Source organism: Microchirus variegatus (genome assembly GCF_963457635.1).
Source record: "Microchirus variegatus genome assembly, chromosome: 16".
NCBI lineage: Eukaryota > Metazoa > Chordata > Actinopteri > Pleuronectiformes > Soleidae > Microchirus > Microchirus variegatus.
In genome coordinates this window covers 18,205,836-18,277,924 of record NC_139817.1, presented here as the reverse complement: position 1 = coordinate 18,277,924, position 72,089 = coordinate 18,205,836, and positions in this window count along the sequence as shown.

The window sequence follows — 72,089 nt, the reverse complement described above, 5'->3', positions numbered from 1 at the left end:
TTAGTCTAAACAGCAACTATATGGTGTTGTTTAATAACCCCCGTGACAAATTACAAATCAAGATTCTGGCTCATCAAATCTTTCCCACGCAAAAGAGTTTTTTCATGCAGAGTTATGAAGACGCAGTCAAAGATTCTCACGGATATTTAATCGTCGACCTCACGCCTTCCTGCCCAGATCGTTACAGATTGAGGACGGGTCTGCTTCCTCAACAGTGGCCAGCCGTGTACGTACCTAAAACCAAATAATATGTCTGCAAGATTAAAAAGAAACGGCCCCTTACTGACGGCTTTGTATCACGCCACACCCCAGAAACGTAAGGCGATTCTCTCCCACTGCTCATCAGACTTTCTCCAAGCACTGAGTGAGGTGGCGTTAAACCTCTTGAAGGGGAACATCCCACTCTCCCCTTGTCAGTTCAAAAAACTAAAAAGCCGAAAAAAATTGATCAGACAACTGGCTGATAAAAAAACCAGTCTGAAACACAAACGCCAGACTCTGCTCAAGCAGTCGGGTGGGTTTATTCTTCCATTGCTGTCTGCAGCCGTCCCACTCCTGGGTCAGCTTTTTGGAGGGATTTTCAACCGCAAGTCCTAAGTTGTTGTGTTTTTTTTTTTTTTACGTTGTTGAATCAACCATGTCGAAAATGTTTCTTGTTTCACCTCATCAGTTGAACCGACTGACACGACAACAACCGTCAGACATGAGACAAACGGTTGAAAATGATCTGGATGCAAAAATGAGAGCCGTTTTAAATGAACCAGGGTTGAATCAGTATGAAAAAATGAAAAAATATGATGCCTTACTGCAGCGTTATCTCACACTCATGAAGCAGGGTCAGCAGGAAGAGCAACGAGTGTCTTTGACGCTGCATTCCCCCACCGAGAAGCCACCGGACGATAATGAACCCATAGCCGACAATGTCATGGATGATGTGTTAAAAAATATGCCCCCACGTGATCGCAAAAACACTAAATACATCATCGGGAAATTATCCCAGAGCGATGCGGGGTGGAATTCTAAAGGGGAATTTGTTTATAAGGGGATCGCTGTGAAAGGTTCTCATATGATTGATTTATTTAAAAACCTCTCACTCTCTTATAAAAAAAAAGCACAATCTGCACCCCGTGGCTGGATGAATTTTTTGGACACACTGGCAGGGCTGAACATTCCTCTCACTTCCATCCAAAACCCCAAGGCTAGAGGTCAATATGAACGTCTCAAATTTCACGGGCTGCAGCGAGATGAGGAAGAAGGAGAAGCAGAAGAGGAGGAGGAGGGGGAGTTTTTGCTGGGCCCCGGGGGCGCAAAAGCAAATCCCAAGAGGAGAAAAACCCCTCACTCTTCACACTGGATCAACTATTAATTGTTATTTTTCACTCAATAAAATGTATATCATTTAAAAAAAAACAGAGTCAAGCTGATTTTTTTTTTAAAACTTTTATTCATCTTTTACAAACGGTAACATTCTCTAAACATTTGTAAAGCACACGGTACTTGTTGCATGAATGAGCTCTGACATTCTGATGCTTTGATGCATTTACGATATTTATTCACAAAGTTGGAAACTTTACGGTCATTTTCTATGGCATCCTCCTGGTACAAAGACAGCGTTTGTTTAAAAGATAACCCGCAGGCCCTCTGGCAGAGATAATAAACGCAATGCTGACCGCAGACTAGAGAAAAAAGGTGTTGAAGTTGATGGGTGTGATAAAAAATTTCTTTCACTCCTCGCTGATTTTCCAAAAACTGTAAAATGCTTGAGGGGTAATGACTAAAGTCTGGTGGAAATCCAAAAGAATCGAAAAAGGTGGCTTTACCCCCCGCTTCCAACGTTAAAGCTATCCAGTGTTCTCCGGGTCTATGGCTTTCATGCGTGTTGACAATAAAATAGGCAGGGAGTCTGAAACTAGACTTTAAAAGAGGTAACTGATCGCAGGGCCACACTCCACAAAAAATATCTCCCAACAAAGGGCTCAAAAGATTCTCTAGCTCATGATTGTTCATGACGATTGTTTCAATAAAAAAAAAAAAAAAAAAATCAGTAATAGTCTACCAGCACCTGTCTTTTAGAATTGATCTCTAAAACAGAATCATAACAGGCATAAACCACCAGAGTCGTGGTCTGAGGCAGGGGGACCCTAAATCTCATCTCCAGCCTTAAACTCCCGCTGGAAACTGGAGACAAGGCCTCGGTGTCCTCTCCAGGATTAAGGTTAAACACAAACAGGGTGTATCCGTTTCCAAACTCTTGACGGTCGATGCTCAGAGGTAAATCTTTGAGATGTCTACCCGTGGCTGTAAACAGGTTGTAAAACTCTCTGACTGAAATCCCCTGGTTAAATTGTGGCTGAAAAGCTTTAGATGGGACCTGTCGACCATCTTGACAGAGGGCAACGTATTCCACATCATTGTGGACAAAATTAAAGGGTGATAAGTCTGGTTTCCCTGTAAAGGCCTCATGATTTACCATTCCCAAAACAATATATTTTGGCATGACTCCGAGAAACAGGTTCTTTGGCTGCATATTCTGGAATTTTGAGGGATGGAGAATGTTTTCACGTTAACGCGTGACAGAGGGTAAAGGGCGTTCCCTCTCTGCAGGGCAGCTGTGTGACCCAAACGGACGGCTGGGGAGACGGTGACTTTTTTGACAAACAGAGATGCTCCCAAAATTCTGAGTCTGAAATCAGAGACTGCGTTTCCCATGAGGCAAAAGGCGTTGTTGGCCCTAGTGAGTTTAATTCTGGCATCCACAGAATTCAAAAGAAGTCTTTCGCAAAAAAATATGTCCCCGTGAAGAGGACCCAACAGATGTACTTCTGCAGAGCGCGCGGTGAAGGCCGCTCTCTGTACTAGCCCTTTATTGGGGCCGTTGGGAGCTACGTCGATAGAATCCATAGCCCCCGCCGTGTCTTTGTAAAAAAGCCCCGCGCTGAATTGACTCTTTAGCGTATGTTCAGAAAAGTTGAGCAGGGTTTCAATCATGGCTCTGTAGGGGTGTGTGGCGCTAGACTGGGAAATTAATCTATCCCCCAGAATAATGTCGCATTGGCTGAAGAGGGTATTGAGAGGATAATTGATGAAACCCACAGCGGCGTCGTTGGCCAGGTTAGAACCATCGGGATTGGTAATTTTCACACGCAGGTGTAGCAAGGTGTCGTTAAGATCCAGGTATTTTTCACCATCTCCGGGGATAAAAAACTCGATGGGACCCCCGTCAGTCATAGCGGACAGAGGAGAAATTTCCGTGTAAATTTTATCGTCGATAGACAGCTGAGTCATGGGTGCTGAAAATAAATCCAGCTCTGCCAGAGTGCATTCGGATGATTTCTGATGTAAAAGAGCCATTCTTTTTTTTTCTCTCTCTATTAAAATATGTCGATGCATTGGAGAGACTTGTTTCCCTTTGACTTGCTTTTACCAACTGGTTTCTTCTTTTTCCGCTCTCTGTCTTTTGTGGAAAGACGCTGCCCTGGTGGGCGCTTTCTCATCCTGCGTGATAAAATCATGAGGCCCCCACTTCCTTCTTGCTGCTGCTGCTGCTTATTGTTAAATTTAGCCACAGTGTGATTGATCACGTCCGAGGCAATGTTGGAAGCGGCATTTTTGAGATGAGGTTTAGCGATGGCAAAACCTCTTTTCAACATGGGAGACACAAAACGAAACAGTCTGGAGAATATAGAACCTATACCTCGACCATACATCACTGGCGATCCATAAAAACCGGGTAAAGACCCTCCCACCTGACTTTCATAGTAATTTACAAAACGGTGAGGATCCGTGTGAATCATTTTGTTTTTCTAGGAGAAGGAGGAGGCGGGCTTAAAGTGAAGCTTCACAATGCTTTTTCCAAAGATAAAGTCGGCGCACCTGTTTCGATCAGTTTTGATCTCAATGCGAATACTTTTGATGTAATTTTTGGACAAGGGGAGGTAATGTATCCTTTGGTATCTAATGTTTATCATATCACCAAAAGTCCCGGCTACTTCGACTGTACCCAGCAGCGGTGAATAGCTATCACCGACCGATTGATACTGAATGATGTCTGTGTAGACATACAGATTATAAATCCCCCTTCTGAGGTCACAGGGGTAGATGGTTCGTCGTTTGGAGAGAGGAAACCATTCGTTAGGCCTCAGACCTAACATGTAGGCCAGAGGTGAAAAGGTCCGCATTTTAAACTGACCGATGCCTTCGAAATCGATGCATTTACTGATATTATTGTATGTGGCACCGAAGCTGGGGTCATACTTTCTAATCTGCGGAATCATCTGATCCAATAGTTCTTTTGGACGTTCATAATACCCCCCTGTTTTAGCAAATTTTACAATAATCAAGGGTTGTGGCTCGTCTGTATTTTTGTTAAGTTCCACATAAGACTGATGCTGAGGTAAATTATACCATGTATGTGGGTAAACAATTTCACACATCCCTACCATCCATTTTCCATGCAGCTCTATGGGTGTGGCCAGATCCACAGTGTAACACGAAGGCGTATTATCACTAAACAACTCTTTACTAGAGTTGGAGGGTAGAGTGACATAAAACCCCTCAGTCAGTGCCTCCATGTCTCTACTTTTTTTTTCGATTATGTCTCAACAAGGCCTCGACGTTTGTCTTTTATACATTTTTCAAATCACTGGCTTTAACCCAGCTATTGAATTTTTCAGGCCAGTTTTTCCAGCGTACCAACACCTCTTTCTGACCACGGACGACGCGTCTTTTTAAAATTGTTTCCACTTGAAAAGTGTGATCTCTGGTCATTTTCACTTTTTGCAGCTCTGGTTCATAAAATGATCCCTCAATAGATTCTCCGTCGTAATCTATCAGTTTGTATACGGGAGGAAAACGAGGGATGCACTCTGATACAGTAAAGGTCTCGTCCGTAAAGCTCTGTTCATATTTTTTGTCAAACACTCCTCTCAACTTGGATATTCGGACAACGTCATCCTTTTTGAAATTCATCTTTAATGCACCCTTTGGTCTGATGGGGAATGTACCATACAGATTTTGAAAAACTTGAAAGGTGTTTTCAAAAGTCACCTGCATAGGCGTCATTTTAATACTTGTGTGATAGCTGTGATTATAACTTTTCACCAAATCAGGTAGGACCTCCAGGTACCGCCTAGTGTTTTTAGCCGTAAAGTATCGCCACATTCTAGTTTTTAAAGTGCGATTAAATCTCTCCACTACAGAGGCCTTGAGATCGCTGGCTGTAGCAAAATGGATAATTTTGTGTTTCTTCATCAATGTCTTAAAAAGTTGATTAAAAAATTCTTTACCAGCATCCGTTTGAATCTTTTCTGGCGTCCCACTCTCTTTGAGGACAGATTCAAACGCCCTCACTACTTTGACGCCCGTCTTATTTTTCAAAACACGGACAAAAGCCCTTTTAGAAAATATGTCAATAACCGTGAGTAAATACTTGAAGCCATCATTGTGTTCTGCTAAGGCTTGCATGTCGCAGAGATCGGCTTGAAATTGGTTCAGAGGCCTAGGTGCAAAAACTCTGTTGCGAGGAAAATGTATTTGAGCGGGTTTATGCAATGTATATGCATCCTGTCCTGCTAAAAAATCTTTGACTTTGTCCAACTCTACTCTTTTACCCGTCTCATCTTGCAAAGCCCGACGCAGTCTTTCTACTCCCCCCAGGCTACCAGGGTGAGATGGGTCATAATAAGCTCTTTTCATTCGACCTTTTTCAGACATCTTATCGGGTCTGACAGACACGTTGAAATAAAAAGAAGTGACAAAATGTTTTGTTTATGTCAAGTTTATTCTCTCAAAAAAAAAACAATCATTTACCAAAAGGACAATCACACACAATCTGACCATCATCATCATCTCTGCCCTCCTCCCAAAACTTTGTCAGCGCATGCAGTTGAGACATTTCACTTTCAGCTTCATACATATCATCTATCGCGTAATCAACGCGATCGACTGATTTCAGCTGGTGCAGCATCGTCTCTGCTGTGATTCTGACCTTGAGGTTGCTCGCTCTGATGTTGCGCAGATTCAGTAAATGTTGAATGGCGGGAACGAAACGAGGGCCGTACAGTCTCTTTGTCAAAGGATAAAAACGAGTCTTGTAAAACCCATCTTGAAGGATATCCAGGCATTGGTGTTGTCTCTGGCTGGGATGGTCAATCAGGCATCCGTGGCAGCAATCCTTTCTGTCTTCCTTGATAGCCAACGCTAGCAGATGTAGCACAGCCGATTTTACACAGTCAATAAAAAGTGAAGACAAAAAACCATCCGTTTCGTCCACCGTCTGTAATTCAATCAGAGGTGGTGTCACAGGAGAGGCTGGTGGTGTCACAGGAGAGGCTGGTGGTGGAGTTGACCCGTTCCAAGGTCCATTGATGGATAGATCTAGCGGTTTTTGTTGAGTTAAATCATTGAGCGTACTCAGAAAAGTGGTCTCGAGGCGTCTTGGTGCGAGGGGTCGCTTGGTAGTCTGCATGATGATGCTTGACTCGAATGGGTCTGAGAGTCGTTGGTGATTGGTCTTTTTATACGTTGAGAGAGAGAAAAGGGGAGGTTCTAAAAGGAAATATTTTTTTTCACCAATAGCAGGTCGAACCAATTGCGACAGTGGCGAAAGAGATGGCTGAATTTTTCATCCATTTCTCCCAACTTCTCCACCCAAGCAGCCAACGGTATGGATAATATAGTATGAAATACGCCACAATCTGAATTGAAACACTCCAGCACCAGATCATCACCTTCTTCTTTTTCCTTTTGACAAGTCAGGACTCTGACACGGAGAAACCATCGACTCGTGTGAGAGGCTTTCGATTCCCAAACAGCACTGAATCGCTCTTTTCCGGGAGAATCTGAAAATTTTCCTCGCTTAGCTTGTGGAGAAGCGACGTCCTCAGATTCCTTCTTCTTCTCATCCACATTCCAGTCACCACCGTTGATAAAGTGGGTTATCGTATGTTTCAAAACTCCCCAGTCATTGGAAGTCATCAACAATATGTTGCTGGCAGGGGTCCATTCTTGATTCTTTTCTCTCTGATACAGACAGAGTTCCCCCGTTCCATACTTGAAGTCATAGCCCCAGACGCCAGGTTGTCCGTAGGCCTCCAGCGACCATTCCTGACGCTGCAATGTAGCCGACGGGAACTGGATGCGTCGCAGGAATGCAATATGCTTCTTTGGGGCCCTTGTGATACCGGGCGCATGGCTAATGCTAATCGGTGTCTCGCTGATGCGGGCTGGAGTATGCAAAACATTTTGACCCATTTTTTCTGATTGTCTCTTCACTTCACAAACTCCAAAATGCAGCCCTATTTAAGCATCAAAAACGACTTGTTCTAACATGTGGAAGAGCACGTGATTGTTAGGGCGGGGCATGGTTAGTGGATAGGGACGGGGGGTGAAGGGGGGCGGGGGCACGTGGTGACGTCACAGTTGCTTAGGGGAGGGAGGGGTGATGGGCTAACAGAGAGGGGAGGGGTGAGGGAGGGCGGGGGCACGTGGTGACGTCACAGTTGCTTAGGGGAGGGGAGGGGTGATGGGCTAACAGGGAGGGGAGGGGTGAGGGAGGGGGGGGGCCTGAGGGAGGGGAGGGGTGATGGGCTAACAGGGAGGGGAGGGGTGAGGGAGGGGGGACTGGGGCCTGAGGGGGGTCATCGGGGTCATCCATCAAAATTTTGACAGAAGGTATATTCCCTATTCTTCTCTTATATTGGTTTGCCTCTTGCACCAACACTTCCAATTCAGTGGCTTCAAACTTCATTTTTCGCTTCCTCGGAGTCTGCTCTTTCTCCATGTTGACAACCCTTGACTCGCACAAAATCCTAATTTAAATAGGGCGGTCTTAACACGTCTGCACCTGTAGTTAATTGCGGCCGCAATCTTAGTAGATCACCCGCAAAACGTAATCCAGTAGCGGGCGCAGTCTTTCTGCTCGCGCAAGCAATTTAGCGCTCGCTATTTGGAATCTTAGTAAATCAGGCCCTTAGTACGTAGTTAAGTTTTGATACAATTAAGGAGTTAACCACTATTACTTTCCCCTTTAATTTAAGTCCTCTTAATTTCCAAAAACCTAAAGTGTGTTTTATTTTATTAATCACTCCTGTCCATGTTTCATCTCTCGCTTTCTTTTCATTCTTCCCCAAGTTAATACCTAACACCTTTATATTGTCAACCACCTTAAAGTGCAAATCCCTCTCTTCCTGCCATTCCCTATGTACATAATTTCAGATTTTTCAATGTTTATTTTAGCTCCAAATGCTTTCTCATAAACTTCTAAATGTTTCACAACTGTTTTATGCACCCCCCGTCCCTAACTATTATTGTGGTGTCCTCCGCATATTGATTAATTATATTTATTCTGTGCTCTTGCATTGTTATTCCGTTTATTATTTTGTTCCTCTTTATCATGGCTGCCAAAGGTTCGACTACAATTGTGTACAGCAGTGCTGACATCGGGCACCCCTGCCTCACTGATCTGGCCACTGTAAAGCTGTCTGTGAGCACACCATTGCATTTAACACGTCTCTTTGCATTCTTGTACAACAGTTGGATCCAGTTTATGATCTTTGACCAAAACCTGAACCGATCCATTGTCTTATATAGAAATTCTTGCTCCACTCTGTCAAAAGCCTTATTAAAATCAATACTTAATATTATTCCCCTCTCTCCCTTAGTGTTTAAGTGATTCACCACATCCCTGATATTACAGATAATGTCCGTTATGTCTCTACCTGGTATACTGTAAGCCTGTGTTGGAGCAATAATGGACTCTGGTACTTTTTTGATTCTGTTTGCAAAGACCTTTGCCAGAATTTTGTAGTCTGTATTTAACAAGCTTAATGGTCTATAGTTTTCCAGTTTGGCTCTACTCCCTTTGTTTTTATAGAGAAGTGTGATTATTCCTGTTGACATGCTTTCCGGTACTTTTTGAGTTTTTTCCATATCTTTAAACAGTTTGTACATTATTGGTGGCATTATGTCACTAAAAGTTTTGTAGAATTCATTGATGATGCCGTCTGACCCTGGGCTTTTATTTGGTCGCAGGTTATCTATGGCTGTAATGATTTCTGAAATGGTTATTTCACCCTCACCAGTTTTTCTTCCTCACTTATTTTCACATCCACATTTCCAAGTACTTTATCCACACATTACATGTCTACATTGTCACTTTTAAAGAGATCTTTGTAAAAGGTCTCAATGGTGTCAAGCACTCCAACAAAATCATTGACAGTTTCCCCCTCTTTATTTTCTATTTCTGTGATGTATTTTTGCTTTTGTTTCTTTTCCTCCATCTTCAGAAAAAAGGCGGTGCATCTTTCCCCCTCTAGAGCTTACTTTACTCTTCTTACGATCGCTCCCATGCATTTTTCTTTTTCATGCCTCCTCAGATCTGCTTCAAGCTGTAAATAACTTTCTATGTTATGTTCAGGACTCCTTTCCATTTTACCTCTTTCTCTATGTAATTCAAAAAAATCAACCATTTCCTCTTTTATTCTCCAAAGATTCCTTTGCCTGGAGTATCTTTTGCTTTCCTTTTTTATTTGGATTTTCATATTCTCCCACCATGACCCAATGTTGTGTATAAAATCATCCTTTCCCATTGCTGTCTTGATTAGCTTAATTATTTTAAATCTGTATTCGTCTTCCTTTAACAGTCTAGCATTCAGACACCAAATGCCTCCACCATTTCTGCTTGAATTCACACCTGCATTGAGATTGAGATTGAATTTCACAATGGCGTGATCACTGAATGTGGCATATTTGTAATGTGTTTTCTCAATGTATGAAACTATTATCTTCTTTGCAATTAATTAATCAATTCTTGACTGCTTGAGAGTCCCCATAACCACCTGTCTTCACTCTCACTCTCATCTTGGGACGGCATCTCCTCCACCTCATCTCCAAACTGCTCCATGTCTTCACTTTCCTCTTTCCTTTGCTGCTCCTCTTCCTTTCGGCATACACATGCATCCTTTGCTCTCCTGCACTCCAAGCACAGCGCGATGGCGCATTCTCTGGCGTAATGACCCTGTTTTCCATATTTTCGACACAGAAAATCAGGGCATTCCCTTAAGACGTGGCCCGGCTGGATACACAATCGACAAACTCGTATTTGCTTGTCGTGTATCACCCTGAAGTACTCAGCCCCCTCGAGTGTGTTGAATCTTGTCGAATAATGGCAGCGATCTCACTTGATCGGTGAACTTTACTTTTACAAACAGTGTTCCATCGACAATGTTCGTGCCTGGCCATTTCCTCCTTTTGATTTGTGATATTGCCTTGACTTCCCACAGTGAGAATTTTCCCAGTATCTCAGCGTCCTCGATGTAGACCGGCAGATTCATGAATGACACGATCATTTCATCATTAGCCAGCTACTTTGCCATGATTCTGGTGTTTTTAATTTTTAATTCATCTATTAATGTCTTTTTCACTTCTTCTTTATTCATTGTAACTTATACTTACTTACATACTTGGTTGGTGTTTTGAATCGGCACCCGATTACTTTGCCGCATGCCTCCTTAATCCCTCTCAGTAATTCCATCATTGTTATTCTGTCATCTCCGATGATTTCCACACACAGTGTTAAGTCCCTTCTGAATGTTTGTCCGTTTACCTGGAGTCTGTCCACGTTTTCTTCCAAGCCATTTTCCTTGTTCTTCGTCTCTTTTTCCGGTCCGTGTTCGTTTGCCATGTGATCCTTTCGTTCTTCCACTCTCTCACTCATTCTTGACAGTGACAAATAGCCTACCCCCTCACAGCACTATCACTGTGGGCGGGGGGGGGGGGGCAAAAACCAAAATCCCAAAACCAGATTAACCAAGGGAGCGCGGAAACAAAAAACTAGAAATGTGAAAAAACGGTGAAAAACAAACAAAAGTAAAAGAGGAGTCTGTTAGCTCCCTCCAAACAAATTGCCACCTGCTCTCTCTTCCTGCTTTCCATTCACTTCCTGGTTTGCCAGTGGGCGTGTTCAGGGTGGTATGGCCGTAAGCGGAATAGTAGTCAACAAACACTCTATTTATGCTGATGCACTTTGGCAGTGAGCTGACTTTCTTAAAAAAAAAGTTACTTTTTGCACAAAAAGTATCTTGGAATGACTTTTATTTTTTGACTTTTAATGAATTTTACACAGTAATAGTCAATGTCCCTGAACAAGGATCCGATGAAAATAGTTACATATCTCTTAAGGAATAATTTTAATGAATTTTTGAAAATCAGGAGATGATCCATTTGCCCTTATACACTTTGACAGTGAGCTGAATTTATTCGAAAAAGCTTACAGAACCTGGTATTTCCAGGCGGTCTCCCATCCAAGTACTAACCAAGCCCGACCCTGGTTAGCTTCCGAGATCAGACGAGATCAGCCGTGTTTTTTATTTTTGTTTATTTATTATCAAAAATATATAAAAGAAATTTTCCTTCACAGAACACACACATATTACAACACACAGAAATAATTGTTGTCACTGATTTTGAAGACCCATAGCCAAAATGCTTCGCCAAATAAAAAGCAATTTGAAAAGCTAAAACAAAGTAAATAAAATAAAATAAAATACAAAACAAAGGAATAAAACTGATTATTATTGCCCCAGAGACTTCCTACACAAGTTCTCAGGCCCGAAAAAGCACAGAGCTAAACAAGAAATCATTAAATTAACTCTTTACCCTTATTTTCCCTTTTTCAAAAATACCCATGCACATCAAGAAGCCTGTCCCCAGAGAACAACAGTATTAAACAGAAAAGACAAAATAAACACAATCACTATCCCATTGTTTCCTTTTACTCTCAAAGGACTCAGATGAGCAAAACAAAAATGCAACTGGGAAAACAAGCCAAAATGAATAATGTCACAGATTCTTCCCTTTATAAAAAATCCTAAAATAAAGTTGATTTAATCAAAGTTGATCTTCACCTCCCCATTATCCCCGATCATAATTAAAATGCTCCCCTATATGAACCCTTCCAGAAATTTCTCTTTTCCAATATGTCTGTGTGTCATGAGAACATCTCTCTTCATGCTACCTCTAAACATTCTCCATACATCTGCTTTCCTCCTTTCATAATGGGCCACGTTCCTCCTGAGCTTGACAGCAAACCTTGCGTGGGTTAACATATAATTCAACAGACTCACATTACACCCTTTCATTTTTCCAGTCACTCCAAACAACCACAGTTCCTTCCACTCCATTCTCTCCACAAACTTCTCATTCCAACACCTGCTTATTAATTCTTTCATTCTCTCAAAATAACTTTTTAGTTCCCTGCATTCAACAAACTCATGCATACACGTTTCAACTTCAACACCACACACATCACATTCTTTGTTCACATTCGCATCAAACTTGCTTATGATTAAATTATTGAACATTCTGTTGTCTTAAAAGAAAATCAAAATTTTCACATTCACTACTGTTCCATTTCACTCTCAGATTCTTCCATATCCCTCTGACATCCAGCTCATTCATGACTCTCTCCCATACTTTCTCTGCAGCCTGTCTCCTCACATCCGTCCCTCCTAAACATTTGTACAGCACATTGGTTTTCACACTGGTCAGATTGACTTTCCTCTCTCCATGTCCCACATACATCTCAATCACCCCCTCTTCATTCCCCACAGCTTCTCTCTCAATCATTCCCCTCCATCTTTCGGCATTCCTTCTTTTATTTTCTCCATCACTCCCTCTGCTGTTCCCAGCCACATTTCCTCATCCCTGTCCCTCGCCTCATCAACTATCACTTGTGCCCTCATGAACCCTGGTACATATTCATAAACTAAATCCCTCACTATTCTGAACCCAGCCCTCCACATCAGTCTGTTGTACAGTGTGTCTCCTTCCCATGTGATTTTTGGATTTAAAAACACTGGCTGCTCCCAGACCTGTTTCACATTCTTACATTCATACTGCACATATTTCCCAAATTCTCCCCACGATCCCAGCACCTCTTTGTAGAAGTCTGACACTTCATCCAACATACCTTTCTTCAATTCCATGTACACCCCACTCTCTCCACACCCTCCACATTTACTAATGGCTTCATTTAAAAACACCTTCCATGTGTGATCCCTTCTATTTCTCAAATATCTCACCATCATTTTCACCCTCAGTGCCTTCTTTTTATCCCCAAGTTAATCAGTTTCAGTCCCCCGTCCTCATAGTCATTCTCCATCACCTCCCGAGCTATCCTGACTCCCTTCCCATCCCACAGAAACTCACTCACCAATCTCTGCACATCCTTCAACACTCTCTCAGGTACATCAATTACATTCATCACAAACACAAACTTACTCATTATTAATGCATTCACAACCACTACCTTCCCTTTCAGCCCTAACCCCCTGCGCTTCCAGAACCCTAATGTCTTCCTAACACTGTTTACTAATCCCTCAAACTGCATGTCCCTCCCTCCCTTGTCCTTTATCCCTAAATTAACTCCTAACACTCTAAAATAATATTTTTTCTCTTTCAGCCCTATCTCCATTCTCCCTCCAATATCCTCCCCTATGTACATTATTTCTGACTTATCTATATTGACTCTAGCCCCTGAAGCTCTCCCATATAACTCTACACTATCTAAAACCTCAACTATACTTTCCCTGTCCTTCACTGTGACTGTTGTGTCGTCCGCATACTGATATAATAGGTTCACCTGCCCTCCTGGTATCACTGTCCCTCTGATGTTCTTGTTTTGCCTCAGTAATTATGCTAGTGGTTCTGCTGACAGTGAGTACAATAGCGATGACATTGGACACCCTTCCCTAACTGACCTTTCTAACCTAAACGTGTATGTGACTATCCCATTAATTTTAACACAACTGACTGCCCTATCATACATCCTTCTGATCCATCCACCTAACCTATGCCCAAAACCCATTTTCTCCAGCACCCTGTGAAAATATATGTGATCTACCCTGTCAAATGCTTTATTTAAATCTAAACTCATTATTATTCCCCCTTCCCTATTCTTCATGTGATGTATTGTGTCTCTGATACTGCTTATTGTGTCTGCTATGTCCCTACCTGGTATGCTGTAAGCCTGTGTGTTCCCTAACCACCGTTCCTATCACTCTCTTGATCCTATTTGCGATCACCCTTGCTAATATCTTGTAGTCTGTGTTTAGCATTGTGATTGGTCTGTAATTTTCCAACCTATCCCTACTCCCTTTTTTGTGTAAAATGCTAACTAGCCCTGTCGACATCCCTGAAACCATCTCATTCTTCTCTTCTATCCATCTAAATAATCTATCTAACACTGGCACTAAATCCTCTCTAAATTCTATGTAAAATTCCCCAGTTATCTAATCTATCCCTGGACTCTTGTTCCTACCTAACCCTGCTATTGCTGCCTCTATTTCTCCCGTCCCTATGTTGCCCTCACACATCTCCCTATCACCTTCACTCAGCCTCACTTCCACTTTCTCCACGTACTCTTCATACTTTCTTCATCTACCTCTTCTTTCCCAGAAAAATCCCTATAAAATTCCTCAACCCTTTCTACTATCCCTATGTGGCAAAACCAACAAGGCAAGCGAATCGAGTTGCTAAACAACGCCACCTGGGGAATTACACCCCAGGAAATACGATCACCACTCTTACTAGGAAGTTACGCACAGATTCATAACACCGCTTAATTTAAAGAGGACATGAGAGACAGACTTCCAAGTACACAAATTTTATTGAATTAAAACCAATATACTAGAGTTAAAAGAGCAGAAATATGTCAATTACCCAATCAGAGTGCCAAAATAATAAAGCACTATAAATTGTGGTAACAAAAGGATAAATAAATGACAGGACAAGGGCTAAGGCTTTGCTTGGCGGACAGACTAAAAAAACAAAAGAAATACAACTCAAAACCAAAAGAAAACCACTACCAACCACCACGTGCCACACCAACTTCAGGGAAGTGAGAGGGGAACCACCACCAGGGGAGTCTGCCACCCACTGTACCCGCTCCTGTCCTGCACAAGAAAACAAAGAAAAGAAAATACCGCTTTTAGTGGAACACAGGCAATTGGATCATGCAGTTAAAACAAGAGTCATACAAAACCACACACAGCAACAAACAACGAAATGAACCTAATAACTAATTATATAATAAAACCCAAATACAAATATATCAAGAAACAAAATAACATAACAAACACAAGACAACAACACTCAGCTGTGGACAAGAGCCAGGCTTAAGATTCCCTTCGGCTAAATAAACAAACGACAGCTGAGTAAACTAAATAAACAAACAAAAATATTCAATCCAAAAGAATAAACCAAATAAGCCAACAGAGACAAAAAAAAAGAGAAAATTAATCAAGTAATAAGAGTTGTGGCGGTATTGAAAATCTGAAGCTGCGCGGGCACACAGCAGGACTATAGTGTCCACTTTAATGGAGATGTTGAACCCGCAGCAGCAGAGGAAACAGTGGCGGAGACGAAGCGACCGCAACAGGGCTGGGGACTGTGGACAGCTTTACGATGCCCAGGCTGGCAGCCTGCGTCAGAGTCGTGCAGCGCAGCCCCACACCGAGTGCATGGGGGAGGAGGAGAGATTAACTGTGGCCTCAGCAGCTGAACAGAAAGCGTAGCATCCAGCTCCCAAAACACTGTGAAATCACAAAATCGACACCACTGTAACCCCATGATGCGCTATGACCAACCCAGTAGAGTAGAAAGTATAGTAGTACTCACGCCAATCGTACAAATCCCAGCTCGGTGCAAACCACCGTAGCGCGCCAGAACGAGCCGACCCCGCAGTTCTCAACCTCGTCACAAAGACAGCAGTACGGCCAACACCACTGTTAAGTCACAGAATCAACACAGCTGTAACCCCATGATGCGCTATGGCCAAATCAGTAGAATAGAAAGAATAGTAGTACTCATGCCGATCGTACAAATCCCGGCTCGGTGCAAACCACCGTAGCACACCAAAATGAGCCCTCTCCTGCTGAACGCCAGGCAATAGTGTGCGCACCCGCCGAAGCCCGACCACTTAACAGGTGGCACCATTGCGCAATCAGGCACAGGTGACATCAACTGCGTAGAGGTGGAGCTACCCTCAACCTGCCACACCTACAAAATCCCTGATTATCTCACCCTGCTTTCCCTCCACCTGTTCTAAATAATTTCTCTTTTGTTTTGCTTTCTCTAGCCCTAAAAAGAAACCTGTGCACTTCTCTCCCTCAATCACATATCTTGCCCTGCTTCTCACTATTGCACCCATGTGCCTTGTCTGTTCTGTTCCCCTCAGCTCTTCCCTGATTCGGATATAGTTGTTTAAATACTTCTTACCTTCCTTATCTATTCTCTCCGTCTCTCTTTCCAACTCCTGTTTTAACTTCCTCTCCCTCTCTCGTTTTCCTATTTTTGCTTCTACTATAGCTTAGACTCATCTTTTTTATCTCTTCCTTAAATCTCTCCCACCGTCTTCCAATGTTCTCTTCATACACACGCTCATCCATTATTCTGCTAATCCATTCTCTCACTTTCTTTTTATACCTTTCATCCTTCATTAACTCACCATTCAAACACCACACACCGCCCCCCCTCCTTTCAACCTGTAGATTTAACCTGAACTCTGTTATCGCTTAGCACAGTGCTTTTATATTCCACCCTCCCTATCCTATCTACTATGCCCTTGTGACCCAAAACTAAATCTATTCTGCTCTGTTTAAACACCCCCCTCACCACTTGTCTTCTAGAAAAAACCCTCCCCTCTGGATTCCTCTCTCTCCACACATCAATCACTTCTCTCTCTCATCACTTTTCTCAGCACTTCTCTGGATGCATCACTCTTAAAACACACACTCGATGAAGCATCCAGCCTTCCACACCACACATTAAAATCACCCACAACCATACAGTTATCCCCACACATTCCCCCCATTCTCTCAAAAAACACTCATTTGGTGCATATATGTTTAGAAGTTGAAATCTTTCCCCCATGTGCTCAAAAGTAATTCCAATCGCTCTTCCATCCTCATCAGCCACACATTTCCTTACCTCCTCAATCACTCCCCTCTTCACCAAAATAGCCACCCCTCTTGATCTGTTTCCCCCATTATTCACATACATCTCCCCCATCCATTCTCTCTCGGTGTCTCTCACACACTCATAATCTGCTTACAGGAGACTCACTGGGATGATATCTGCATCACACACCAGCAAGGTTTGCTGTCTTCTGTCTCTGTTTCTCAGGCCGTTCCCATTAAAAGAGGAGATGTGAAGCATGTTTGGAGTATTAAAAGTAGCGCATCCATGACTTCTTATTCATTTGTGCTTTTCTTTCTCTATGTGTCACGTTTTCTCTGCCGTTTAAATGCGGGTCTTTTTCTCACCTGTCCAACTGTTTCTGTGTTGCCTCCATCGCTGTCTGTGATGTCAGAGACTGACCAGTCAGGTCCGGTTGTTTTCACCACTTTTGTGGTGACTCTGCTCCTCATGATCCAACACATGATCGCCTTCTCCTCCCGTCTGCTGCTCCGGCTGCACCTGCCGCTTCTGCTGCTCTGCACATTCCTGTGCGTAATGTCCGTGTTCCCCACATTGGAAACACGTGAAGGCAGTCTCTCACAATGTGCCCTGGCTGAATGCACAGGCGGCACAGACTTTAACTTGCCTGTCGTGGATGACACGAAAATGTTCAGATCCTGCTGCTGTTTCAAATTTATTTGCTTTAATATGGGAGTGATTTGACCGAATCAGTAAATTTCACTTTTAAAAATTGCTTCCCGTCTGCGATCTCCGTCCCCGGCCACATCCGCCTCTTTATCCTTGAAATTGGTTTCACCCCCCAGTCTCTTAATTTTCCCAGTATTGCCTCATCCTCAATATATGTAGGCAGGTTGATGAACGAGACCACCATCTCGTCTATATCGATTTCCCGAGCTGTAATGATATTGTTTCTGATTTTCAGCCCGTCCATAATCTGGGTTTTCCCCATGTCATCCCGCTTGGTGAGCTCCTAGCTCTTCGGCGTCTTGAATCTGCAGCCGATTACTTCGCCACACTCCTCCTTCACCTTCCTCAGCAGTTCCATCATGGTCACTCTGTCTTCTCCTTCAATCTCCACCATCATCGTTAGTCTTTTTTCATATTTTTTCGTCTGATCTCCGTTCTCCGTGAACTTTTTCTCTTGGTGCGTGTTCAATCAGTGAAAACACTGTCGGGGGGATGACCAACTCAAAAAGTAAGACTCAGAGTGTAAAAAATCAAAAAGAAGATAAGAAAGGTGAGGAAAAAGAACAAAAAACAGCAAAGGCAAGATGAGCCTGTGTGCTTCAAATGTTTGTACCATACAATTCACTTCCTGGTTTGCCAGTGGGCGTGTTCAGGGTGGTATGGCCGTAAGTGGGATAGTAGTCAACAAAAATTCTGACAGGCACTTTGACAGTGAGCTGACTTCAAAAAAGCTTACAGCACCTGGTATTCTTAGGCAGTCTCCCATCCAAGTAATAAACAGGCCCGACCCTGCTTAGCTTCCGAGATCAGACGAGATCGGGCATGTTCAGGGTGGTATGGCCGTAAGCGGAATAGCAGTCATAAACTCTATTTATGCTGTTGCAATTTGAAGGTGAGCTGATGTTCTTCAAAAAAAAGTTACTTTTTGCACAAAAAGTATCTTTGAATGACTTGAAATTGTACACAGTAATAGTCAACGTCGCCCTGAACAAGGATCAGTTGGATATATTTGCACATTTCTTAAAGGTCCCATATTATACCCAATTAACCCAAGTTAAACTAGGTCCTGGTGCCCTAATGAACATGTCTGTGTCATGCTTTAGTCAAAATATCACAAGGATGAGGCACAATAGCAGTTCAATAACCCTGCCAAAACAGCCTTTTTCAGAACACTCGGTTTTGTGCCTGGTCATTTACATGTGAATGAGACCCAGGTAAACACACATCCACTGCTTCCAGAGAAGTGTTGCCACTTATCACCTATTGTCATGCACCGTCGTCACAACCCCCGCTCCATATACCCCATAGTAATGTCCGTTTAGCCGTTGTTACTGAGTTCCACCGTAATGCATAGAGTGACCACGATTTAGGCTTCTCGCGATCATAAAAACATTAAAATCGAAGAAAAACGATGAATGTGTATGTGTATGTAAATTCCCATGCTAGAAAAAGACCCTGAACGCACCAGTGTTACTGCGGTCGCAACTGACGTGTGTGGATCAACAACACGAGGAGAGAACGTGGAAACACGACAGAAAGGCAGCCTTTGGTTGAGAAGAAATGTAGGACAACGTCTACATCTTTCTGCAGTGCTTTCAAACGTGTGCTCCTCATATCACAGATCCACACACGCCACTCGCTTACCGCAGGCACGTAACTGGTGCGTTCAAGGTGTCCCTCCAGCATAGGAATTTACACACACGATCAACAACAAAGGGCTTGTAAAGCTTGTGAACATTTTTTTCATAAATAAAATATATCCACTGGACACAAAATCCTCTGAGGCTGGAAGTTTGTGTAAAACACTGTGCTCCGCTGTGCAACCACTCTTCCTCCTTGCCTGCACTCTCGTATTTCACAGGGACAAGGGGGAGCTACGGTGGAGCTGTGAAGTACTCTGCCTGGCGGGGTGCCAACATTCACGGTGAAATGTGTTGCGAATGTGAATGTCGTCATTCCGAGGGAGGTTAAAACATTGCGTGTTTTATCGCCTATACTTACACAAAGTGGAACCACTAAAAGATGACTGAGTCTTGTTTTTTCACATTTTGGGGACTGGTATGGCCCACTGAGTCCCACATATAAGTACTAAAAGATTAAAAAGTTGATTTTGCACAATAGGGGACCTTTAAGGAAAAATTTAAATTAATTTTTGAAAATGAGGAAATAATCCATTTGCCCTGATGCACTTTGCACATGTGGTGGTTGAAAAAGCTTACAGCACCTGGTATTCATCCTTCGCTCGTCAATTAGACATTTGTAAGGCATTTATTAAACTGTATCGATTTGGTAGAAAGATAAAAGATTGTCTAGAAATCAGAAACTGACCATAATGTTACGTTTCCCTTTAAAGGGAAACAAGATCTTAAGGAGGAGGACCCGGATGCAGACAGGACAAAGGTAAGTGTATTAAACACGGTTTTATTTCCTTTAGTGTACAGACTAGCATGGATGGAAAACACACAGAGCTAACCAAGTAGCGGAACGCAGCTGAGCCAAACGTGTGGCGATTCCTTCGTGGCAACAAAGTTCGTGTTGGCGTTCTCTCGGAACGGACTCACTCGGAGTGTGGAAGTACGAGTGAAGATCCACAAACGTTGAAGACGAAGACTGCTGCGGCGAAGTGGAGGAGATGAAGAGGTTTGGAGAAGTAACAGGAGGACGCGATCCCGGAAGTATGGGGATCCGCTGGAGGCTCCGTGACTCTCGACTGCAGAAGACGTGGTGACCGGAATTTCCAGGTAAGTATGATAACGAGGAAGTCAATGTTTCTAATAGCGAGTAAGACGAACTATACCGGCTGAGCGAAAACATGGATCTGACACCAGAGGGACGTGAAGCTCCGCCTTATATGCCCGCGTGATCACTGATCAGATGCAGCTGGGCTGGAGCTGCACAGGTGGGCGTCATCTCTGGTGTCATCAAGGAATTATGTCAGCCACGCCCCCTGCAGTGTGAGAGAAAGAGAGAGAAACGGAGCAGCAGAGAAACAACTATGGGAAATGTGTGGAATGTGCAATGTGGATTGTGACACATACCCATCGTTGATATGTGGGGTTCGGCTCGTTAATGTGTAATGATATCCTATCGACAGCGGCTAACGGGACTGTTGACAGAGAATTGAATGAACGAACAAACATCCCAATAAAAAGTGTACTCTTTTTTTTTTTTTTTTCTTTTTTATTCCTTTTGCAATTCGACAATACAATAACAATACAAGACAGACAGACAGACCAACAAAAACAACAAACAACAGCATTTGTGACTTTGTGTGTGTGTGTGTGTGTGTGTGTGTGTGTGTGTGTGTGTGGTTTGAGAGTAAGAAACATCTAATAATATCTATTGATATTAATAATAATGAAAAAAAAGTAGAAGCAAAGGGGCAAAAAGGAAATACAACAATGCAAACTTTTTTCTTTTTTTTTCTTCCCCTTGTTGATATAATTTTGCAATTATAATTATACGAATAATATCAATAATAGAAAATAACACCTATATTCAATATTACTAAAAATGATGAGACAATAATAATAATATGGGTGGAGTGGGAGTCTCTAAATTCATGGACTACCTCGGATCCCTCCCAGCCCTGCATCCCCACGAACTGGGACGGACTGAGTGCGGCGCAACACCTTACACTATGTCTAGATGTATATATAGTCTTAAATTTTTACTTAATATGTTTAACTATTGTTATCACCATTACTACTACCACCATCACTACCATTGTTACTGTTATTATCATTATTACCATACCACTATATTTCTCTGACATATGTGCTTTCTAATGTTGTGCATTAAAAACGAGGAGAGGAGTTGTCATGAAGTATAATTTGATGTGAGTCCCCTTTCTTCTTCCTAAACTAGTGTGATGTGCATTAAAAAAAGGTGATGTGCCGTCTGATGACAGACTTGGGCAGAGAATCGGGGAGGGGGGGGGGGGGTAGATCACAGGTCATGGCCCGACAAGCACGACCCAAGTGATAAATAGTAATAAATAAGTAAATAAGTATAAATAATAATAAACACGTTAATAGTAATCATAATAGTGTGCTAATAAAAAATAAGTAATAAATAAATAAATAAAAATAATAATAAACACAGTAATATTAATCATAATAGTGTGCTTTTAAAAAAAACAAAAAAAACACAACAACAACAACAGTAATAATAATTAAAAAAAAAATATATATATATATACATATTGAGGCGTCAAAGAACCGAAGTGAATGATGTTGTGGCTGGTATGTGGCAGATTATGATTGTAGTAAAGTGATAAATGATAACCTAGGGTTATGATTATAGTCAGAGGAGTTTGTATTTTCTAAGGCGATGTAGTCTGCAAGTAGGTTTTTCCAGTGTATGATGTATATGGAGTTCCGAGACTTCCAGTTCATGAGGATGGTTTTCTTGGCGACGATCAGCGCCACTAGAAGTGAACGGGTGTTTATTTTATCAAGTTTTAATGTAGACAGGTCTCCTAATAAACAGAGCGAGGGGGAAAGCGGGATGTGGCAGCCCATGATCGAGGATAATGTTTCTGTAATATTTCTCCAGAAGTGTGAACAGGTGTGCAGTACCAGGTCGCATGAATGTAGGTATCAGTGCAGTTTAGTAAGCAGTGTGAACAGTTTCCAGATGATGAGAAGCCCATTTTTTGCATTTTGTGTCCAGTCAAATGAGTTCTATGAAGGATTTTGTATTGTATGAGTTGTAAATTGGCATTTGTTGTCATGGAGAAAATGTTCTGGCAGATTTGGGGCCAGAAATCGGCATCAGGAGCAATGGAGAGGTCAGCTTCCCATTTTTCAGAAGGTATGGAGGGTGATGTATCAGCCTGTGATAATAATTTGTATATTTTAGATAAAAGTTTTTTTGAGGAGGAGATGTTAATGAATTTAGAGGCTGACGGGGGGAGGTCTAAGTTTACATTTTTGTTTTTCATTGTTGATTGGATGGATGATGAAACCTGTAGGTATTGTAAAAATTGATGGCTCCTGATGCCGAACTTCTGGACCAGGAGAGGGAATGGAACCAGGATGTTATTATTAAAAATATGTTTGAGGTGAGTAATCCCTTTATCTACCCAAGTGCTGATGTATAGTGATTGTTTATTGCTGATGAAGTCCAGGTTGTGCCAGATCGGGGTGAAAAGCAAGGGTGCCAGAGTGGAGTTAGTAATATTGTGGAATTTACACCAGGCTGTCAGGGCAGATGATATTGTGGGGTTTTGGAAACATGGTTGTTTTTTGATAGTTTGGCTTAGGAACAGTAAGTCTGAGAGATGGATGTCTTTGCTAACTGTTTGTTCTATGTCTGACCAAGCGCTATCTGACTGGGTGAGATGGGTCCATTTGTAAATATATTGAAGTTGATTTGCTAGTGAGTAATAGTAAAAATTTGGAGCGTTGAGTCCGCCTAAACTTTTTGATTTTTGGAGAGTGGCCAGTTTGATTCGTGGGGGTTTATTTTTCCAGTAAAATTTGTTGACGGATGAATCGATGGAATGAAACCAGGTGAGAGATGGATGAGTTGGGATCATTGAGCAAAGGTTATTGATTTTGGGGAGGATTGTCATTTTAACTGTTGCTATTCTACCTAGAATGGATAGTGGGAGGTTCATCCATCGTTGGAGATCATCATGGATTATTTTTTGGAGTGGAGTGAAATTCGGGTTGATCAATCCTGACAGCCTGGGGGAAATGTGGATGCCTAAATAAGTGATGTGACTTGTGGTGGTGTAAAGTGTTCTAATCCAGTTAATAAATGATTCCCCCATGCCAAAACTGTGTATAGGGTGTGAATGAGGAATGACCAGCTAACTCTGTCGAAGGCTTTTTCTGCATCTAAGGTGGCTATGATTGAATTATGGTTATGTGTGGCTGAGTGGTGCATTATATTGAAAAGCCTGCGTGTGTTATTTGATGAGTTTCTTCCTCTGATAAATCCTGTTTGGTCCGGGTGAATAATTGATGGAATAATTTTTTCTAATCGGTGTGAGAGTGATCATTTTAATGTCGACGTTGAGAAGTGAAATGGGACGGTAACTTGAAGGTAGGGTGGGATCTTTGTTTGATTTAAGAAGCAATGAGATGGAAGCTGTATTCATGTTGGGTGGAAGTCTAGAGGTTTGTTGTATTTCTGTTAGCATTCTGTGGAAAAGTGGAGCTAAGATGGACCAGAAGTGTTTGTAGAACTCAGCAGGGAAGCCATCAGGACCGGGTGCTTTATTGTTAGGCATTCTATTGAGAGCAGATTGGACTTCTTCAGTTGTTAGGGGTGTGTCTAATGTGTTTTTTTGTTCAGTGGAGAGTTGGGGTAAATTCAGGCTGGTGAGAAATGATCTGATGTCTTCTTCCTTAGGGGTATTATCTGAGGAATATAGGTTGGCAGTTTTGTTGACTTCCATGCTGAGTTCATGATGGTGGAGATTGTGGATTTTTCTTTATTTCTTTTGATTTGGTTTGCGAGATATTTACCAGATTTGTTATTGTGATGGAAGTTTTCCTGTCGGAGTCTGCTGATCATGAAGTTAGTTTTCTTGTTCAGGATGTCATTTATTTCTACTTCATATTTTCTTAATTTCTTCTCATTTTCTTCTGTTGGGTTAGTTGCATTGATAGTTTCTAGCTGTTTGATTTCTTCTAGTAGTTCAGATTCGTGTTTGTTTTCTTTCTTTTTCTTATAGGCTGAATATGAGATGATAATTCCTCTGATGACTGCTTTACCTGTTTCCCATAGAAGTGTGGGGGATGGCTTGGAGGAGTCATTTATTTCCAGGAAGGATACCCACTCTCTTTTGATGAGGTCGTCAAAATCAGTATTTTTCAGAAGGGATGTATTAAAGCGCCATCTGGTGACTGGTTTGTGTGGTCTTGGTGGATTCCATTTGAATGATACTGGGGCATGGTCACTGATGATGATGGGGTGAATTTGATGATCAGAGATGTTTGAAATGATTGAATTGCTGGTAAGGAAGAAATCGATGGGTGAATATGAATGATGAACTGGTGAAAAAAAAGAGAATTCTCTGACAGTTGGATGTTGTAGGCGCCAACCGTCGCCAAGACCAAAATCACCCATGAACTGGATTATTGTTTGTGTGGATTGCCAGATGCTTGTTTTGCTCGATGTGTTAGATCTGTCTATTGATGGGTTTATTACTGTATTAAAATCGCCGCCAATTATTATTGGGGAGTCAGAAAAGGTGGAAATGGATGAAAAAAATTTATGAAAGAAAGACAGGTCATCAGTGTTAGGGCCATATATATTACCAATTGTCAGTGGGCTATTGTTAATTGTTATGTTAATAATGATAAAACGTCCTTCTGGGTCTATGATGGTGGTTTTGTGTATAAATGATATTGATTTACTGATTAAAATACAAACTCCTCTTTGTTTTTTATTGAAATGTGATGAAAATGAGTGAGTAAACTGAGATGATTGTAGTTTGATGTTGTCTAATTCTGAGAGATGTTTCCTGTAGTAAACAAATATCTGCATGGAGTGAGGTGAGATGATGAAATACTTTATTTTTCTTAGCCTGAGTACCAATGCCACGGATGTTCCAAGAAACAAATTTTATTGCTGACATGTTGGGTGACTATTATCAAAAGGGGAGGAATTCATTATGCTGAGTGTACTCTTAGAACAACGTTTTCTAGGGATTAATCCATAATTCGTTGCATTTTCTTTTAGTTGGGGCTATTAACAAAGTTAATCCTCCCCCCCGTTATAAGAGATAGGAGCGGTGATATACTGCGGTCAAGCCAGCCGTGGTATGCGTCTGCCTGGTCAAATCAGCCGCGCGCATTTTTCTAGTGCGCGAATCTACTAACGTTTACGGTAATCATAATGAAACTGCACTGAAGAGCTGGGAGTGACTGTGAGTAGATTAAGATTTATACTGCTGGACTGAGTAGCATCCAGCTGCAGCCCCGGAGAGCAACAACCCGGAACAACATCCCGGCGTTATGGAAGTTTTTATTTTTTTTATTTATTTTTAACTTTGTTTACACCCCGAAACAGAGGATTCCGCCAGAAAACTCAAAGAAGAAGAACAAATGAAGAGAACACTAGAAAATAGTGACCTAAATACTTCCCAGACTACCTGCAAGCATAATATGAAATACTTTTACAGTGTTCTTTTTGAGTAATCCTGCCAAAATCCCTAACAGAGGACAAGACAAAGTCGATTTCTCTGAAATTTGTCATGGAATAAAAGCTTATTTCCCATAAGTAGTCCAAGATTCATAAACGACTGAATTAAGTACCTCCTAGATTACCTGCATGAATAATATCAAGTACTTTTACTGTGTACTTTTTGAGTAATCCTCTTTCAAAATACTTTACAGAGTACAAGATTAAGTCGATTTCACCCAACTTATAAAAAGCCTTTTTTCCATAAGTAGTCCAAAATTCATACACGACTGAACTAAGTACTTCCTAGACTACATGCATTAATAATAAGAAGTAATTTTACTGTGTTCTTTTTGAGTAATCCTCTGTCAAAATCCATAACACAGGAGATGATTAAGTCTATTTCTCCCAAACTTGACATGGAATAAAAAGCTTATTTCCCATAAGTAGTCCAAGATTCATACACTATTGAACTTAGTACTTCCTAGACTACATGCAGTCATAATAAGGAGTACTTTTACTGTGTACTTTTTGAGTAATCATCTGGCAAAATCCCTTACAGAGTAAAATATTAAATTGATTTCGCCCATCTTTGACATGAAATTAAAAGTTTATTTCCCATAAGTAGTCCAAGATTCATAAACTATTGAACTAAGTACTTCCTAGATTACCTGCATGACTAATATCAAGTATTTTTACTGTGTACTTTTTGAGTAATCCTCTTTCAAAATCAATTACAGCATATAAGATTAAATCGATTTCGCCCAAATTTAACATGGGATAAAATGCTTATTTTCCATAAGTAGTCCAAACTTCATACACTACTGAATTTGGTACCTCCTAGAATACCTGCAAGAATAATATCAAGTACTTTTACTGTGTACCACTTGAGTAATCCTCTTTCAAAATCCTTTACAGCGTACAAGATTAAGTCGATTTCGCCCAAATTTAACATGGAATAAAATGCTTATTTTCCATAAGTAGTCCAAAATTCATACACTACTGAATTAGGTACCTCCTAGAATACCTGCAATAATAATATCAAGTACTTTTACTGTGTACTTTTGGAGTAATCCTCTTTCAAAGTACTTTACAGAGTACAAGATTAAGTCGAATTCACCCAACTTTAACATGGAATAAAAAGCTTATATCCCATAAGTAGTCCAAGATTCATAATCTATTGAACTAAGTACTTCCTAGACTACCTACATGAATAATATGAAGTACTTTTACTGTCTACTTTTTGAGTAATCCTGTGTCAAAATCCTTTACAGAGTACACGATTAAGTTGATTTCACCCAACTTTGACATGAGATAAAAAGTTTATTTCCCATAAGTAGTCCACCACTCATACACTATTGAACTAAGTACTTCCTAGACTACCTGCATGAATAATATCAAGTACTTTTACTGTGTACTTTTTGAGTAATCCTCTGTCAAAATCCTTTACAGAGTACACGACTAAGTCGAGTTCACCCAAATTTGACATGGAATAAAAAGCCTTTTTTCCATGAGTAGTCCAAGATTCATACACGACTGAACTAAGTACTTCCTAGACTACATGCATTAATAATAAGAAGTACTTTTACTGTGTACTTTTTGAGTAATCCTCTGTCAAAATCCCTAACACAGGAGATGATTAAGTCTATTTCTCCCAAACTTGACATGGAATAAAAAGCTTATTTCCCATAAGTAGTCCAAGATTCATACACTATTGAACTTAGTACTTCCTAGACTACATGCATTCATAATAAGAAGTATTTTTACAGTGTACTTTTTGAGTAATCCTCTTTCAAAATCCCTTACAGAGTACAATATTAAATTGATTTCTCCCAAATTTGACATGGAATAAAAAGTTTATTTCCCATAAGTAGTCCACCACTCATACACTATTGAACTAAGTACTTCCTAGACTACATGCACTCATAATATCAAGTACTTTTACTGTGTACGTTTTGAGTAATCCTCTGTCAAAATCCTTTACAGCGTACACGATTAAGTCGATTTCACGCAACTTTGACATGGAATACAATGCTTATTTCCCATAAGTAGTCCAAGATTCATACACTACTGAATTAAGTACCTCCTAGACTACGTACATGAATAATATCAAGTACTTTTACTGTGTACTTTTTGAGTAATCTTCTGGCAAAATCCCTTACAGAGTACAATATTAAATTGATTTCGCCCATCTTTGACATGGAATAAAAAGCTTATTTCCCATAAGTAGTCCAAGATTCATAAACTACTGAATTAAGTTCCTCCTAGATTACCTGCATGAATAATATCAAGTACTTTTACTGTGTAGTTTTTGAGTAATCCTCTTTCAAAATACTTTACAAAGTACAAGATTAAGTCGATTTCACCCAACTTTAACATGGAATAAAAAGCCTTTTTTCCATAAGTAGTCCAAGATTCATGCACGACTGAACTAAGTACTTCCTAGACTACATGCATTAATAATAAGAAGTACTTTTACTGTGTACTTCTTGAGTAATCCTCTTTCAAAATCCCTTACAGAGTACAATATTAAATTGATTTCGCCCCAAATTTGACATGGAATAAAAAGTTTATTTCCCATAAGTAGTCCACCACTCATACACTATTGAACTAAGTACTTCCTAGACTACATGCACTCATAATATCAAGTACTTTTACTGTGTACGTTTTGAGTAATCCTCTGTCAAAATCCTTTACAGCGTACACGATTAAGTCGATTTCACGCAACTTTGAAATGGAATACAATGCTTATTTCCCATAAGTAGTCCAAGATTCATGCACTATTGAACTTAGTACTTCCTAGACTACATGCATTCATAATAAGAAGTACTTTTACTGTGTACTTTATGAGTAATCCTCTTTCAAAATCCCTTACAGAGTACAATATTAAATTGATTTCGCCCATCTTTGACATGGAATAAAAAGTTTATTTCCCATAAGTAGTCCAAGATTCATAAACTATTGAACTAAGTACTTCCTAGATTACCTGCATGACTAATATCAAGTACTTTTACTGTGTACTTTTTGAGTAATCCTCTTTCAAAATCCTTTACAGCGTACAAGATTAAGTCGATTTCGCCCTACTTTAACATTATATAAAATGCTTATTTTCCATAAGTAGTCCAAAATGCATTCACTACTGAACTCAGTACTTCCTAGATTACCTGTATGAATAATATGAAGTACTTTTACTGTGTACTTTTTGAGTAATCCTCTGTCAAAAGCCTTTACAGAGTAGGAGATTAAGTTGATTTCGCCCAACTTTGACATGGAATAAAATGCTTATTTTCCATAAGTAGTCCAAGATTCGTAATCTATTGAACTTAGCACTTCCTAGACTACATGCATTCATAATAAGAAGTACTTTTACTGTGTACTTTTTGAGTAATCCTCTTTCAAAATCCCTTACAGAGTACAATATTAAATTGATTTCGCCCATTTTTGACATGGAATAAAAAGTTTATTTCCCATAAGTAGTCAAAGATTCATAATCTATTGAACTAAGTACTTCGTGGACTACATGAATTTTATCAATAATATCATAATATCTATAATATATTATTAGATGGCCCTGACACCCTCAGTAGCTAAATGTATTTGTCAAAAAAGACATAGTGAGACTACTAAACCCTGTGGAATGCTGCATTCAACTTTGCACTTAAAAAAATTGCTGTAATAGTTGCAGTGAAATTCAGTGTTAGTCAGCAACAGAATAACTACCAAATAGTTTGGTTAAGCATTCTATCATTTCTTATTAATGCCATACATGTTGTGTGGTTTTTGTTATATGTATACATTTGATGCACTTTTCTTATAAATGCCATCCATGTTATGTATGTGAGGTTTTTGTTACATGTACAGATTTGATGCACTTTTTTAGGCTAAAAGATGCCATGTTTCAGGGACAAATGTATATGTTTTGTTAATTGTTATACACTGTGCTCAGGTATAACTGAAATGAGTGATAGTGTTGTTGAAATTGCACATACTTTTCTTAAAAATTCTTAGGCTGTTCATAATGTATTTTCTAAAATAATAATTCATTTAATACATTGTAAATCTAAATGATCTGCTTTTAGTTTTACTCATATGTGTTCATGTTTTACTGTTTTACAGATGAAACATGGACAAGCCCAGGCATCAATGCAACGTCTGTGACAAGACATTCACAGAAAAGTCCAACCTGACGAGGCATCTCAAGATTCATGCCATCGCCAGGGAGACCTTTACCTGTGATGTCTGCGGGAAGAGCTTGTCCACTAAATCATTGCTGGACAGCCATAAGCAGCAGCACCTGTACCCCAACGTCATTTTCTCTCATTTTATTTTTATCAAGGAGAAACATACAAGTTAAATTCAGTACAATTATATATACACAATCAAGTCTTTATATAATTGCACCATCATGTGATCTCCCATCCATTTACTCCTTATTTTTCTTTTTACAATGTGTAAAACAGGAACAGGAACTTCCTCATTTCCCATCAACTTCTACTGAGAGCAAATTTCAGTTGTCCCAATAATCGATAGTCTGGTACTTCAAGCCATGTGATAACGATACTTAAAGCAGATCAGATTTCCGTAGTTCTAAATATCTGATCCATCCGACCCCATCCTCGGCGGTCTCGCCATTCCACTGCCCAACATTAATGCCAAGTCGATCTCGACCTTCACTGCTAGGGAGGAGAAGAAGGCCAACTACGGGGTGACAGTAATACCAAAGGTGACTCCTCACCTGAAAGTGCTGTCGGACTCACCATTCCCGGAGGCCCCTGCGCTGCCAACATCCCTCCCTCCGCCAGACCGGCCTCAGGTCCAGTACCAGCACATCCATCACGAGGCTGGAAAGAGACATGGTGAGAAGCGGAGGTAATTTGTCATCAGCACTTTGTTTCACCTGTTGGCTGTGGAAAGCACACACGTCATATCAATACTGATCACATGTGTATTTAATGTTTGCAGATTATTTGCTGATGAGCCAGAGCCTGTGACTCGCACAAACCGGCCTGTTCAGCCCACTGTGTTGTTGTCCTCCACCCGGCCGAAGCCTGCTGCACTCACCCCCATTCTGCCGAGGCCTCCTGTGCCCACACACCTCCAGCCAAGCCTCCTGCTGTGTCCACCTATGGCCCACCCCCTGTGTCGGCAGCACCCATACTGCTGGTCCTCCCCACACAGCCACAGGCCCCCTCCGTCCTGTTTCGTGGGCCATCCTGCAGCCAGACCTTTGTCCCTCCTGCACCAACAGTGAAGGCATTCATGCCTAACAAGTCATCACGGCCATGTGTGGCTTGCCATGTGCCAAACTGTGGTGGACAGCGGAAGAGGTGCACCCCTTCCAAGGACAAAGTGGCTGGAAGCATCCAGAAAATCTTTTCCTACTGTCCATCCACTAGGAAGTCCAACACCTCTGGCTTCGACAATGTGGTGTATGACAGATTTGAACATTTTAAGAGTGTCGTGTATGCGGAGTTGGACAGGAGGACTGTGTAAATACCTGTAAATATGTGTGTGTGTGTTTGTGTGTGTGAGTGAATAACTTACCTCTGTGATGCCACTGTAGGAGAAAGAGGCTTGTTTGTGTGTGTTTTAAAGTGCTTCATCAAGCACAATATATTTATTTATATAGTTAAAAAAAACGCACTTTACAGTTTTACTTAAAGTTCTTTTGTTTGTTTTTTTTATTTATTATTATTTATATTGCTGTTAAAATGCACTTTGTAGTATCTGTTCTGGTCTATGTTCAATATCAAGGCCGATCTTTTTAACCTTAATCAGTTCCAATCCAACACACTCAGTTTACAGACTCTTTAGTGGTTGTTCATGTTCACATAATCTGTCATTTTATCATGCGTGTTGTTTGTTTGTCTTTGTCTGCTTCATGTTTAACAGTTTGCCAAAGAAAACAGACACAAAAAAATGTAACAGACAGGAACGGCTTGAGCCTTTATTTGTTGATTGGTCACCTGATTTTCATGTTCATTATTGCACTTTAGCCTGTACAAGCCAATTGTTTATTTGTATCTTTAGTACAAGGGTGTGTTTTTAATTGTTGAATGTTTTTGATAATTATTAATGTCATTATATCCGCGAGAAATGCGCGCGGATATTATGGAATCGGTCTCGCGTGTCCGCAGATTTTAGCCGTTAACGCGATAACTGGAAAGGCGTTTGAGATTAAATGTTCTAATTTTTTTTATGGGTCACACACCCCCTGTAGATGATCCCTATTGATTTTGAGCTGTCTACCATTATTATTAATTAGTTAATTAATTAATTAATTAATTAATTAATGATATAAAAAACATATTTTCGCCTGTATCTTCCAAAGTATTGCAGGTATTGGCTTCAAATTTTGCATGGGCATCACATACCACCTGTAGATTATCCCTATCTTTGTAGCTTTATTATTAATTAGCATTAACATTTGCCCTGATGCACTTTGCACTTGTGGTGGTTGAAAAAGCTGCCATCACCTGGTATTCCCAGGCGGTCTCCCATTCAAGTACTAACCAGGCCCGACCCTGCTTAGCTTCCGAGATCAGACGAGATCGGGGGTGTTTTTTTTTTGTTTTTTTTTTTCTTTTATTATGAAAAATTACATTATATACAGTATATACACTACATGTACTAAAATCTGATTAAAGGTAAATGAAAAAGAACAAGTGATATTTTAGAAACGTCATTCCAGAAAAAAAAGCCAATTTGATGTAACAAGAGAAACTAAATGAATGGAAAAAAAGCAAAAGCAGAAATGAAAACATAAACATTGAAATTAACAAAAAAACAATTTGATATAACAAGAGAAACCAAATGAAGGGAAAAAAAGAAAGCAGGAATGAAAACACAACATTGAAATGAACCAAAAATAAATTTATAGATCTATATATATATATATATATTATTCTTGCCATAGATGTTCACTAGTGTTGCTTTCTGTACAAATGTTTTTTCAAAAATGGTTGTATTGACAGTGTGCATTGTTTGTATGTGTCTCTTTAGCGTGTTTTTGAAGAATGACCATCGATCTACCACTTTGCTTTCATACAGAGAGAAGTTGCGTGCTGTGAAGATGAAGTGTCTCGCTGTAGTCAGAATGATGTTGATGAGATGGTTGTTGATGTCCCTCTTTTTGTCCGTTAGTCCAAATAGAAGAGTCCATTCCCATTCTGTATTGTCCGTGATTTGCAGATTGCAGTGAGTTCTGAGGAGATTCTGGATCCTGTTGATGAATGCATTGCAGACGGGACAGTGGAGGAAGAGGTGATCAAAATTTTCTTCCTCCAGATTACAAACTGTACAGTCTCTCCCATACATGTCTTTATTGATTTGGTGCAGGATGATGCCTGTGAAAATTCTCCTATGCCTAATTTTGAAATCGGTATTGGTGTATTTGGGATCTGTAAATGTTGGACTGATATTCTGCCAGATTGTGGCAATGTTTTTGTGTGGAAATTTGTTTTTCCAGTTGGTTTCAGCTGTGGGTCTTTTAACAACATATTTTAACAATGTTGTGTACCAGAGTTTGGTTTTTAGTTCACTGATACTTTTGTTGTGGTTGGTGGTTAGGAGAAAATCTAGGGCATCGTCCTGTACTTGACAAGTATTATTATATGCATGTTTCCAAGGTACTGGAATGGTTGCAACCATTTTCTCACAAAGTGACTCGATTGTATTGATTTTGTATTTGATTTTCTTTCTTTCCAGTACAGTAACTATTTTCAAGAGATTTATTTCACCCTTTGAGTCCACAATGTCTTTAAAGCAGTGAATTCCTGTGGCAGTCAAGGAGCTGCTTGTGAGGGAGCTGCCCAAGTGTGTCAGCTCTGGGTTGTGGAAGATGGGCAGCAGAAGTAGCTGTTCTCTATTTTTGACTTTTGTTGTGAGGAGTCGCCTTGCCAACCGCCATGCCTCAAAAATGTCTTGTGTGAATGAATCGAGTTGAGTATAATGTTTAGCTGGTCTATGGCTGTTTCTATTTCTTTGATTTCTAGGGCTTGTCCACACAAGTCTCTGTCTTCTTCGGAAATGCTTTGTTTTATGCTGTTGACTGTTTCTGTTATAGTGTGGTCTTCTATTTTCTCACTTTGGAAAAGTTTGGTATAGAAGTGCTGTACTGTTTGTAATATGTCTTCTGTGTTCGTCACCGTTTTTCCTTTGTCATTTTTCCAGTTCTTGTATGAAAGTCTTTGTTTGTTTCTTTTTTTCTAAACCTAGAAAGAAAGCAGTGCACTTCTCCCCCTCAGTGATGTGTTTGGCTCTGCTTCTGATCATGGCTACTTGTTGCATTTGCCCTTTGAGGTCCACATATTGATCTATTAATAGAACAACAGTCAAGGCTGTTGTTCTATTTTTACCAGTTCTTTTTCTATTTGTTCCTTCAGATCTATTTCTTTTTTGTGTTCAAGCCAACTTTTGTGTTTACTATATAATGCATTCTTTGTCATGATCTCACCAGCACCTTCAGCACTTTTTATCATTTTGTAGCTGTTTTGTTTTGTTTTGCTGCGGCTGTGCTCTTCTCCCCTCCCTCTCGTGGCTGACCTACTTTCCTTGAGGACGTTGGTGATCGTCTACACCTGCACGGCTCCGCCTCACCTGCTGCTGATCAGCAATCAGGAAGACTCTTAAGCGGAGCCGCCCCGCTCACCAGCGTCAGATCGTTTTTCCACCTCAGTTGGTGGAAACTCTAGCTCACTGTCGCTAATCTCGTTGACTTCCTGGAATCCTTACTCGCATTTCTATGCTCCAGGTCACCACGTCTCCTGCATCTCCGAGAGCCACTGGTCGTCAGTCCTCCCTCTTTTTCTGGGAACCTCATCTGTCGTCTCCTCTGCTTCCAGTGAGTTTGTTCCGTGAAGGAATGCGGCTCATTCTCCTAGCCCCGCCAAACCCAGACACAGCTGCATCGGCATTACTCCCTCGCTTCCCCCTTCACTTCCTACTTTAGCGAAGTCGCTTTATGTTCTTGTTCTTTGTAAATAAATTGTATTATTTTTATACATACTTACCGTCTCCATCTGCTTCCGGGTCCACCTCTCTATTCTACTATCGCCTCCCCAAGGCAATCGTAACATAACAATCTGACCAATAACATGGACCCAGCAGATTTAGACTCACTTCGTCAGGCTCTAGCATCACAGGGAACTCTCATCAGCCATCACAATTTATAACTCTCCGAAATTGTCAATTCCATCCGCGAATTATCCGCGAATGTCGCCGTGGTTGTTAACCGACCGGCGGTGGCATTAACACCAACTCCCCCTGACACGAGGAGAGAAGCTAATCTCGGTTCTTTCACTCACGCAAATGCGCTGGATTCCTGTTTCAATGCTCGCTAGTGTTTGATCTACAGCCTCTCACGTACCCATCTGATAGCTAAAATCGCGTTTATTATTAACTTGTTGTAGGGGAAAGCTGCTCAATGGGCAACTGCCACATGCAGGAGTGCTGGCGGGCGGAGCCGTTTCCTGTTCATCTCCAAGACGAGTCACGCTCCCAGGCAAGATCCGGTGGTCGCAACAATCCCTACCTCTCTCCTGTCTGGTCGATTCAGGGGCTGATGATTGTTTCATCGACCTGCAAGTCGCTACCCAGGCCGGAATCCCCACAGTGCCACTTCCTGAGGCCAAGGAGCTCCTCGAACCTGGACGGCAAACGCATTTCCACCGTCACTCAGCGCACTCAACCCATCACCCTCATCCTCTCTGGCAACCACCATGAACTCATCCAGCTGTTCCTCATTCCCTCCTCGTCGGCTCCTGTCGTGCTTGGTCTCCCCTGGTTGGCTCTCCACAACCCGCAGTTCGACTGGGCGACAGGACAACTCTCTGGTTGGAGTGTACCCTGCCATTCCCACTGTCTTCATTCGGCTTTTCCCTCTGCCGCCAAGTCTCCCGAACCTCGCCGAAACCTCCGGACCTGTCTTCCGTCCCTAAAAACTATCACAACCTTGGCGAGGTCTTTTCTAAAGAACTGGCACCTTCCCTTCCTCCTCATCGTCCATACGACTGCGGAATCCACCTGCTTCCTGGCTCCTCTCTTCCCTCCAGTCGTATGTACAATCTCTCCCGCACCGAACGAAGCAGCATGGAGGAATATGTGAACCAGTCGTTGGCCGCCGGACTTATCCGTCCCTCTTCTTCCCCCGTTTTTCTTCGTCCAGAAGAAGGACGGAACACTGAGGCCCTGCATAGACTATCAAGGCTTAAATGACATTACTGTCCATAACAAGTACGCCTTGCCTCTTCTGGATGCTGCCTTCAGTCCCCTTTGCAAAGCCCGTGTCTTCACAAGGCTCGACCTTCGAAACGCCTACCACCTGGTTCGCATCAAGGAGGGCGATGAATGGAAGACGGCCTTTAACACTTCTATGGGTTACTTTGAAAATCTGGTGATGCCATTCGGACTGACCAACGCCCCTGCTGTCTTCCAGCATTTGGTCTTGTCCCATCGCTCTCCTTCGGACCAAAAACTGCACCCCTGCGCCTTCTTCAGCCATCTCCAGCAGAAATCAACTACGACGTGGGAAATCGCGAACTCTTGGCCGTCATCATGGCCTTACAAGAATGGAGACATTGGTTGGAGGGAGCCTTCCAACCCTTCATAGTTTGGACTGACCATAAAAACCTTTCTTACCTGCGTAATGCCAAACGTCTCAACTCCAGACAAACCCGGTGGGCTCTATTCCTGGGCCGTTTCGTCTTCACCCTCACCTTCTGCCCTGGTTCCCAGAATGCCAAGCCTGACGCACTCTCACGACAGTTTTTACCTGATCCACCTTCAGCATCATCCGACCCGATCGTTCCCCCCTCCTGCATCGTCAGAGCAGCATCGTGGCCGGTGAAGGAGACGGTGCGACGGGCTCAGCATAACAAACCCGATCCGGGGAATGGTCCTCCCAACTCTTCGTTCCCAGCTCAGCGGTCGGAGGTTTTGCAGTGGGCACACAGCTCCAAACTCACCTGTCAGAACAGCTCGCACCCTCCAGTTCTTGAGGCAACGATATTGGTGGCCCTCTATGCTCCAGGACACGACCACGTTTATCCACGCCTGTCCTACCTGTGCCCCTGGGAAAACCTCCAACCGACCACCTGCTGGCCTGCTGAACCCCCTTTCCATCCCTCGTCGCCCCTGGTCCCACATCGCTGTGGACTTCGTCACCGGTCTTCCTCCATCCCTGAACAACACCACGGTCCTAACCGTGGTCGACCGGTTCTCCAAAGCCGTCCACTACATTCCCCTCACCAAACTGCCCTCCTCTACTGAGATTGGGGAATTATTAGTCAACCACGTCTTTCGCCTCCACGGATTCCCAATGGACATCGTCTCCGATCGAGGTCCCCAGTTCACTTCACAGGTGTGGAAAGCCTTTTGCTCTGCGTTGGGTGCCTCCGTCAGCCTCTCCCCTGGATACCATCCCCAGACGGAACGTGCAAACCAGAGCACGGAGAGCGCTCTGCGGTGCTAGCGGCACGTCACCCTGCCTGCTGGAGTTCCATGCTTCCCTGGGTCGAATACGCCCACAACTCACTCACCTCTGCATCCACTGGCATTTCCCCATTCATGGCCTCCCTCGGTTACCAGCCCCTCCTCTTCGAGTTTCAGGAGGAGGAGATAGCTGTTCCCTCCGTTCAGACCAACCTCTGTCGCTGCCACTCAGATGGAGTATGGAGACAGGTCCGAGCCTCCTTGGAACGTTCATCCCTCCAGTCCCAGAAGCAAGCAAACCGTCACCGGATCCCTGCCCCTACCGACCAACCTGGCCAGAAGGTTAGGCTCTCCTCTTAGGTTGAATCTCGGAAACTGGCTCCTCAATTCATCGGTCCTTTTCCCATTGATCGCATCATCAATCCCACCTCCGTCCGTCTCAAGCTCCCCAGGTCCCTTAAGATACATCCCACATTCCACGTCTCCCTTCTCAAACCCTTGGTGGAGTCTGAGCTGCCGTCTCTTCTGCTTCCAGTGAGTTTGTTCTGTGAAGGAACGTGGCTCGTTCTCCTAGCCTCGCCAAACCCAGACACAGCTGCATCGGCATTACTCCCTCGCTTCCCCCTTCACTTCCGACTTTAGCGAAGTCGCTTTATGTTCTTGTTCTTTGTAAATAAATGTTATTATTTTTATACATACTTACCGTCTCCGTCTGCTTTCGTGTCCACCTCTCTATTCTACTATCGCCTCCCTGAGGCAATCGTAACATCGTTAACATCGTTACAAGTTTTCTGAGAAAGATATTTCTTCCATCATACTTTGTAAGAGTTTATTTACTCTGTTTCTAAATTTCTCATCTTTAAGGTGACTGTTGTTAAGACACCAGTACCCCCCATTTTTGTTGACTCCAGATGTTTTAAGTTTTAGTTCCAAAAATGCATGGTCACTCCAGCTATTGTTGATATATTCGATGGAGTCCGTTTGTAACACAATGTTTTGTGTAGTTAGACACAAATCTATTCTTGACTGTTTCAATATTCCTTGTACAACTTGTTTTCTTGAAAAGTCAATTTTGTTTGGGTGTAACACTCGCCATAGATCAACTAGCTTTTTATTTTCTATTAAGTTGAAGAGAACTGTCCTACTCATCAGATTCATACACATTGTTTCTAGAAATATCTTTTGGGCACAAGGCTACATTAAAGTCACTAATGATTAAAGTTTCTTCATTACACCATTTACTGATCTCTTTAAAAAACACTTTTCTTACTTTTTCGTCATTAGGAGCATGTATATTAATAATTCTCAAATATTTCCCATTTTTCCATACAGCAGTTATGATCATTCTACCATTATCTTTATGCACACACAAACATTTCTCAAAAGCGTTTTGCTTTGTCAGGACAGCCACTCCAGTAGCTTGGTTTGTGGCATTGGCATAAAATACTTCCCCCTTGCATTGTTTGGTAATTGTGCTCATTGATCCTATTTGGTCTCTTGAAGAACAAGGATATCACATTTGGAGGAGGTGAAAATACCATGTATTTTCTCTCTGCTGCGGCGCCCACGGGCATTAAACGAGAGAATGGTTGTCATCAGGAAAGTGAGTTGTAAAACTATAGAGCACCTGGTCATGTTTGTTTTTTTGCTCTGATTTTTTTGTTCTTTTTTCCTTGGTTTTCCGTGTTTAGTCGTTTTCTGATGAGTGAGATTTGAGCGAGATCCATTTCAGAGTCTGAATCAGATGTCTTTGCAGCCGGCATTTCTGTGCTCTCATTTGAGAGGGGAGGACTGTGTGGTGCGTTTGCTGTGGCAGAGTTTCTTAACTGTCTGGAGGCAGGAGAAACACCAGAACCGAGGTCCGGCTTTTCCACAATCTGCCTCCCTTGTACACAGGGCTGGCTCAGGCTTAGGTTTTGCGGACTTTCCTCTCTCCCCTGATTTGCGCTGGGACTTGATTCACACTCATCATGGATCTCTGACTCACTCTCATTGCAGAGAATTGTCCATATTATTGTGACACAGTACACATCTCTTGACTTCCTTTACATGTACACATTCTCGTGCATAATGCCCCTGGACCCCGCATTTATTACAAGTGAACTCCGGACAATCTCTAAGTATATATCCGGGCTGAACACAAATTCTGCACACCTTAATTTGTCTGTCGTGGATCACTCTGAAATATTCTGGACCCCTAGCAGTATTACATTTGGCTGAGTATGGGAACGACTGCACAGTTTCATTAAACTTCACTTTAACATACCTTGTCCTGTCTGCAATGTTGGTTCCTGGCCACATACTTCTCTTGATGGGTGAGATGGCCGAAACACCCCAGCCATGAAGTTTGTTGATGATGTCCTCATGAGATGTAAGCTGGCAGCCCCATGAAAGACACCACCACCTCGTCATTAGTCAGTTCTGTTGAGATGCCATCCAATAATCTCCTCTTTCCTGCTCCATTCGTCATGGTGACCTCATATTTGCCAGTGCCGATGGTTCTGCATGCGATCATGCCTCCACAAAGCTCCCTGACGCACTTCATAAGCTCCATTGTTGTCATTTTTTCTGGCCCGGCAAGTTCAACTTGTACCGTCATTTCTTTCTCATGAATTACTTTCTTGGTTGTCTCATTATTTGTCTCCTTCAGTCCATTTTCTGTCATCAAACTCCCAGTTGTCTTTCCTGTGTTTTTGGTTGCCATGTTGTCAGTCCGTTGAGTGTCCAAAATTAACAAAAAGCACCCCCGATCGGTGAAAACTTCAGAAGTAAAACTCAGAGTGTAAAAAGTAAAAAAAAAAGATAAGAAAGGGGAGCAAAAAGAACAAAAAACAGCAAAGGCAAGATGAGCCTGTGTGCTTCAAATGTTTGTACCATTCAATTCCTGGTTTGGCTGTGGTGCGTTCAGGGTGGTATGGCCGTAAGCAAAGTAGTAGTCAACAAACAATCTATTCATACATGTCCGTGCTACCTCAGACTCTTAAAGTGGTCACACAATCTCCTCTTCAATCGCTTAATTTTGATTAATAATTTGAATGAATTTTTGAAAATCAAGAGATGATCCATTAGCCCTGATGCACTTTGACAGTGAGCACTTTGACATATTCACATATATTTTAAGGAATAATTTTAATGAATTTTTGAAAATCAGGAGATGATCCGTTTGCCCTGATACACTTTGACGGTGAGCTGACTTTATTGAAAAAAGCTTACAGCACCTGGTCTTTCCAGGCGGTCTCCCATCCAAGTACTAACCACCCTGCTTAGCTTCCGAGATCAGACGAGATCGGGCGTGTTTTTTTTTTCTTCGTCTTTTATTATCAAAAATATACATTTTTTTTTCCTTTACAGAACACATTCCTCATCTGTGTTTATGAATATGAAAAACAAAACAAATGATCAAAGAATAAAAAACACACAGAAATCATTGTTGTCACTGATTTTGAAGACCAATAGCCAAAATGCTTTGACAAATAAAAAGCAATTTGAAAAGCTAAAACAAAGTAAATAAAATACATACAAAACAAAGGGATAAAACTGATAATTATTGCCACAGAGACTTCCTACACAAGTTCTCAGGCCCGAAAAAGCACTGAGCTAAACAAGAAATCATTAAATTAACTCTTTCCCCTTATTTTCCCTTTTCCGAAAATACCCACATCAAGAGCCTGTCCCCAGAGAACATGCCACGCTGCGTCAAGTCTGAGTTTTCTTTGTATAAGTCAGTTCTTTGTGTTCAGATTATGTTAAAAGTTACGTTAAATTCATGTCACTTTTGGTGTTGGGTTTTGATTTTCACTTTATTTTGGTAAATGTTCAGGGTTTCCTGTTATACTGACACTTCATCCAGCTTGACACATCTCCCCTAATTCCCTCATGAGCTTCACCTGGTGATCCTTAGTCAATCACTCACACCTGCCCTTGATTCCCTCGCCCCATATAGTGTTCCCAGTTCGCTTGTCAGTTGCCAGTGCGTAATTTTTGCTACCGGAGGTTATGTCAGTGCTCTTGTCTGAATTACTCCATTCCTAGTATAGTTAGTCCTAAAGCTAAGCTTTGTTTTTGTTTTGCCTTCTCTCGAAGAAGTGATTTTGTTTTTTCCTTCTCTAGAAGGGATTTTGTTTTTGCCCAAGTCGGCTCTCTTAAGGTATAGTTAGCCCACGTGCTAGTTTTGTTTTGTGGTTTCCTTCTCGTTGAGAAGTGATTTTGATTTTTTGCCTGGCCCCTCAAGATAATTAATAAAGACTCTTGAAACATTCACCGTGCCTTCTGTCTCGTGCACTTGAATCCAAGCAGTGTACCCGCATTCCTAACAGAACGCACTGGCCAACCATGGCCATCCAGCCGAGACCGGGACGGTGACTGCAGCTCTCGGTGCCCAAGGATACAGGTTACGACAGAATGAGGATCAGTATTCTGAATTAAGCCAGACGGTGCAGCAGCTGATCACACACCAGCAGAGTTTCCAGGAGTCGGTGAATACTTGGATCATCTACATGAACCAAACCATGCAGCAGCTGATGACTCACCTCGGCGTCATCACCGCCTCCCCCACCCTTCTGCCGCGGCAACAGCTTCTGTGTCATCTGTCACTTCACCACTGCCAGCTGGGTTGGTACCGGCACATCTTCCACGCCTGGGACCACCAGACAAGTGCTGTTTCCAATTTGGTTGAATATTGGAGTGATTTGACCATATCAGTGAATTTCACTTTTAAAAATTGCGTCCCGTCTGCGATCTCCGTCCCCGGCCACATCTGCCTCTTCATCCTGGAAATTGGCTTCACCCCCCAGTCTCTTAATTTTCCCAGTATTGCCTCATCCTCAATGTATGTAGGCAGGTTTATGAACGAGACCACCATCTCTTCTATACCAATTTCCCGAGCTGTAATGATGTTTCTGATTTTCAGCCCGTCCATTATCTGAGTTTTCCCCGTGTAATCCCGCATGGTGAGCTCGTAGCTCTTCGGCGTCTTGAATCTGCAGCTGATTACTTCGCCACACTCCTCCTTTACGTTCCTCAGCAGTTCCATCATGGTTACTGTGTCTTCTACTTCAATCTCCACCATCATCGTTAGTCTCTTTTCATATTTTTTCGTCTGATCTCCGTTCTCCGTGATCTTTTTCTCGTGGTGCGTATTCAAGCCATTTCCTGTTGCCATGTTGTCCGCCTGTTGAGTGTCCAAAGTTAACAAAAACTCGACCAATTCCCCAACAAAGGGGAAGCAGAAGAACAAAAAACAGGAAAGGCAAGATGAGCCTGTGTGCTCCAAATGTTTGTACCATTCACTTCCTGAGGCCCGTTCCACAAAAGTAGGATAAGGGATTAAGCCGGGCTATGTTGCTTATCCTGGCTTAACTTATCCGTGATCCGGTTCCTCAAAAGCAGGATAGGGGAAAGCAGGATATGTTATCACATAAGTTACCATGGAGATTTATCCTGTGGCCTTAGCCTGGTCTGGAGCAGGCTAACTTCCAGGATTTATTAAATCTCATACCTCATCACAGCAGCAGTCACCACAAATGCGAACTAATAGTTATTCCACTGCCCACTACACTATGTTTTCACATTCAACTATACCCAAGGTCATGATCTAAACATTTGTAATCATTGATTACAATAATTCAAAATAATTAATAATAATTTTATATTTATACACACGATAGAAATTTTAAAACACATCAAAGAGTAACACGATGCTGCTTTATTGAATAAGGATAAATCAAAGCAAGCAAATTAGCTCATTTCAAAACTGAAGTCTGTCTCTACATAGACAGAAAGCACAAATTCAAAGCATAATATAGAACATATGAATAAATGCACAGTCAAAGGTCTGTACATAATACAGAGCCCACATGTCTGCACATTGAAATGAATGCAGGACAAATCTATACACAAATGAAAAGACAAATGAATGTATGCCTCCCAGCAGCTTGTATGCATTCAGTATACAACACAGACATCATAAGAGGCCAAATCAATTTAAATTAGAATAAAAAAAGAACACAACTTCCTCTGCTGATGCAGGCCATATTTAACTGAAATTGACGGAATGCGTCTCTGCCACTGCAGAACAAATGTAACTTAAATTCAAAGCATGCATATCAACCAAATAATTTAACACATATTGGTCCCTAACCAGCCGACCACTGTGGTCATCAGGGAAGATGGCAGGATTGTCCCAGTCCATGTGCGATGGCACTCTGGGAGCCCTCTCCTTCCTCAGGCAGGCCACATTGTGCAGGACAGCACAGGCTAATGTGGGTGCAGTCCAATGCGCCAATAACGTTGGGGAAACGTGTAACACAAAGCAGTGAGTCAGTGGTGGAACAAGTGAAGCAAGGGCCCAGGGGCAGTCGCCCTGCTAGCCCCCCATATAGTGCCGCTACTGCAATGACTATTGCCAGTTGTCTGGTAATTTGCAGTTTCTCTTACCTGCAATCCTATAAAAATCTTCTTTTATGCTGAGTCTTCTGTGGCCAGGGAAGCACATGAAGACATCACAAAGTGCCTAAATAGCCAGACACACACTGCGTATGGTCCGGCCTATTGTGGCCTTGCCCAGTCTCTCTGCATCCCCCACTGAATACAGAAAGCCTCCACTGGCAAAAAAGCGCAAGGCCACACAAACCATCTGCGGGACACTCAGTGCATGGCTCCTCGCTGTGTGGCATTTGATCCTGGGACCCAGCAGTTTGCACAGATACCTAATCCCATCTGCTGAAAACCTATACCTTTCATAAAGGTAATCGTCAGGAAAGGCCAGTGGGTCCAACCAGTCCCTGAAGACCTTCTCTCTCCTCAAGGCTCTTCTAAGTAGAAGTGCTTCCTCAGCCACCACATCTCGCAAGAAGGGGCACGCCATTGTTAGAGCAGCACCCCATTTTGGGCCTTCATATAGGCTATTGCCTCGCTTGACTTAACGAGGAACAGCTTTGCACCTTCACAAGCTGCAAATGGTTATTTAGTTGTACCTTTATTTAAATCATCATGACACCTACTAATTTGAAAAACAGATAATTAAACTGTTCGCTCAGGTGTGTTGAGACAGTATCTGGGACAGGATTTAGGGTGAACTATGTGCCTTTCCTCCACCCTTAATAATATAGCCATCTTTACAAGACTTTCAAGTTCCACCCATGCATAGCACTTGATGCAAACCCCACAGTCTGTGTGCCGAGTGTCATCTCTATGGTAGCCCTAACGGTGCACACATTAAACAAACCACCAATATTAAGTTTGAATTTTTATTATTATTTTTTAAGGTGAGTCTTCTTCTTGCAACTGGGGGGAGGGAAAGAGAATACTGATTGTTACAGAATTTGTGTTACAGTCAGCATACAGTGCATTAAACGCATAACTCACCTCCCGCTCCAGTATTTTTATTTCAAGGTCCAATTTCTTCCTCATCCTCCTTTTGATGTCACACTTGAGTGACAGGTGTTCCATCTTTTTCCTCTTCAGGTCTATGTCCACTTCTGCCAACTTTATTTGCTGCTGTAGGTGGGGGGCATAGTCGCCTGATAGCTTGTGAGGTCTGTAAACACATGACAATTAGCACGGGGGTAATTATGCATAATGGGAATTTCCTTCCATTAATACTCACCATGTTACCAAACTGGCTGTCTTCAGGCACAGCATCTGGATCCTGTTACAAAAATCAAATGTGTGGGCAACAAATTACCATTGTAGACTGCACAGTACCACCACAAGCTTGACATAATACCTCATGCCTTCTGGAATCCAGAGATATGGTCTCCTCATTCTCATCCTCATCCTCATCATCTGGTGGTGGTGGTGGTGCTGCTGCTGATGCACTGGTGCCTTCACCCTATCACATTTAACAGGATTCATATTGAAGCTAATAGAAATAGAGGCATGCCAGGCCTGCAATGTGCCTTTGATGGAGAACTCACTGGATCAGCATCCAACCCTGGTGTTGGTGGCTCCAGAAGACTCATGGTACTACCAGAAACTGCAAGGCAAACCAAAATCTGACATCACAAATGGATTCACTATAAATGTGGTTAGGTCCAGTGTAGAGATGTAGAGAGAGTGTAGACAGAATATACCTTGTATGAAACGTGTGGCATCTTGGGAGGAACAAACATTTGTGTCTGTCCCCCCAGGGATCCCCTCCAACACAGGCCTGCCTTTATTCTGGGCCAAGGCGATGTCCTCTGCTGGGGTGAGGTCAGCTTTAGGTGACCCACCACCTGTGCCCTGCATGTGCATGTTTTTTTTTACTGCTAAAACAGCACAGATAATGTGTAAGCAGGCATCCTGTAGGTCAAATGTATGCGTGTGCAAATGAGCACATGTGCTACAACACTCAGATGTATCTGCTTAGTCGACTGTAGTTGTGATGTCCACATCAAGTACACTTAAAATAATAATAAATAAAATCACCATTCTGCAGGATGTTCTTGTATTTGACTTTCACCTGCTGCCATGTCCGCTTTGGCCCTGTCATGTTTAATCTACAGACACACACACACACACACACACAGTGTGTAAGTGTATTTTACAATCTGATGAAGTGACATTTACACATTGTCACTCACATCTACAGTCATTTTCACTCACAATTTCAACTCATTATCAGTGTACAACTTCGTTTTCGGATATGTTAATTCACTTTTTGGATTGTAAATGTGACGGTTTCGGCGGAGTTTCCGTTATACTTACGCATTCAGGCGGTCGGCAATGCTGTGCCACGCTTTTTGCCTTTGGCTGATTATGGTGGCCGTGTTTCCTTTTTTTTTATTAGGTGTTTCACCTCCTCGTAAGCCTCCATGAGGATTTCTGTCTCCGAGGGGGAAAAGTAAGCCGCTCTCGTTGTCATGGTGAATCGGAGAATCTGTGCTAGGCAGCGAGGTCTATTTGAGGGTGCCGTGTGCACGCACTTATCCAGGATTGGTTTCACCTGGCTTGATGAATCCGTGTCCGATCATCCTGGCTCGGTCTTTGTGGAACCAACTTCGTTGAACCAGGCTCAATCATTCATCCTGGATATCTGAATCCTACTTTTGTGGAACGGGCCTCTGGTTTGTTGTGCGTTCAGGGTGTTATGGCTGTAAGCAAAGTAGTAGTCAACAAACACTCTATTTATACATGTCCATGCTTGCTTTGAATAAAGTCAGCTCACTGTCAAAGTGTATGAGGGCAAATTGATCACTTTGTGATTTTCAAAAATTAATTAAAAAATTTAATCAGAATCAAGCGATTGAAGAAAAGATTGTGTGACCTCTTTAAGAGTCTGAGGTAGCATGGACATGTATAAATAGAGTGTTTGTTTACTACTTCACTTACGGCCATACCACCCTGAACGCACCACAGACAAACCAGGAAGTGAATGGAAAGCAGGAAAAGAGAGCAGGTGGCAATTTGTTTGGAGGGAGCTCACGGACTCCTCTTTTCCTTTTGTTTGTTTTTCACTGTTTTTTCACATTTCTTTTTTATTTCCGTGCTCCCTTGGTATCTAGTTTTGGGCTTTTTGGGGTTTTGTTTTTTTTCAGCATACATAACGGATGTAGAGATAATTAGAAAGCTGGAGAGCTGGGGGGTGGGAGCCGTCTCACCGATACGTAGACAAATGTGGCCGGGTACTAAAATTTCAGATGGCACTCGTTTTCTAAAAGTAAAATTAAACACCAAAGTTGCTGCCATACTCGGCGCGGTTTGAAACAGCTCTGGGCTGGAATACTTTAGAGTCATTCACGATCGCCAGGTGAAAGTGTGCAGAATGTGCTTACAACCTGGACACATCCGCAGAGAATGCCCTGAGTTTTCGTGTCACAAGTGTGGAGACCAGGGGCATTATGCCAGGGAATGTGCAGGTAATAAAGCAGAGCAAGAGAAAAAATGCGGATTGTGCTGGAACCCAATGGCAAAATGCATCTGCAGAGATAATTGGGTTTGTGGTGCCTCAACGCTGCCTTGCTGAAGGAGGAGGTGTTTGGGGAAAAAATAAAAAACATAATAGACTTTTTAAAGGAGGAAATAAACAATGAGGGAGAAGTACTTAATAAATGGGTGGATTTTTACTTACTTCTTAATAAATGGGTGGATTTCAAAACTCTCCAAGTGGGCTCACCACCTGCATGGTCGGCCATAAGGGGTTGGTGCAGTGTGAATTGGGTGGCAGTCGTGGGCGGGGGCCCCGAGGGCCCAATCGCGGGACAACAACTCTAGCTTTGGGGACATGGAATGTCACCTTGCTGGGGGGGAAAGAGCCTGAGCTTGTGCGGGAGGTGGAGCGGTACCGACTAGAAATAGTCGGGCTCACCTCCGCGCACAGTCTGGGCTCTGGAACCCAACTCCTTGAGAGAGGCTGGACTCTCTATTACTCTGGAGTTATCCAAGGTGAGAGGCGGCGTGCTGGTGTGGGCTTGCTTATAGCTCCCCAGCTCAGCCGCCATGTGTTGGAGTTCTTGCCGCAGAATGAAAGGGTCGCGTCCCTCCGCCTTCGGGTGGGGGGTAGGTGTCTCACTGTTGTTTCGGCTTACGGGCCGAACAGCAGTGCAGAGTACCCGGCCTTTTTGGAGTCTCTGTAAGGAGTACTGGAAAGTGCTCCAACTGGGGACTCCATGGTTCTGTTGGGAGACTTCAATGCCCACGTGGGCAATGAGGCGTGATTGAGAGGAATGGCTTCCCTGATCTGAACCCGAGTGGTGTTTTGTTACTGGACTTCTGTGCTAGTCCCAGTTTGTCCATAACAAACACCATGTTCAGGCATAAGGGTGTCCATCCATGCACGTGGCACCAGGACATCCTAGGCCGGAGGTCAATGATCGACTTTGTGGTCATGTCATCTGGCCTCCGACCGTATGTCTTGGACACTCGGGTGAAGAGAGGGGCTGAGCTGTCAACTGATCACCACCTGGTGGTGAGTTGGATCCGCTGGCAGGGGAGGAAGCTGGACAGACTTGGCAGACCCAAGCGCGTTGTGAGGGTCTGCTGGGAACACCTGGCGGAATCACCTGTCGGGGAGGTCTTCAACTCCCACCTCCGGGAGAGCTTTGACAAGATCCCGAGGGAAGCTGGAGATATTGAGTCAGAGTGGACCATGTTCTCCACTTCCATTGTGGACGCGGCTGTTCGAAGTTGTGGCCGCAAGGTCTCCGGTGCCTGTCGCAGCGGCAATCCCCGAACCCGGTGGTGGACACCAGAAGAAAGGGATGCTGTCAAACTGAAGAAGGAGTCCTATCGAGCCTGGTTGGTTGGAGGGACTCCTGAGGCAGCTGACAGGTACCGACAGGCCAAGCGGACGGCAGCTCGAGCAGTCGCAGAAGCAAAAACTCGGGTCCGGGAAAAGTTCGGGGAGGCCATGGAGGCGCCTCAGGTGGGGAGCTGTTGACCTCGACTGGGGACATTGTCGGGCGGTGGAAGGAATACTTCGAGGATCCCCTCAATCCCACTGACACGTCTTCCCTAGAGGAAGCAGAGGCTGGGGACTCAGAGGTCGACTCATTCATTACCCAAGCCGAAGTCACTGAGGTAGTTAGGAAGCTGCCCAGTGGCAAGGCACCGGGAGGTGTTCCGGGCATGTCCCACCGGGAGGAGACCCAGAGGAAGACCCAGGACACACTTGAGTGACTATGTCACTCGGCTGGCCTGGGAATGCCTTGGGGTCCCCCCGGAAGAGCTGGAGGCAGTGTCCTGCGAGAGGGTGGTCTGGGCGTCCCTTCTCAGACTGCTGCCCCCGTGGACCCGGCCCCAGATAAGCGGAAGAAGATGGATGGATGGATTTCAAAACTAGAATTAAAAACACTTCAATAAAATATGGCATGAACAAAAGATGGAAGGAAAAGAGAGAGGAAAGGGAGATGGAGGAAAAACTGAAAAAACTGATCGACAAAAAAGACACAGCAAGCAAGGAAGAAATGATACAGTATGAAAATATAAAAGCTAAAATAGCTGACATACAAACTTAGAAATGTAGGGCCGCTGCAATATGGGCAAAAATAAAAAAAAAACTTCCAGGAGGGAGAAACATTCTGCCTATTTTTTAGGCCAAGAAAAGCAAAAACAAGAAAAACAGCGAGTCACTGAACTGATAAAAGAAAACGGGGACAAAATAAAAGATGGGAGCGAGGTGGAAAAGGTTGCAGTAGCCTTCTTCCAGAAACTGTTCGCCCAGGAGCCAGTAAATGAGACCCTGAGGGAAGAATGGAGAAAATAAAAGTAAGGATTAAAAAAGAGGATGCTAAAATAATGGATGAGGCAATAACAGAGGAGGAGGTGGCCAGAGCCATAGATGGCCTGACAAAAAGAAGAAGTCCAGGAGAGGATGGCCTTTCAGCAGAGTTTTTTTATTCACTTCAAAGAACCAATAACCAGGTTGTTGAAGGACTTATACAATGAAATGATAGACAAGGAGACACCACAGGAATTTTCCACAGCAGTCATAACCCTCATTTTCAAGAAAGGAGATAAAAACATTAGAAATTATAGAACTTTAGGCTTATTAAATGTGGATTACAAAATATTCACTAAAATCTTGGCAAACAGAATAAAGGAGGTGGTAGGAGATGCCGTAAGCAGCAACCAAGCCTACGGCATACCTGGAAGAGACATTGCAGATTTAATACTGGCTGCACAGTGTGCAGTCAGGGAAATTAAAGAAAAGGCGGGGCTCCTAATTAGTCTAGATTTGGAAAAAGCTTTTGATAAAATAAATCATAGTTACATGTTCAAAGTAATGGAACAAATGGGAATTGATAAACATGATTAAGTTAATATACAAAAATGCAACAGCAAAACTTAAAATAAATGGCACATTATCAGACAAAATAGAAATAACAAGGTGCCCCCTGTCACCTTTGTTATTTAGCATAGTGGTGGAGACCTTAGTGACGGCCATCATCCAGGATGACCAAATCAGGGGTGTTCCATTGGCGAAACGAAAAAATCTAATATTTGCATACGCAGACGACATAACAATTGTAGCAGACTCTGAAAATGAAGTGGTGCAGGCACTAAAACAGGTGAAGAGATTTGAGGAGGCAGCAGGGTCAAAATTACACACCACGGGTTATTGATGTACACACACACACCCCCTCCTTTTGCCTTCCCGGAGGCTGCAGTCCGGTCTCCTCGGTGCACGGAGTGAGTAGTTAGCTGAATGGCACACTCCGGGATTTTGTCCGAAAGCCAGGTCTCTGTGAAAATGAGAGCACAGCATTCTCTCATTTCCCGTTGGGTTGAGATCCTGGCTCGTAGCTCGTCCAGTTTGTTGTCCAGTGACCGCACGTTAGCGAGTAGGAGGCTGGGTAGCGATGGTCTGCTAGCGCGAGCTTTTAGCCTAGCGTGTAGCCCAGCCCTCTTCCCCCGCTTACGTTGCCGTCTCGGGAGCACCTTCCTGGGGTCAGCGTGCACACTCGAGCTCGGGGCTTCAGGGCCTGCATGGGGGTGGTGGTGGCGGCTACGAGAGCGAACAAGCTCCAGTAGCTCCGGTGGAATATGAAGGGTTAAATCCAGATGGTTATGTAAGCTACCAATGTCCAGAAGTGCCTGCCGGTTGTAAGTTACAAGTGCATGGCATTAGTTACAAGTGCATGGCATTATTATTCCTATACATTGTATGTATATCCTTTCAGGAATTTCCCCAGTGGGATCAATAAGTATTCTGATTCTAGATACAGATTACCTTATAGATAACCCTAACCCTAACCCTAGAATCATCAATAAGTCTTGTCACCATGTTTTTCATAATGTCTCTCTTGTAAGTTTCAAAATAATGTGTCTCTGAGAATGTAGACATATTATTAGAGTTGTGAACAGAAGCCTATCTACCTGTATGCAAAGTATATTTAGAATTAAAATATTCCAAATTCTGAATATATTTGTGCCGAAAGAAGATATAAAAAATTATCACAATACTTGTGAATTTTGAGGATGTGAAAGCACTTAATCTCAGACCTTCCACGAAAAGAAGAACAGAAATAAGTAAATACGTTATTAATGATAACAAGAATAATGTATAATTGGACATTTCAGGTTTATTTTATTTTTACAAGAGCTAGTGTTCTAGAAGATATAAGAATTTAAATATCCTGATTTCTAATGTAATACAATGGTTAGTATTTGTTTGAAGTATTTGTTTGGGATGGAGTTTCTAGATGGTTCAAAAGATATGTCTAGAACTATTAAATGCACTCTGTGTCATGGTTAACAGATCTTAATCTACAAATCTATCTTCCATTGTCCTTACTCCATGACACGTACTTCTCCGACTGCGTATGCGTTATCCGACTGCGTCACCACGGAGACGACTCGAGCCTTCATACTTCTGCGTCGTGTTGACGGATACGCGCTGCAATTTCCCGCCCGATCAGTAGGGGTCGCTGCGCAAGGTTGTTGTGTTTCTGGCTACAGTGAGCAATGGCGTCGAGAGAGAAAGAGAGAGAAAGACTGTTGTTGTTGAAACAGTGGCCGTTTCTCACTTTTCTGTGTGACGGAACTCAGTATTAAGATAATTTGAGGCGAGAAATTGGCCATTTAGAGTCTAAACATGTGCTGTGTATGTTAAGATATGACGTATTTACAGTTTGGCAGCGACGTTCTCGGTGGTGATCAGCTCCATGGGTAAATTAACCATCCAAAATAGTAACTAAAGTAACATAATTGTTGAAGGTTTTAGTGATGTTTGTCATTTTGGAATTTAAACTGTGACCATGTTTATTGACAAGTACATAGATGAAGTTTCTTTAATTTGATTAGATTTGCTTAGTTTAGATGGGGAAAACTATTTGTGTTATAACATTGTTATAATCAGTTTAGTTTGCCAAAGAGGGTTGACATAGGGATATTGAGGAGGGTGAGAGGAGGATGTTGTGCCATCAATCATGGACAACCCCTCTCACCCCCTAAATGAGACTGTGGGGGTCTTGACCGCCTGTGGCCACCTCCACGTGCACTACTCCGACACTACTACCTCCATCATCTGTGCCTATGTGTACACCAGTGCTTTATCCTGTGCAATAGCCAAAAGTATTACTTTTGTCTTACTGAGTCTGTAAACATTTATTTACGCATTTACCGGCAACATGCAATATCTCTATACATATTTCACTGTATTCAGTGTCCATATAAATATATATGATTTATTTATTTTCGTATAAAAATGCATCTGTTTTACCTTTATTTAACCCCTTGCTTGTTATTGTGTTTTGTACTTTTGCTGTCTGCACACATTTGCCTTAACTGTTTTTTAGCAGCTATGACAAGTGAGTTTCCCCTTTTGGGGATAAATAATGTTTATCTTATCTTAGGAGTATTAAAAGAGATGTAAACTAACTGAAATGTGTATTTTGAATTTTGACTTAGACTGAAGTTAAAGAGTATTTTGAATCAGATCCTCTTTCACATAGGATCAATTCACTAAACTTTAACTTTCATATCTGCTGGGTTAATGATTTTAAATTACATTCCAAAGTTATATTAATTTTAAGTTGACGGATGCTTCATCTGTTTGGTGTTTCTCTGAGTTAAAGGGGGACTGATTAGATGGATGGAAAAAAGCACTCGTCGAGTCTTGGAGACTCATGGGACCAGCTCCAGAGTCTTGGAGACTGAGCTGAGTTGGAGTGTAAGCCCTGTGACTTATTTCATTTTCACATCCCGGACTAATAAGGGAGAGCAAACACGGGACAGATGAAATTGTCTGCTTGATTTTAAACTGTTTGTTTTCTGTTGAGAACTATAAATTGCCAGTTCATAGTGGTTCACTATGAATGCCAATTAGAGTGATAGATGATTGTTTGTATTGAAGTGGTCAGTAGGTTACCATGAAGTTCAGAAAATGTACCAATAACCTAATTTTGAGGTTATATTTCTTGTTGTGCTAATGATTGAGAAATGTTATTTACATTCCTAGACAATTAACAATGTGTGTTGATTAGATCACTAATCTTTGGGTCTTTAACCTTATGCTTTCATATTGTGCTTTCAATCATTTCAGATTAATGATCAGATCAATACAATACTGTTTTGATAATTTTTCATTGCCAAGGTTAATTTAGTTTATTGTTTTTTAACAGTTCAGTTTGTTTCCACCTTCCTCCCATTATGCAATGGGGAAATGTTTGGAAATGGAAATGTTTTGACAAAGCAACAAAATGTAAAAAAAAAGATTTATGGTTTTAAATGGGTTGAACACTACTCTGTAAAATGTTTCATAAAGAAGATGACGACGTTTGATTCCATGCCGCCATGCATCGTATGTGCTAGTAACCTCTCCATGGCTGGTGACTCTCTACTGCACAGACAGTGCATGAGTTGAAGTGAATACGATTATGTGAAATACATTTACAGTAATGTGTTTGTGTGATTAGTATGATTTTGTGCATGTGTTTTCCATTCCCGGCATCACATTTTCATGCTGATTTATGATTATTGATGTTTAAATTTCTTCAGTTATCTGAAATGTAATGTATGACGATCATTGTATTTCTACATCACCCACCACAGTGTGTAACATCTGACAGATAGAGAAGTTTTCTGAAGGTCTTTTTCCTCAATAACATCGAGGTTTGACCATTAAAGATCAGAATAGTCAGCGCAGGTGTCTTTTTAACCCTTATTCTGCATTCTGAGGAAGGTTTTTGGCTCCTGTGTCAAGTGATCTGTGACCTCCGCTGTGAGCACCTGTGATGCTCTGGTGTCATAGGGGTTCTTTATTCCATGAGGAGACAATTTTGTCTAAAATGTGTCCTTGTTGACCTGGAAGGCGGGATTCATAAGTCCTATGGTAGAGAAGAGATGGCTAAAGAAGGGTGATGTTATGATTTCTTGATGTCTTGATTACAATGTTTAAATTTTTGTATCAGTCATGACTATGTTTATGATTGATTGTGTATTTTTCAGAAGGGCATTTTTTTTCCATGCATGCCAGGTGAAGTCCCTGGGTTAAGGGTATTTGATACATGTATTTTAGTGATTTAATGGTTAGATGTAATTGATTGGGTTATTGAGGCTCTGTGCTTTCTAGTTAGTTTATTGATTGTATAAATCAATAAAAGGGGGCCCTTGTAAGAGAAAAACATTATTCGGCCTTCTCTAAAGTTATCAGCTCCCATTCCTAAGCACAAGCCTAAACAATTCAGCACAGCGCCTGCAGAAACTGTTGTCACATCGACCTCGGTATAGCACTGTTGTCTACAGAATTCGTCTCTTCATGTTTTCGCTGAGCCTGACCGGAATGGGGGAGAGGACTGACGCTACTGTGCAGTCCTCCCCAAGGTCAGCTCCATGTATCAGCAGAGGAAGCACCTTTAAGTATCCTAACTCTGGGACTCACAGGCAGACTGACAGAGGATGCCCAACATACTTGTTTTATGTTCGGCATTGTCTCAGTTCTCCTCAGATCTGAGCTGCTTCCAATAAAGCTTTTCAACTTAACTCATCTCTGACTCCAGGAAACTCCATCTTTGATCGACTCACTTAATAATCAAATCTCCGCAACAATGACCACTACACTATGGAAACTTTGATGAAGTAACTGAGATTGGAGATTTTCCCGAAGTACAACGAACCTGGTAGCAATAAATATGTGTTTTGACAGGAGGGAGCAAAAGGTCACATTTTCATATGAAGGACCCATGGGCACAGAAAACTAAAGAGTTTCCTATTGTGAAATGGAAGCCCAGTCTTCTGTACGAGCAGCGCGGATAGTAGTCCCTAAATTCATTAACTTTTCCAATGCATTGCCTATTGTAGTTTACCACTATGGATGTAATATCTTTTTGACCACAAGGAGGATTTTGGGGGTGCTGTTTCTCGCTTGGAACAGCAGTAAGGAGAACTTGTCAAACTTCTCAAAGTAAGTGGGGGCACTTTTCTTCAAAAAGTGAATTCATTCTCCTTAATCATATGTATTTTTTTTTTCTTAACAACTGGCTTAAGTTATGCTACGTGGTGTTGTCAACAGTGTCCAGAAACATGAACGTTTGATTAGATTGTGGCGAATTTAGCTAACATTCACATTGATCTTATTGTGATGTATCAAGGTAAAAAGGTATCTATCTATCTATCTATCTATCTATCTATCTATCTATCTATCTATCTATCTATCTATCTAAAATATGTTCTCCAGTTTGAACAGTGCAACAGCAATTGCACAACTGAGGATCTCAGAAGCTAATTTACTGACTCGAACTACATTGGTTTGCCACTTAAATACAATGTTTGTCAGTCTTTGAGTTCTCTATTGTACAAATCCAGAAAAAGTTAATTCAATCCAGTTGTGGTTGCCATCTATTTGATTTTTGTTGATCAAGATAAGGGTCAGCAAAATTTGTTTCATGGAGACTTTGAAAGTTTGCTTTTGAACACTACAGAACAGTACCTTGACAAGTGGTCGACTGGGGAATGCAGCCTTTACCAGTATCTACTGATTGTGATAGTCCTTTTCAAAAATCAGCTGCACTCCATTTGTCAACTTTGTTGATTTCTCTCCAGACTGTCGATGTCTGATTTCCGTTGATACCACATGTCTGGCTGACAAAGAGCTTCTGAAGGTTCTCTCCTTTGGCGTATTCCCCATCTGAATCAAACTCAAGAGAGGTCTTCAGTTATCTTTCAACAGCAGCTGAAATACTCTGAAATACGCTCTCATTGGGATCAGTTGCCATACACACATTTAAAGAATCCCGAAAGCTGTGGAAGAACACTTGTTTCTGCTTGGTTTCGAGCCGAGGACCTTTCGCGTGTGAAGCGAACGTGATGACCACTACACTACGGAAACCTTGGGAAAGCACTACGGAACTCATCGTCGGAGACTTTCCCAAACTGAGCTGACATGTGTTGCCACGCGAGGACATCCCGGAAATAACACATTTCGGTGATGGTCCCGTGGGCATAGAAGAAGAAGAGCTCCCCGTCGGGGAATCGAACCTGGGTCTTCCGCGTGACAGGTGGACATACTGTCCATTATACTAACGAGGATTGCCCTGGCCTAACAGGAGGCATGGCACGTAAATATGGCACACTGTCTGCCTACTTCAGACATTGCAAGAGGTGCACTCATTCAGAGTGAATGTCTGAGTGAATACTTACCCTAGGGGGTCCTCACTCAGATAATGAAGAAGATCATACATTTCTTCCCAGGAAAGTCACATTCGGAAAGGCCCCATCAGGCCATCTGCAACAGGAACCTTCAGATGAGGCCATGAAAATAAAGACAGACTATCCACTACAGGACAGGTCTCCCCCGCAAAGTGATGGCCTCGGCAAGACAAATGCTTTTACTGTGGTCTTTCAGCAAGGATGGGATAGGTCAGGCCAAATGAAATGACTATGCCAGACTATGGTCTCCAGTTTGTAAAATGCAACAGCCAGAGGTTCGGAGAAGCTAATTTACTGACTGGTACAACAATGGTTTGCCACTTCAGTACACATTTTCTCAGTCTTTGAGTTATCTGTTTAACAAATACCGAAAAAGCAGTTTGAATCCAGTTCTGGTTGTCAAAGTCCATCCATCTGTTGATCAAGGCAAGGGTCAGCAAAAAGTTTCCCCAAGCACACTTTAGAAGCACTGCTGTTTCCGCTCGGCTTCGAGCCTAGGACCTTTCGCCTGTCAGGCGAACGTGATGACCACTACACTATGGAAACTTTGATGACGTAACTGAGATGGGAGATTTTCCCGAAGTACAACGAGCCTGGTAGCAATAAATGTGTGTTTTGACAGGAGGGAGCAAAAGGTCACATTTTCATATGAAGGACCCATGGGCACAGAAAACGAAAGAGTTTCCTATTGTGAAATGGAAGCCCAGTCTTCTGTACGAGCAGCGCGGATAGTAGTCCCTAACTTCATTAACTTTTCCAATGCATTGCCTATTGTAGTGTTTACCACTATGGATGTAATATATTTTTGACCACAAGGAGGATTTTGGGGGTGCTGTTTCTTGCTTGGAACAGCAGTAAGGAGAACTTGTCAAACTTCTCAAAGTAAGTAGGGGCACTTTTCTTCAAAAAGTGAATTCATTCTCCTTAATCATATGTATTTTTTTTTTTTTTAACAACTGGCTTAAGTTATGCTACGTGGTGTTGTCAACAGTGTCCAGAAACATGAACGTTTGATTAGATTGTGGCGAATTTAGCTAACATTCACATTGATCTTATTGTGATGTATCAAGGTAAAAAGGTATCTATCTATCTATCTATCTATCTATCTATCTATCTATCTATCTATCTATCTATCTATCTATCTATCTATCTATCTATCTATCTATCTGGGGTGTGTCCGATAAAGTGTCTATGACAAAATATGTTCTCCAGTTTGAACAGTGCAACAGCAATTGCACAACTGAGGATCGCAGAAGCTAATTTACTGACTCGAACTACATTGGTTTGCCACTTAAATACAATGTTTGTCAGTCTTTGAGTTCTCTATTGTACAAATCCAGAAAAAGTTAATTCAATCCAGTTGTGGTTGCCATCTATTTGATTTTTGTTGATCAAGATAAGGGTCAGCAAAATTTGTTTCATGGAGACTTTGAAAGTTTGCTTTTGAACACTACAGAACAGTACCTTGACAAGTGGTCGACTGGGGGATGCAGCCTTTACCAGTATCTACTGATTGTGATAGTCCTTTTCAAAAATCAGCTGCACTCCATTTGTCAACTTTGTTGATTTCTCTCCAGACTGTCGATGTCTGATTTCCGTTGATACCACATGTCTGGCTGACAAAGAGCTTCTGAAGGCTCTCTCCTTTGGCGTATTCCCCATCTGAATCAAACTCAAGAGAGGAGGTCTTCAGTTATCTTTCAACAGCAGCTGAAATACTCTGAAATACGCTCTCATTGGGATCAGTTGCCATACACACATTTAAAGAATCCCGAAAGCTGTGGAAGAAAACTTGTTTCCGCTCGGTTTCGAGCCGAGGACCTTTCGCGTGTGAAGCGAACGTGATGACCACTACACTACGGAAACCTTGGGAAAGCACTACGGAAATCATCGTTGGAGACTTTCCCAAACTGAGCTGACGTGTGTTGCCACGCGAGGACATCCCGGAAATAACACATTTCGGTGATGCTCCCGTGGGCATAGAAGAGGAAAGAGCTCCCCGTCGGGGAATCAACCCCGGTCTTCCGCGTGACAGGCGGAGATACTGTCCATTATACTAACGAGGATTGCCCTGGCCTAACAGGAGGCATGGCACGGAAATATGGCACACTGTCTGTCTACTTCAGACATTGCAAGAGGTGCACTCATTCAGAGTGAATGTCTGAGTGAATACCTACCCTAGTGGGTCCTCACTCAGATAATGAAGAAGATCATACATTTCTTCCCGGGAAAGTTACATTCGGAAAGGCCCCATCAGGCCATCTGCAACAGGAACCTTCAGATGAGGCCAAAAAAAAAAAGAAAGACTATCCACTACAGGACAGGTCTCCCACGCAAAGTGATGGCCTCAGTAAGACAAATGCTTTTACTGTGGTCTTTCAGCAAGGATGGGATAAGTCAGGCCAAATGACTATGCCAGACCATGGCTCCAGTTTGTAAAATGCAACAGCCAGAGGTTCGGAGAAGCTAATTTACTGACTGGTACAACAATGGTTTGCCACTTCAGTACACATTTTCTCAGTCTTTGAGTTATCTGTTTAACAAATACCGAAAAAGCAGTTTGAATCCAGTTCTGGTTGTCAAAGTCCATCCATCTGATTCTTTGTTGATCAAGGCAAGGGTCAGCAAAAAGTTTCCCCATGCACACTTTAGAAGTACTGCTGTTTCCGCTCGGCTTCGAGCCGAGGACCTTTCGCCTGTCAGGCAAACGTGATGACCACTACACTATGGAAACTTGGATGAAGTAACTGAGATGGGAGATTTTCCCGAAGTACAACGAGCCTGGTAGCAATAAATGTGTGTTTTGACAGGAGGGAGCAAAAGGTCACATTTTCATATGAAGGACCCATGGGCACAGAAAACGAAAGAGTGTCCAGAAACATGAACGTTTGATTAGATTGTGGCGAATTTAGCTAACATTCACATTGATCTTATTGTGATGTATCAAGGTAAAAAGGTACCTATCTATCTATCTATCTATCTATCTATCTATCTATCTATCTATCTATCTATCTATCTGGGGTGTGTCCGATAAAGTGTCTATGACAAAATATGTTCTCCAGTTTGAACAGTGCAACAGCAATTGCACAACTGAGGATCGCAGAAGCTAATTTACTGACTCGAACTACATTGGTTTGCCACTTAAATACAATGTTTGTCAGTCTTTGAGTTCTCTATTGTACAAATCCAGAAAAAGTTAATTCAATCCAGTTGTGGTTGCCATCTATTTGATTTTTGTTGATCAAGATAAGGGTCAGCAAAATTTGTTTCATGGAGACTTTGAAAGTTTGCTTTTGAACACTACAGAACAGTACCTTGACAAGTGGTCGACTGGGGGATGCAGCCTTTACCAGTATCTACTGATTGTGATAGTCCTTTTCAAAAATCAGCTGCACTCCATTTGTCAACTTTGTTGATTTCTCTCCAGACTGTCGATGTCTGATTTCCGTTGATACCACATGTCTGGCTGACAAAGAGCTTCTGAAGGCTCTCTCCTTTGGCGTATTTCCCATCTGAATCAAACTCAAGAGAGGAGGTCTTCAGTTATCTTTCAACAGCAGCTGAAATACTCTGAAATACGCTCTCATTGGGATCAGTTGCCATACACACATTTAAAGAATCCCGAAAGCTGTGGAAGAAAACTTGTTTCCGCTCGGTTTCGAGCCGAGGACCTTTCGCGTGTGAAGCGAACGTGATGACCACTACACTACGGAAACCATCGTTGGAGACTTTCCCAAACTGAGCTGACGTGTGTTGCCACGCGAGGACATCCCGGAAATAACACATTTCGGTATGATGGTCCCGTGGGCATAGAAGAGTAAAGAGCTCCCCGTCGGGGAATCGAACCCCGGTCTCCCGCGTGACAGGCGGAGATACTGTCCATTATACTAACGAGGATTGCCCTGGCCTAACAGGAGGCATGGCACGAAAATATGGCACACTGTCTGTCTACTTCAGACATTGCAAGAGGTGCACTCATTCAGAGTGAATGTCTGAGTGAATACCTACCCTAGGGGGTCCTCACTCAGATAATGAAGAAGATCATACATTTCTTCCCGGGAAAGTTACATTCGGAAAGGCCCCATCAGGCCATCTGCAACAGGAACCTTCAGATGAGGCCATAAAAATAAAGAAAGACTATCCACTACAGGACAGGTCTCCCCCGCAAAGTGATGGCCTCAGGAAGACAAATGCTTTTACTGTGGTCTTTCAGCAAGGATGGGATAAGTCAGGCCAAATGACTATGCCAGACTATGGCTCCAGTTTGTAAAATGCAACAGCCAGAGGTTCGGAGAAGCTAATTTACTGACTGGTACAACAATGGTTTGCCACTTCAGTACACATTTTCTCAGTCTTTGAGTTGTCTGTTTAACAAATACCGAAAAAGCAGTTTGAATCCAGTTCTGGTTGTCAAAGTCCATCCATCTGATTCTTTGTTGATCAAGGCAAGGGTCAGCAAAAAGTTTCCCCATGCACACTTTAGAAGTACTGCTGTTTCCGCTCGGCTTCGAGCCAAGGACCTTTCGCCTGTCAGGCGAACGTGATGACCACTACACTATGGAAACTTTGATGAAGTAACTGAGATGGGAGATTTTCCCGAAGTACAACGAGCCTGGTAGCAATAAATGTGTGTTTTGACAGGAGGGAGCAAAAGGTCACATTTTCATATGAAGGACCCATGGGCACAGAAAATGAAAGAGTGTCCAGAAACATGAACGTTTGATTAGATTGTGGCGAATTTAGCTAACATTCACATTGATCTTATTGTGATGTATCAAGGTAAAAAGGTATCTATCTATCTATCTATCTATCTATCTATCTATCTATCTATCTATCTATCTATCTATCTATCTATCTATCTATCTATCTATCTGGGGTGTGTCCGATAAAGTGTCTATGACAAAATATGTTCTCCAGTTTGAACAGTGCAACAGCAATTGCACAACTGAGGATCGCAGAAGCTAATTTACTGACTCGAACTACATTGGTTTGCCACTTAAATACAATGTTTGTCAGTCTTTGAGTTCTCTATTGTACAAATCCAGAAAAAGTTAATTCAATCCAGTTGTGGTTGCCATCTATTTGATTTTTGTTGATCAAGATAAGGGTCAGCAAAATTTGTTTCATGGAGACTTTGAAAGTTTGCTTTTGAACACTACAGAACAGTACCTTGACAAGTGGTCGACTGGGGGATGCAGCCTTTACCAGTATCTACTGATTGTGATAGTCCTTTTCAAAAATCAGCTGCACTCCATTTGTCAACTTTGTTGATTTCTCTCCAGACTGTCGATGTCTGATTTCCGTTGATACCACATGTCTGGCTGACAAAGAGCTTCTGAAGGCTCTCTCCTTTGGCGTATTCCCCATCTGAATCAAACTCAAGAGAGGAGGTCTTCAGTTATCTTTCAACAGCAGCTGAAATACTCTGAAATACGCTCTCATTGGGATCAGTTGCCATACACACATTTAAAGAATCCCGAAAGCTGTGGAAGAAAACTTGTTTCCGCTCGGTTTCGAGCCGAGGACCTTTCGCGTGTGAAGCGAACGTGATGACCACTACACTACGGAAACCTTGGGAAAGCACTACGGAAATCATCGTTGGAGACTTTCCCAAACTGAGCTGACGTGTGTTGCCACGCGAGGACATCCCGGAAATAACACATTTCGGTATGATGGTCCCGTGGGCATAGAAGAGGAAAGAGCTCCCCGTCGGGGAATCGAACCCCGGTCTTCCACGTGACAGGCGGAGATACTGTCCATTATACTAACGAGGATTGCCCTGGCCTAACAGGAGGCATGGCACGAAAATATGGCACACTGTCTGTCTACTTCAGACATTGCAAGAGGTGCACTCATTCAGAGTGAATGTCTGAGTGAATACCTACCCTAGGGGGTCCTCACTCAGATAATGAAGAAGATCATACATTTCTTCCCGGGAAAGTTACATTCGGAAAGGCCCCATCAGGCCATCTGCAACAGGAACCTTCAGATGAGGCCATAAAAATAAAGAAAGACTATCCACTACAGGACAGGTCTCCCCCGCAAAGTGATGGCCTCAGGAAGACAAATGCTTTTACTGTGGTCTTTCAGCAAGGATGGGATAAGTCAGGCCAAATGACTATGCCAGACTATGGCTCCAGTTTGTAAAATGCAACAGCCAGTGGTTCGGAGAAGCTAATTTACTGACTGGTACAACAATGGTTTGCCACTTCAGTACACATTTTCTCAGTCTTTGAGTTATCTGTTTAACAAATACCGAAAAAGCAGTTTGAATCCAGTTCTGGTTGTCAAAGTCCATCCATCTGATTCTTTGTTGATCAAGGCAAGGGTCAGCAAAAAGTTTCCCCATGCACACTTTAGAAGTACTGCTGTTTCCGCTCGGCTTCGAGCCGAGGACCTTTCGCCTGTCAGGCGAACGTGATGACCACTACACTATGGAAACTTGGATGAAGTAACTGAGATGGGAGATTTTCCCGAAGTACAACGAGCCTGGTAGCAATAAATGTGTGTTTTGACAGGAGGGAGCAAAAGGTCACATTTTCATATGAAGGACCCATGGGCACAGAAAACGAAAGAGTGTCCAGAAACATGAACGTTTGATTAGATTGTGGCGAATTTAGCTAACATTCACATTGATCTTATTGTGATGTATCAAGGTAAAAAGGTATCTATCTATCTATCTATCTATCTATCTATCTATCTATCTATCTATCTATCTATCTGGGGTGTGTCCGATAAAGTGTCTATGACAAAATATGTTCTCCAGTTTGAACAGTGCAACAGCAATTGCACAACTGAGGATCGCAGAAGCTAATTTACTGACTCGAACTACATTGGTTTGCCACTTAAATACAATGTTTGTCAGTCTTTGAGTTCTCTATTGTACAAATCCAGAAAAAGTTAATTCAATCCAGTTGTGGTTGCCATCTATTTGATTTTTGTTGATCAAGATAAGGGTCAGCAAAATTTGTTTCATGGAGACTTTGAAAGTTTGCTTTTGAACACTACAGAACAGTACCTTGACAAGTGGTCGACTGGGGGATGCAGCCTTTACCAGTATCTACTGATTGTGATAGTCCTTTTCAAAAATCAGCTGCACTCCATTTGTCAACTTTGTTGATTTCTCTCCAGACTGTCGATGTCTGATTTCCGTTGATACCACATGTCTGGCTGACAAAGAGCTTCTGAAGGCTCTCTCCTTTGGCGTATTTCCCATCTGAATCAAACTCAAGAGAGGAGGTCTTCAGTTATCTTTCAACAGCAGCTGAAATACTCTGAAATACGCTCTCATTGGGATCAGTTGCCATACACACATTTAAAGAATCCCGAAAGCTGTGGAAGAAAACTTGTTTCCGCTCGGTTTCGAGCCGAGGACCTTTCGCGTGTGAAGCGAACGTGATGACCACTACACTACGGAAACCTTGGGAAAGCACGACGGAAATCATCGTTGGAGACTTTCCCAAACTGAGCTGACGTGTGTTGCCACGCGAGGACATCCCGGAAATAACACATTTCGGTATGATGGTCCCGTGGGCATAGAAGAGGAAAGAGCTCCCCGTCGGGGAATCGAACCCCGGTCTTCCGCGTGACAGGCGGAGATACTGTCCATTATACTAACGAGGATTGCCCTGGCCTAACAGGAGGCATGGCACGGAAATATGGCACACTGTCTGTCTACTTCAGACATTGCAAGAGGTGCACTCATTCAGAGTGAATGTCTGAGTGAATACCTACCCTAGGGGGTCCTCACTCAGATAATGAAGAAGATCATACATTTCTTCCCGGGAAAGTTACATTCGGAAAGGCCCCATCAGGCCATCTGCAACAGGAACCTTCAGATGAGGCCATAAAAATAAAGAAAGACTATCCACTACAGGACAGGTCTCCCCCGCAAAGTGATGGCCTCAGGAAGACAAATGATTTTACTGTGGTCTTTCAGCAAGGATGGGATAAGTCAGGCCAAATGACTATGCCAGACTATGGCTCCAGTTTGTAAAATGCAACAGCCAGAGGTTCGGAGAAGCTAATTTACTGACTGGTACAACAATGGTTTGCCACTTCAGTACACATTTTCTCAGTCTTTGAGTTATCTGTTTAACAAATACCGAAAAAGCAGTTTGAATCCAGTTCTGGTTGTCAAAGTCCATCCATCTGATTCTTTGTTGATCAAGGCAAGGGTCAGCAAAAAGTTTCCCCATGCACACTTTAGAAGTACTGCTGTTTCCGCTCGGCTTCGAGCCGAGGACCTTTCGCCTGTCAGGCGAACGTGATGACCACTACACTATGGAAACTTGGATGAAGTAATTGAGATGTGAGATTTTCCCGAAGTACAACGAGCCTGGTAGCAATAAATGTGTGTTTTGACAGGAGGGAGCAAAAGGTCACATTTTCATATGAAGGACCCATGGGCACAGAAAACGAAAGAGTGTCCAGAAACATGAACGTTTGATTAGATTGTGGCGAATTTAGCTAACATTCACATTGATCTTATTGTGATGTATCAAGGTAAAAAGGTATCTATCTATCTATCTATCTATCTATCTATCTATCTATCTATCTATCTATCTATCTATCTATCTATCTATCTATCTATCTGGGGTGTGTCCGATAAAGTGTCTATGACAAAATATGTTCTCCAGTTTGAACAGTGCAACAGCAATTGCACAACTGAGGATCGCAGAAGCTAATTTACTGACTCGAACTACATTGGTTTGCCACTTAAATACAATGTTTGTCAGTCTTTGAGTTCTCTATTGTACAAATCCAGAAAAAGTTAATTCAATCCAGTTGTGGTTGCCATCTATTTGATTTTTGTTGATCAAGATAAGGGTCAGCAAAATTTGTTTCATGGAGACTTTGAAAGTTTGCTTTTGAACACTACAGAACAGTACCTTGACAAGTGGTCGACTGGGGGATGCAGCCTTTACCAGTATCTACTGATTGTGATAGTCCTTTTCAAAAATCAGCTGCACTCCATTTGTCAACTTTGTTGATTTCTCTCCAGACTGTCGATGTCTGATTTCCGTTGATACCACATGTCTGGCTGACAAAGAGCTTCTGAAGGCTCTCTCCTTTGGCGTATTTCCCATCTGAATCAAACTCAAGAGAGGAGGTCTTCAGTTATCTTTCAACAGCAGCTGAAATACTCTGAAATACGCTCTCATTGGGATCAGTTGCCATACACACATTTAAAGAATCCCGAAAGCTGTGGAAGAAAACTTGTTTCCGCTCGGTTTCGAGCCGAGGACCTTTCGCGTGTGAAGCGAACGTGATGACCACTACACTACGGAAACCATCGTTGGAGACTTTCCCAAACTGAGCTGACGTGTGTTACCACGCGAGGACATCCCGGAAATAACACATTTCGGTATGATGGTCCCGTGGGCATAGAAGAGTAAAGAGCTCCCCGTCGGGGAATCGAACCCCGGTCTTCCGCGTGACAGGCGGAGATACTGTCCATTATACTAACGAGGATTGCCCTGGCCTAACAGGAGGCATGGCACGAAAATATGGCACACTGTCTGTCTACTTCAGACATTGCAAGAGGTGCACTCATTCAGAGTGAATGTCTGAGTGAATACCTACCCTAGGGGGTCCTCACTCAGATAATGAAGAAGATCATACATTTCTTCCCGGGAAAGTTACATTCGGAAAGGCCCCATCAGGCCATCTGCAACAGGAACCTTCAGATGAGGCCATAAAAATAAAGAAAGACTATCCACTACAGGACAGGTCTCCCCCGCAAAGTGATGGCCTCAGGAAGACAAATGCTTTTACTGTGGTCTTTCAGCAAGGATGGGATAAGTCAGGCCAAATGACTATGCCAGACTATGGCTCCAGTTTGTAAAATGCAACAGCCAGAGGTTCGGAGAAGCTAATTTACTGACTGGTACAACAATGGTTTGCCACTTCAGTACACATTTTCTCAGTCTTTGAGTTATCTGTTTAACAAATACCGAAAAAGCAGTTTGAATCCAGTTCTGGTTGTCAAAGTCCATCCATCTGATTCTTTGTTGATCAAGGCAAGGGTCAGCAAAAAGTTTCCCCATGCACACTTTAGAAGTACTGCTGTTTCCGCTCGGCTTCGAGCCAAGGACCTTTCGCCTGTCAGGCGAACATGATGACCACTACACTATGGAAACTTTGATGAAGTAACTGAGATGGGAGATTTTCCCGAAGTACAACGAGCCTGGTAGCAATAAATGTGTGTTTTGACAGGAGGGAGCAAAAGGTCACATTTTCATATGAAGGACCCATGGGCACAGAAAATGAAAGAGTGTCCAGAAACATGAACGTTTGATTAGATTGTGGCGAATTTAGCTAACATTCACATTGATCTTATTGTGATGTATCAAGGTAAAAAGGTATCTATCTATCTATCTATCTATCTATCTATCTATCTATCTATCTATCTATCTATCTATCTATCTATCTATCTATCTATCTATCTATCTATCTATCTATCTGGGGTGTGTCCGATAAAGTGTCTATGACAAAATATGTTCTCCAGTTTGAACAGTGCAACAGCAATTGCACAACTGAGGATCGCAGAAGCTAATTTACTGACTCGAACTACATTGGTTTGCCACTTAAATACAATGTTTGTCAGTCTTTGAGTTCTCTATTGTACAAATCCAGAAAAAGTTAATTCAATCCAGTTGTGGTTGCCATCTATTTGATTTTTGTTGATCAAGATAAGGGTCAGCAAAATTTGTTTCATGGAGACTTTGAAAGTTTGCTTTTGAACACTACAGAACAGTACCTTGACAAGTGGTCGACTGGGGGATGCAGCCTTTACCAGTATCTACTGATTGTGATAGTCCTTTTCAAAAATCAGCTGCACTCCATTTGTCAACTTTGTTGATTTCTCTCCAGACTGTCGATGTCTGATTTCCGTTGATACCACGTCTGGCTGACAAAGAGCTTCTGAAGGCTCTCTCCTTTGGCGTATTCCCCATCTGAATCAAACTCAAGAGAGGAGGTCTTCAGTTATCTTTCAACAGCAGCTGAAATACTCTGAAATACGCTCTCATTGGGATCAGTTGCCATACACACATTTAAAGAATCCCGAAAGCTGTGGAAGAAAGCTTGTTTCCGCTCGGTTTCGAGCCGAGGACCTTTCGCGTGTGAAGCGAACGTGATGACCACTACACTACGGAAACCTTGGGAAAGCACTACGGAAATCATCGTTGGAGACTTTCCCAAACTGAGCTGACGTGTGTTGCCACGCGAGGACATCCCGGAAATAACACATTTCGGTATGATGGTCCCGTGGGCATAGAAGAGGAAAGAGCTCCCCGTCGGGGAATCGAACCCCGGTCTTCCGCGTGACAGGCGGAGATACTGTCCATTATACTAACGAGGATTGCCCTGGCCTAACAGGAGGCATGGCACGAAAATATGGCACACTGTCTGTCTACTTCAGCCATTGCAAGAGGTGCACTCATTCAGAGTGAATGTCTGAGTGAATACCTACCCTAGGGGGTCCTCACTCAGATAATGAAGAAGATCATACATTTCTTCCCGGGAAAGTTACATTCGGAAAGGCCCCATCAGGCCATCTGCAACAGGAACCTTCAGATGAGGCCATAAAAATAAAGAAAGACTATCCACTACAGGACAGGTCTCCCCCGCAAAGTGATGGCCTCAGGAAGACAAATGCTTTTACTGTGGTCTTTCAGCAAGGATGGGATAAGTCAGGCCAAATGACTATGCCAGACTATGGCTCCAGTTTGTAAAATGCAACAGCCAGAGGTTCGGAGAAGCTAATTTACTGACTGGTACAACAATGGTTTGCCACTTCAGTACACATTTTCTCAGTCTTTGAGTTATCTGTTTAACAAATACCGAAAAAGCAGTTTGAATCCAGTTCTGGTTGTCAAAGTCCATCCATCTGATTCTTTGTTGATCAAGGCAAGGGTCAGCAAAAAGTTTCCCCATGCACACTTTAGAAGTACTGCTGTTTCCGCTCGGCTTCGAGCAGAGGACCTTTCGCCTGTCAGGCGAACGTGATGACCACTACACTATGGAAACTTGGATGAAGTAACTGAGATGGGAGATTTTCCCGAAGTACAACGAGCCTGGTAGCAATAAATGTGTGTTTTGACAGGAGGGAGCAAAAGGTCACATTTTCATATGAAGGACCCATGGGCACAGAAAACGAAAGAGTGTCCAGAAACATGAACGTTTGATTAGATTGTGGCGAATTTAGCTAACATTCACATTGATCTTATTGTGATGTATCAAGGTAAAAAGGTATCTATCTATCTATCTATCTATCTATCTATCTATCTATCTATCTATCTATCTATCTATCTATCTATCTATCTATCTATCTATCTGGGGTGTGTCCGATAAAGTGTCTATGACAAAATATGTTCTCCAGTTTGAACAGTGCAACAGCAATTGCACAACTGAGGATCGCAGAAGCTAATTTACTGACTCGAACTACATTGGTTTGCCACTTAAATACAATGTTTGTCAGTCTTTGAGTTCTCTATTGTACAAATCCAGAAAAAGTTAATTCAATCCAGTTGTGGTTGCCATCTATTTGATTTTTGTTGATCAAGATAAGGGTCAGCAAAATTTGTTTCATGGAGACTTTGAAAGTTTGCTTTTGAACACTACAGAACAGTACCTTGACAAGTGGTCGACTGGGGGATGCAGCCTTTACCAGTATCTACTGATTGTGAAAGTCCTTTTCAAAATTCAGCTGCACTCCATTTGTCAACTTTGTTGATTTCTCTCCAGACTGTCGATGTCTGATTTCCGTTGATACCACATGTCTGGCTGACAAAGAGCTTCTGAAGGCTCTCTCCTTTGGCGTATTCCCCATCTGAATCAAACTCAAGAGAGGAGGTCTTCAGTTATCTTTCAACAGCAGCTGAAATACTCTGAAATACGCTCTCATTGGGATCAGTTGCCATACACACATTTAAAGAATCCCGAAAGCTGTGGAAGAAAACTTGTTTCCGCTCGGTTTCGAGCCGAGGACCTTTCGCGTGTGAAGCGAACGTGATGACCACTACACTACGGAAACCTTGGGAAAGCACTACGGAAATCATCGTTGGAGACTTTCCCAAACTGAGCTGACGTGTGTTGCCACGCGAGGACATCCCGGAAATAACACATTTCGGTATGATGGTCCCGTGGGCATAGAAGAGGAAAGAGCTCCCCGTCGGGGAATCGAACCCCGGTCTACCGCGTGACAGGCGGAGATACTGTCCATTATACTAACGAGGATTGCCCTGGCCTAACAGGAGGCATGGCACGAAAATATGGCACACTGTCTGTCTACTTCAGACATTGCAAGAGGTGCACTCATTCAGAGTGAATGTCTGAGTGAATACCTACCCTAGGGGGTCCTCACTCAGATAATGAAGAAGATCATACATTTCTTCCCGGGAAAGTTACATTCGGAAAGGCCCCATCAGGCCATCTGCAACAGGAACCTTCAGATGAGGCCATAAAAATAAAGAAAGACTATCCACTACAGGACAGGTCTCCCCCGCAAAGTGATGGCCTCAGGAAGACAAATGCTTTTACTGTGGTCTTTCAGCAAGGATGGGATAAGTCAGGCCAAATGACTATGCCAGACTATGGCTCCAGTTTGTAAAATGCAACAGCCAGAGGTTCGGAGAAGCTAATTTACTGACTGGTACAACAATGGTTTGCCACTTCAGTACACATTTTCTCAGTCTTTGAGTTATCTGTTTAACAAATACCGAAAAAGCAGTTTGAATCCAGTTCTGGTTGTCAAAGTCCATCCATCTGATTCTTTGTTGATCAAGGCAAGGGTCAGCAAAAAGTTTCCCCATGCACACTTTAGAAGTACTGCTGTTTCCGCTCGGCTTCGAGCCAAGGACCTTTCGCCTGTCAGGCTAACGTGATGACCACTACACTATGGAAACTTTGATGAAGTAACTGAGATGGGAGATTTTCCCGAAGTACAACGAGCCTGGTAGCAATAAATGTGTGTTTTGACAGGAGGGAGCAAAAGGTCACATTTTCATATGAAGGACCCATGGGCACAGAAAATGAAAGAGTGTCCAGAAACATGAACGTTTGATTAGATTGTGGCGAATTTAGCTAACATCAAAGTCAAAGTCAAAGTCAAAGTGTCTTTATTTGTCCCAACAGGGAAAATTGATTTGCAGCCGGGAAGATCCACACATTCAAACACATACACAAATAGACAACACCAAATAACATGTAACATATAACGTATCATCATGGGCAGATTAAAGGGACCTACTGCAAGATAAGATATGATTCAAAATGCCAATAATGTACACTGTACAAACAAATAAATAATAAATAAACAGCAGGGGCCTAAAGTGCAAATCCAACAGGTTACAACAGCCATAAACAGTCTGTATATACATACAATTAATTATCTACTGTTTAGCAACTGAATGGCCGTGGGGACAAAGGAAACCTTAAATCTCTTGGTGCGAAGAGCAGGCACCTTCCACCGACGGCCTGAGGGCAACAATATAAACTCAGACTGGAGGGGGTGATCCACACACTCCCGAATCAAGGGAGCCTTCCTAAGAACTTGCCTGCTATACATATCAGTAAGCTGCATTTGACTCCTCCCTGTAACCTTACTGGCCACTTTAACAAGGTTGGCGAGCCTGTTTTTATTGGCCAGAGTCAGGTTTCCATACCAGGCAACCACACAGAACATAAGAACAGATTCAATGAAGCTTCTATAAAAGAGGGTCATCATCTCCGAACAGACATTAAAAGAATACATTTTCCTCAGAAAATAAAGCCGTTGCTGTACTTTCTTTGTTGTGGAGGCAACATGAGCGTCAAAACACAATTTATTGTCAACGACCACTCCCAAATATTTATAGCTGTCCACCAGCTCAATCTCTGCACCTTTAATGCTGGTTAATGCAGGACAAGGTTTGGACTTCCTAAAACTGATAATCATGTCCTTCGTCTTTGACACATTAATATGAAGAAAGGATTTATCACACCATGATACAAAATCATTTATGACGGACCCATGCAACAGCTGATCCTCTTCAAGAAGACTCACGATGACGGAGTCGTCAGCAAATTTAATAATGTGACTGTTAGCATAGTTGCTGCGACAATCATTCGTGTACAATATGTATAATAAAGGGGAGAGACAACATCCTTGAGGAGATCCAGTGGAGGACTGCAGCTGATTTGAAAGGGAGCCATTTACCCTCACACACTGGGAACGGTTTGTTAAAAAGTCTAATATCCAGCCAACAAGATTAAAATCCAGATTAAAAAGACTGATTAATTTCACTCCCAAGAGATGTGGCTGGATAGTATTAAAAGCAGAAGAAAAATCTATAAACAACAATCTGGCCTGAGTTTTTGATTCCTCAAGGTGACGATAAAGAAAGTGTAACAATGTGACAGTGGCGTCCTCCACACCTCTACCAGCCCTATACGCAAATTGCAGGGGGTCCAGTAATTCCTCTACCTGCAGTAAAATTTCATTTTTAATGAGCTTCTCTAGGGTCTTCATAACTAGAGATGTCAACGCCACAGGCCTGAAATCATTTAGTGATGAAGGCTTTTTTATCTTTGCAACGGGGACAATAGTGGAATGTTTCCATAACTTAGGGACCCTTTGTTGCTGGAGGGATAGGGTAAAGATAAAATGGAAGATGCTGCTCAGCTGTTCAGCACAAGTTGCGAGAGTATGGCCACAAATGTTATCAGGTCCAGGACTCTTCCTCTTTTTAGTTTGTTTTAAGTATCTTTCGATATTTTTGACATCCAAAGAAAAAGCAGGAGGA